The sequence below is a fragment of the Juglans microcarpa x Juglans regia genome, chromosome 7D (genome assembly GCF_004785595.1).
Source record: "Juglans microcarpa x Juglans regia isolate MS1-56 chromosome 7D, Jm3101_v1.0, whole genome shotgun sequence".
Taxonomy (NCBI): Eukaryota; Viridiplantae; Streptophyta; class Magnoliopsida; order Fagales; family Juglandaceae; genus Juglans; species Juglans microcarpa x Juglans regia.
Window position 1 is genome coordinate 23,517,036 of NC_054606.1, and position 70,779 is coordinate 23,587,814.

The 70,779-nt window shown below is 36.0% G+C and overlaps 4 protein-coding genes and 1 non-coding gene across 6 annotated transcripts; 4 read left to right on the top strand and 1 right to left on the bottom strand.

Moving 5' to 3' along the window:
* Positions 1-3,252: 3,252 nt before the first annotated feature.
* LOC121240004 (origin of replication complex subunit 1B-like) lies at positions 3,253-12,769 on the top strand. The gene is made up of 16 exons (XM_041137433.1): positions 3,253-4,271; positions 4,377-4,512; positions 6,217-6,369; positions 6,499-6,639; positions 6,726-6,877; positions 6,961-7,060; positions 7,187-7,309; positions 7,391-7,552; positions 7,665-7,722; positions 7,911-8,089; positions 8,235-8,349; positions 8,763-8,833; positions 9,361-9,456; positions 9,990-10,066; positions 11,426-11,509; positions 12,455-12,769. Exons 1-16 carry the CDS (start codon positions 3,370-3,372, stop codon positions 12,516-12,518), a joined length of 2,613 nt encoding a protein of 870 aa, XP_040993367.1. The 5' UTR covers positions 3,253-3,369; the 3' UTR covers positions 12,519-12,769.
* Positions 6,277-6,354, top strand: LOC121240147. The gene has a single exon (XR_005935474.1). It is a non-coding gene; the product is annotated as a small nucleolar RNA snoR28 (small nucleolar RNA).
* Positions 12,770-14,182: 1,413 nt separating the features above from the next.
* LOC121238339 (1-acyl-sn-glycerol-3-phosphate acyltransferase 3-like) lies at positions 14,183-20,144 on the top strand. Of its 2 annotated transcripts, XM_041135176.1 has the most exons (12): positions 14,183-14,357; positions 14,443-14,569; positions 15,463-15,585; positions 16,230-16,269; positions 16,372-16,445; positions 17,110-17,169; positions 18,085-18,162; positions 18,253-18,411; positions 18,754-18,879; positions 19,269-19,361; positions 19,585-19,671; positions 19,756-20,144. In XM_041135176.1, exons 2-12 carry the CDS (start codon positions 14,489-14,491, stop codon positions 19,972-19,974), a joined length of 1,140 nt encoding a protein of 379 aa, XP_040991110.1. In that variant the 5' UTR covers positions 14,183-14,357; positions 14,443-14,488; the 3' UTR covers positions 19,975-20,144. The 2 variants fall into 2 exon arrangements, with proteins under 2 accessions (XP_040991110.1, XP_040991109.1); XM_041135175.1 differs by having other exon boundaries at positions 14,183-14,569.
* A 749-nt stretch (positions 20,145-20,893) lies between these two features.
* On the bottom strand, positions 20,894-26,885 carry LOC121238223 (myosin-2 heavy chain-like). Its single transcript, XM_041135054.1, has 5 exons — positions 24,637-26,885; positions 24,337-24,465; positions 24,059-24,250; positions 23,900-23,955; positions 20,894-23,729 (listed from the first exon to the last, which is right to left on the bottom strand). The coding sequence occupies exons 1-5, from the start codon at positions 26,782-26,784 to the stop codon at positions 20,894-20,896; spliced, it is 5,361 nt and encodes a 1,786-aa protein (XP_040990988.1). The 5' UTR covers positions 26,785-26,885.
* Positions 26,886-46,263: 19,378 nt separating this feature from the next.
* Positions 46,264-52,718, top strand: LOC121238295 (1-acyl-sn-glycerol-3-phosphate acyltransferase PLS1-like). Its single transcript, XM_041135127.1, has 11 exons — positions 46,264-46,465; positions 47,520-47,642; positions 50,051-50,090; positions 50,211-50,284; positions 50,722-50,781; positions 50,981-51,058; positions 51,191-51,349; positions 51,591-51,716; positions 51,844-51,936; positions 52,099-52,185; positions 52,329-52,718. The coding sequence occupies exons 1-11, from the start codon at positions 46,385-46,387 to the stop codon at positions 52,536-52,538; spliced, it is 1,131 nt and encodes a 376-aa protein (XP_040991061.1). The 5' UTR covers positions 46,264-46,384; the 3' UTR covers positions 52,539-52,718.
* Positions 52,719-70,779: the final 18,061 nt, after the last annotated feature.

Below are 70,779 nucleotides of genomic sequence, written 5' to 3' on the forward strand. Positions count from 1 at the left end.
AAAAGTGGTAAATAAATCTTGGAAGAAGGCTTGGAACATGTCACTGATCTCCTCATGAGTTTTGGCAAAATTTCCTTCCCCATCAGTAATGCTCTTAATCAGATTAGTCTTCCTCCTTTGATTAGCACACATATGAAAAAATATGGTGTTCCTGCCCCCCTCCTTTAAGCATTTCTGCTTGGCCCTCTGCTTCCATTTCAGATCTACCTCTTCAAGTAAGTCCATTTTCTTTTTAAATAAGTTGTTCTGTTCTCTATGACTTCCTTGATTGTCCTCCTGAAGATTTTTGAGTAGAGATAGCTTTGCATTGATTGTCTCTTTTTGGTTTCTATAGGATTCCTTGCTCCATCTTTCCAAACATTTTTTACATCTGACCAACCCTTTAGAAGTCTCTGTGAGATTATTCAAGGAAGGGGAATTATAAGTCCATGCTTTCCTCACTACTCCATTGCAGTCTTCTCTATTAGCCCATTTTGCTTCATATCGAAAAAGCCTCTTCAACTTCTGTCTTGTTGCATCAGGTTCCCCATCTCAATGAGAATAGGGCTATGATCTGAGGTATTAGCAGCAAGAGTGTGAACTCTAGTATTATTGAAAAGGTTGTACCACTCTGAATTTCCAAAAGTTCGATCCAATCTTTCCTTAGTGAAATCCATTCCTTCTCGATTGTTACTCCTAGTGAACTTGGAGCCATGATAACCCAGGTCACTAAGATCACATTCCACAATCACCTCTTTGGACTCTTCCATATGTTTATAAGGCCTTAGTGCAGCTCCAAACTTTTCATGTTGACTGAGAATCTCATTAAAATCACATGTACAAAGCCAGGACAAATTAGCAGTTTTTAGAACTTTCTGTAATTTCCAGCTATCTATTCTTTTGGCAGTCAGAGGGCTCCCATAAAAGTTGTCATAATCCATGTATTGCTCGTGTCTAGCTGGGTTACTCTCAGATGTGACTTTGAGTATAAGATTCTAGATTTACATCATCCTGGTCCTTCTAAAAGAAAGCTAATCCACCACTTCTCCCTAAACTGTCCACAGTGAAACTTCTATTAAAATCCAACTGATTCCTTACTTTTTCTGTTTTCCATCTCTTGCATTTAGTCTCAACAAGGAAAACAAAATTTGGGCGCTTAGTATTCACCAAATGGTGAAGTTCTCGAATTGTTTGAGAGTTTCTAAACCCTCGACAGTTCCAACTTCGGCAAGTCATTATTGTTGGTGGGGCTGCTTAACAGCCTCCACCATTGAGTCGTTTTGCTTCTTGCAGGTATGAGCTTGATCTTCTACTTCTTGACACTTGGAGCAACCAGAAGCTCCTCCTCTACCACTTCTTGTTCTCTTTTTTTACTCACCACTACTTTAGTCAGTGAACCATCATTTGTATTTAGAGATAAAGCTCAAGCCTTTCTTTTCCAACTGTTTTTCTTAGTGATCTCGTCAGCACAAGCATTAGCAAGAGTGTACTTTACAATGCTGACTATGTTATTGGCATTTGTACCCTCTTTGGAGACAGGAACATTAGAAGGGACAAATAAAGGTGATTCAATATCCCTGCTAGCAGAGATATTGTTACCTGGTGAGGTGTCAACCTGCTGATATTCTTTGGTGTTTGAGCTATCCTTCCTAAGAAAGTTTCCTTTAACAGACTACTTCCCATTTTGGTAAATATCATCCTGTGAAATCTCATTCCTTTCGGAATTTTTGTTTTGACCTCCATACTAGAGTTGGCAGTATCATCACAATCAACATTTACCAATTCTGCATTAATTGCCTTAGATTGCGCCTCATTTTGCTGCATATCTTCTCCCTTGCCTAATTTGTTGCCGTTGCTTGCTTCTCTGTCAGAATGTTGCTACTGCCATGTCTGCGGTGGTGCACCTCCCATACTGCCACCATACTTTTTTGAACCAGAAAAGCTAAATTTAATAGGTTGCGCTCAAAGCCAAGGGCCATAGAAGAGGCATCCATCTGCTTGTCTTTGATAACCTTGAAACAATTCCCGCCAATGTGTCTTAACACACCACATTGGAAACAGAAGTTCTGCAACCTTTCATATTTGAAAGCAATCCAGTGCAACTTCCCACCAATATCTAACCATCTTCCTCGTGCTAGAGGTTTGGTAATGTCAATAGCAATTCTGACTCTTAGAAATTTACACCAACCCGTACCTTGTCAACATCTACTTTAAGAACCTGTCCTACTGCAGATCCAATCTGTTCTCCAACTTCCTTAGACATGCTTGTTAAAGACAAGTTATGAAACTGCACCAAAAAATGTTCTGGGGAGAAAGTAATATCATGTGTTGCAGTGTTGCCTTCGAAATTTTGTAGAGCAGCTGGAGACTTATCAAAGGACCAGAGCCTACCAACCATGATCTCTTTTTTGTCCTCCACCTTCTGAAACTCCATAAGAAACCGATTCTCCCCAATCTCTTTAAAAATAATCCAGCCTTCAAGTTTCCACACTTGAGACATTGTGGACTGAAAACCTTCTTTGTTCATCCCTCTGTCTGATATGATCATTACCAATAGGCATTGTTTTCCTCTATTTTCTGAAGCTTGAATAACACTTTTTGAGAGATTAATAACGTGCTCCTCCTCCTCTATGAGGCTTAAACCTTCCCATAGAGTAGATAATTCTCCATCAGCCATACTACCACTCTACATACGAGGCTGAGAGACTTCACGTATTTGCCAAAGGAAAGAGACCCAAACCTTACTTTTTAGAGAAGAGGACTCTGATTTTTAGACCCTCCAAGTAAAATATTGAAAGATACCTCAGTTATTACAAATTTATTTGTAGTCAGAAGAAAATAATATACTTTTTAGTTTTCAATATAAATTAAAAATAAAATTTATATAATATAGAGGAAGAATAGATAAATTGATGGTACATTGCCAAATTTATGGAGAAATAATATTTATACTTATGTAAGTTACATATATTTTTTTTTTAAAAAAATAAATAAATATGAGATTTACATAAAAAAAAAAAATTAAATTTTAACGATAAACTCAATTTTTTTAAAAAAGAGTGCAAATTTTACACATCCTAGGACTTATTTATTACTCTTTAGATATACCGTTGGTCTAACAAATACAATCATTACTTCTAATAAGCAAATTGGAATCCTAAAAAGGGAAAAAATGAAAACACAAAGAAAAGGAAAAATAATAATATGTAAAGTGAGCTGGATTTGATTCCGCATGCACACAACGGTTCATTCCAATTTCCACGTTCGAAAGGTCCCGAAAATGGGAGGGAACATTTCCCGCCAACCTTCTCTCTCTAGAAAACTCTCCCTCTCTCAAACCCTAGCACCATCACCTCGACACCCACCTCCACTGCACTCTTCTGCACATCCATGGCGGAGACCCCAAAGAAACCCCTCCGTTCCCCGAGAAAATCTAAACTCCAATCCCAATTCAACTCCAAACCCTCACCTTCTCTCACCCCCGTGACCCCGCGAAACCTATCCCCTCGCAGATCCACCCGGCGAACCTCTCTACATTTCAGTCCGAACACTCCCCACAAACTCATCAAACGTACTGAAATTTCCAATGAAGACTCCGCAAGAACCCCAAGAAATGTTAACAACATCGCGGACAGATCTGCTCCGATCAATAAAGCCGAAGAACTGGGTGCATATTCCCCCAGAAATGCGAACTTGGTTAAAGCACCGACGTCCGCGAAAAGAAGTGGAAAATCGAGACGCAAAGATGGTGGAGATTTCGTCGAAGTTGATGTATCGTTCTCGCCGGTGTCACCAGACCAGTCGGAGTCGACTAGGAGGAAGAGGAAGAGGGGGGGCGAGAGGGAGGTGGTCACGAGAGCAATGGCTTCTTTGAAGTCCGAGATGAAGAGCGACTCGGTACCGCCACGGAGGCGGGCCAAGAGGCGGGTGTATTATAAGAAAGTGGTGTATGATGGGGGCGAATTTGAGGTGGGGGATGATGTGTACGTAAAGAGGAGGGAGGGAGCAAACTCGGATGATGAGGAGCCGGAAATGGAAGAGTGTAGGGTGTGCTTTAAGACCGGCAGAGCTTTGATGATTGAGTGCGATGATTGTTTAGGTGGGTTTCATTTGAAGTGCTTGAAGCCACCATTGAAGGAGGTGCCCGAAGGGGATTGGATATGCGGGTTTTGCAGGACTCGCAAATCAGGCAAAGACGTTGAGATGCCAGTACCGCCAGAGGGGAAGAAGCGGGTGAGAACAATGAGAGAGAAGCTGCTTTCGAGTGATTTGTGGGCTGCCCGTATAGAGAGGTAGTAACCTTTTTCTAAGTTGAAAGATGTGAATTTATAATTTTGCTCTAGTTGTAAACTGGTAACATGTGTGGATTTGATGACTTATTGGTTGGAGGTTCACAGCATATGGAAAGACGTGGATGGTAGCTTTTGTTGCCAGGTGCGTTGGTATATGATCCCGGAAGAGACTGCAGCTGGAAGACAACCTCATAATTTGAGGAGGGAGCTTTATCGGACGAATGATTTTGCTGACATTGAGGTGGTAGACTATATTTTATCTTGATTATTTAGTAAAAATACTACCACGGTTGGGATTCTTTAAACTGCATAGCATTCTGTTTGGGAAAACGCTCTGTGATTTGGTACACATTATTCATGCACCAAAGTAATTTGTGTGTGTATTTGATACACATACAATTCTGCACCTATTCTATAATATGGTAAATGCTTTCCTCAGTCATTTATTTGAGGTGGGAATCTCAATTCCGTATTTGGAAACAAATGAGTGAGATAATGCCTAGAAACATTTAAATTTAAGAGAAAATAAAAGAATAAGAAAAAGAGAGAGTGATGGATTTAACTATCATCGTGGGTGCGAATGGATGTGGATGTGAATTGTATGCATTTAAATATAGTGACACAGAGTCAGTGACATCTGGCCATTATTGAAGGTTCAGCAAACAAAAGAGAAATGTTGGACAACTGAAGTATTCGTACCTCCCAAAGCAAGTTCAAATTATCTAGTTTAACAAAGCATTTCTGACCAGGTGTGGCAAAGTGTATTGAGAAGCTTCAAAGTGACTTTTTGGAATTGTGTGGAGGATGAGCCTAAGTGCCATTGGCACTAGTTAGTTGGCCAACAATATGTGCTCCGATTTCCTACAACTCTTTGGGGTTTAAGAAACAGATTGTGTTGAGTGAGTACTACTGGGGGGATCAGGCCTTGAAGGTCGGTACCGCCAATTGTTTAGAATCTCTTCTTGCAAGGAGACATCAGTGGCAATCCGCATCAGTGTCTGATAGGAAATGGTTTGGTTTCTCTGCTTCTTAATATTCTCTACCATTTAGGATCAAAGAAACCAAGAGGATAAAATGGGGTGGATCCCTTCCAGCAGAAGGCAGTTTTAGATCAAATAATTCTATCAAATTCACATCTGCAACACTGTAGTCCTTCACGGTAGCCTTGTTTGTTCGGATGACGGGTCTAAGGAAGATCTTGATGATAATTTGAGGAGGGGACACATAATGGTGACAGATTGATTTTGTATGTGAAGAAGAGTTGTTTACTTATAAAAAAAAAAAGCATGTGCAAGAAGAGTTTAAAAACCATTGACCATCTATTGCTTCACTGTGAAGTGGCAAAGACATGGTGGATCTCAATCTTCCACCCTTTTGGGTTTGAATTAGGTGCTACCCGAACGGTTGGTGGAGTTAATGATGGCTTGGGGAGGTAAACCGAGAGGCAACTTGAGTGCGGATGTATGGAGGATGACTCTTTTTTCACAATGTGAAGTATTTGGAAGGAGCTTCTCTTTTGCAGAGTTTGAGTTCTTGTTCCTCTCCCCTTAAACTAGGCATCCCTCCTATGTTGCGCCCTAACAATCTTTTAATAAAACGAGATAGCATACTTATAAAATAATCACTGCGAACTAGCCAATATGAGCAAACATTCATCAATGAATGTTTCCTATGTTCACATTAGCACAGTTGAATTTGCCCCTATAAGCAGTTAAAAGTAGGGCATCGTACTAATTTCTGAACCTAAATTACCACTTATTTTTAAAATTTCTCTGAACAATTTGTTAAATAGTTTGTTTGGCTCTTAAAGTTTGGAAGTAGCTTGAATGTGAAAATCCTCCTAGTTTCTTGAAGTAGCTTTTAATGATAGTTATAAGCACAAGTTTCTATTCTTTCTTGCTTATTATCCTTACACTCGTAATAATGCTTATGCACATTGCTGCAGATGGAATCTATTCTTAGACAGTGCTCTATCATGAATCCTAAAGAATATGCCAAGGCCAATAATGAAGGGGATGACGTTTTCCTATGTGAATATGAATACAACATTCATTGGCACAGTTTCAAGTGTCTTGCTGATATTGATAATGGTGAAGAGGTAAGCATTTCAGATGATAGAGGCAGCATTTGGGGTCTCCTATGATAACAAAATTGGATTAGAATTTAAAATTTATGGCTTACTGCACTTATCAGGAAAAAAAGTTATGGGCTTACTGTTTTTTGGTAGGATGGCGAAGAAGCTGACAGTGATGAAGATTGGAAACTGTGCAAAGATTCAGATTCTGGTACTGATGAAGACATTGAATATGAGGAGGAGAACTTAAAGAATTTACTAAACAAACTATCCCCGCCTCACGTGTTGGCTGCAGTATGACAGTATTCTTTATTGTGAACTTGTGTCTTTTTAGCTAGTTTTTGTTTATTCAAAATTAAAGTAGTCTGTAATTAATACAGAACTCGAGGAAGGGGCAATTCTTTGGGCTTCAAAAGATAGGGACCAAGAAAATCCCAGAGCATGTAAGATGCCACAAGCAGACTGAACTTGAACGAGCAAAGGCAACACTTTTGTTGGCATCATTGCCCAAATCTCTACCTTGCCGGAACAAGTATGTGAAAATTGAGATGTCATAGGCTTTCTTTGATGTTGAATTTGTTCTTACTTTCCAATGAAGGACACATGTTTTTTCAGAGAAATGGAGGAGATAACTACATTCATTAAAGGTGCTATTTGTGATGATCAATGTTTGGGACGTTGCCTCTACATACATGGTGTTCCTGGAACTGGCAAGGTAGGCTCTAGCTATAATGAGTAAAACAGAACTCTGTTGCCTGGTACTTGCTTCAGATTCTTTTAATTTTCTCCATGCATAAGCAAGTTTTATTTATTTGATAGTATTATCATCATAAAACTGCAGACAATGAGTGTATTAGCAGTAATGAGGAGTTTGAGGTCCGAAGTTGATGCAGGAAGTGTGAGACCCTACTGTTTTGTGGATATTAATGGTCTAAAGCTGCCATCCCCAGAGACTATATACAGGGTAAATATAAACAATGGGCCCTGGTTTCTTTTTGAGATTGCATTCTCAAGTTGCTATATAGTGTACTCTATTTTCTTTCAGGTTATATATGAAGCGTTGAGTGGGCACAGAGTCAGTTGGAAAAAGGCTCTCCAGTCGCTCAATGAACGATTTTCGGATGGAAAGAAAATTGGAAAAGAAGATGACCGACCTTGTATTCTGCTCATTGATGAACTTGATCTTCTTGTAACCAGAAATCAGTCGGTAACTTGTTTATTTTGTGATTTGAAAATTTGTCAATCATATCTTAGTTATTTTATTTTAGATATTAGATCAACTATAGAATGTGAAATATCCATAACCTTTTATCTCACAGGTTTTATACAACATCCTTGATTGGCCTACTAAACCACATTCCAAATTGATTGTGATAGGTAAGGTTTTATGTTAATTAAGGATCCTTCCAGCTTAATGATCTATTCTTATAAAACTAATAAAAATAATGATATTTTCTATTGCACGAGGCATCAAGAAAGTTTAAGTCAGAAAATGAAAAATAAGATATTAAGGACAATGATGATGATGGCTGCAATGTTCTTTCTTTGTATGGATATAAAATCAGGGATAGCAAATACCATGGATCTTCCTGAAAAGTTGCTTCCTCGTATTTCAAGCCGTATGGGTATCCAAAGGCTTTGCTTTGGCCCCTATAACCATCAGCAACTTCAAGAAATTATTTCCAGTCGCCTTAAGGGTATTGATGCATTTGAAAAACAAGCAATAGAATTTGCATCAAGAAAGGTCAGTGTTTTGCTCTTTGTTTTATAACTGAAACTTGATTATTGTTTTCTTTAATTTCTCCTCTGCTAAATTGGTCGCACATGATAAAAACTCAGTGGATATATATCTTTTGTACTCAAATTTAACATTCTGCACTTATATTCAGGTTGCAGCAATTTCAGGAGATGCGCGTCGTGCTCTGGAGATATGCAGGCGTGCAGCAGAAATAAAAGATTATCATATCAAGAACCTAATCTCAACTAATAATTCCATTTCTTCAGGTATTTGGACTCCTGCTTTGTTTGCACGCGGAGGATTATCCCTCCAAACTTAGTTGAGTTTTGGTTGTTGATTAAAATCTTTTCCTGGGTCCATTGTGCTCATTCATGCTCATGCGCATGTAAAATGCTTTAACACATTTGTTCATTGAATGTTGACATTACTATGGGAAAATAGATACTCCATGATTTTTCTTTGTCAATTGTATTTTTTCTTTATCAAGATGTTGTGATGTTCCATGTCCACTTGACTAGTAAACCTGTGTGAAGAAAGGTGTGCCTGATCCTTTCCTGACCCACAGGGCAGAATCAAACCTGGCCAGCTTTAGGGGCTTTAAAGTAAAGCCATTGCACCATGAGAAGTAGGTTTTGCTTATTTTCTCACTGATTATATTTAATACATCTCTGCTTTCAAGGAAAATCACTCGTTGGCATGGCTGAGGTTGAAGCAGCTATCCAGGAGATGTTCCAGGCTCCTCATATTCAGGTGAGTTTCACATTTAGTTTATATGCTGAGAATAATGAATAGTGTTTTATTTTTGGTTCACAAATACACTCCATTTAGTTAAATGCTAAATGACATGTTGGAAGATACCAATGTTGCCAAATGAGGCATGTAAAGTTGTGAGATATATATATATATATATATGTATGTATATTAATCTTAATATGGAATGAGACAAATTAGATGTGGATGGACAGACCATCTCAAGTTTAGCGTGCTGAGGGGAGAAGCTGTTTTCTTTTGAGATTTCTTTAAGAACTGTTACAGCAAAACAGCTACTCCTGAAGGATCAAAACTAGTACATGGCACAAATAATTAAATAACCATTTTCTGTTTGCATGCCTTTTTTGCCACATCTGTGCACAAACAGGATTCAATTGCTAGTTTTGGAACTTACTATTTCTATTGGGGTTACAAGAATATTTTTTCATTTATATTGTACTTCTTGCAGATTTACAACCACCTTTTGACCTTCTAGTAACTACCTTCACAATGTTTATATTTTTCAGGTAATGAAGAGTAGTTCCAAACTGAGTAAAATTTTTTTGACAGCTTTGGTGCATGAGCTTTATAAAACAGGAATGGGCGAAACTACCTTTGAAAAGGTCAACTTGTCACTTTATCTCTCTGTTCTTCATTCCTGATTTGATGATCTTATAGATTTCTTTGCATCTTTGTCATTTGACGGTGTATAATTTCAAAGCAAAAACATTTTGACTAATTAAGCTTGCTGACTAGTGGAGACCTTGGAGAATTTTTTTTTATTTCTTTTTGTATCAGTTGAATATCTGGTACTCACGGATGAATACGAGACTAGTGGTAGATGCCAAGGACTTAATCTAGTATTTTTTACACAAAGCGGGTACAGGAATCTGTTGTTGAATATCTGGGGGTTTTATATATACTGAATTTTGCATTGTCCTTGCATGATTGACAAATTAGGGAACTCTGCAAAAATTAAGATCTTTAAGTGAGTAGCTCGGCTGGTAATCCCTGAAAAGCACGATTAGATACAGAATAAGCATGATTTTAGTTTACTGGATAACCAGCTGGGAATGTGGAAACTTTCACTGAGCAGGAAGTTTTGGGTTAGTATATGTGTGTGTATATCTGTAATGAGGTTTTATCTCTCTTGCAGTTGGCAATGACTGTATCATGTCTCTGTACAAGCAATGGAGAAGCATTCCCTGGATATGACACACTCTTGAAAGTTGGGTAAGTCATGTTATACTATTGTTCTCTTTCAAAAGACATTGGGAGAAAACATTTGTCTTGTAGTCTTAACCTCATTACTACTCTGATGTATAATTCAAGAAAACTATTAGAGACACAAAGGATTCCATAAAAAAAATTCCACAAGACGTGGCATAATGCCACATCATCAAAAATTTTTTTCCCATTCCCCCCACGCCCTGCGTGACTGAGTCCCCCCTCCCTCTCCCTTTCCCAAACCTCCCCAGACCTGAGCCCAGAGAGAGAGAGAGGTGTACCTGCCGGTGAGGGGCAAAGACGTTGGTGAGGGGCAGGGTGACGATGACGACTTCTTTGTCCTGCCACAGAGAGAGAGAGATGAGATAGATGTGTACCTGCCGGTGAGGGGCAAAGGCGTCATGTCCTGCCAGAGAGAGAGAGAGAGAGAGAGATGCATACCTTCTGGTGAGGGGCAACGATGTCGGCGAGGGATGAAGAAGATGGCTGGCGGTGCAGCAACGTCGGTGTCACGGGAGGCGCTGGGCACACGAATGGGGGTCTCGGGGGTTTGGGAAATGGAGTGGGGAGGAGGGGAAGGGCGCTGGGGAGGGGGAAAATGAAAAATAATAAAAAAATAATAAAAAACTTAAACTGACATGATACTGTACCACATCAATTTAGTCCCTTTGTATTTCCGGGAGCCCTCATAATTCAAAGTGCTTAAGGGAGTATGGAAACCACAGCACACACACTTGCACGTCAGTGCCACGTTAATAGTCCCTTTGTATTAGCTTTTTCAAAAATCCCTGTACCCGTTTGATATCAGCTTTTTCAAAAACAATAATCCCTGGTGCTTCACTTTGCATTCCTGAGTATTTCCTGGCTATTTTGGGGATAGCCCCTTAACCCTTAGGGGTTGGCTCAAGTGGTAAAGGCCTTGAACTTGAGACTATGTTCCTCCTGGTCTGAGATTCAAATCTCCTTAGATGCAAACGATTTCTAGGGACCTTTGGATTGAGAGATTTTTTCTTTAAATTACTCGATGTGTACTTGCGAAAAACTTCTTGTCGAAGGCTTGTGCACCCTCGGGATTAGTCGGGACACTGTTCCTAAATACTCGGGTGCCAATAAAAAAGAAATTTTAGGGATGGCCCCTTTATAGGTTTCTTATTATCGATTTGTTTAGGTGCATCTGGATCTAAAATGGATTTCCATTTTATTATGTCATTTTGCTTATATGCTGTGATAACAAAATGGTACTACTTTTGCTTCAATGGACCCTTAAAATCTATAGAATGAAACGGTGTTCATTTAGCAGCATTGATGTTAATTTATTCCATGTTGAGTTGCGAAGCTGAAATTCTTGGTCTATTTTTTGGGCAGCTGTAAGCTTGGTGAATGCAGAATTATTTTATGTGAATCTGGTGCTAAGCACAGACTCCAAAAGCTGCAGCTCAATTTTCCAAGGTCAGTTGTCTATCAAGCCCTAAGCTAAAACTGATTGGAATTAGTGACCTGGCAAATTTTAATTAATGTATCTAGTTATACGAACATGAAAGGAAGGGTCTTCCATCTGTGCTCTACACTAAAGCCTCATTTTCTCGGCATTTTGGATATACCACTAGAGTAGGGGATGTCAGTTGGAAATATATTCTATTCAGATTGTACACATTCATTTACTGAAGTATAACCTCAATCGGTCCTTAAATACTGCATCTATATTAGAAAGTAATTTCTTTTCCAGATTTTGCTTTCAGATAGTCAGGTATTCTGTGAATAATAATAAAAAAATAATGATAAAATATTGAATAATAATAAAAAGTAAGTGAAAAGTAATAATAAAATAATGAATAGTAGTGAAGTATTCTCAGAAAAGTAGTGCTATATATACTTACAGTTTTCCTTACACTTTTACTTACAAGACACATTTTATTAATTTTCTTTTGAAATTCAAATTTTGAATTTTAAATTTCATAATTTTCAATATATCAATAACTGATATGTGGAGAAATAAATTTGTTGTAAGTTTTTCTTAAGTACATTTAACATTTTCCTTCTTAGAATATTTGAGAATACCTGAGTATCCAAACCCCAGCAGCAATCTCCTAGATTTATTTTTTATGATTGGATTGCCCTGGCCACCACAGTGCATGTGGCTTGTGGATTTATTGGGCAATTTTGTAAGATTAGAGGTGGGAAGAAACAAACCTTTTCTCGGGTTAACAAATTGTAACAATTACTGCATCACTATATTCCCTACTACTACATTTTGTAATACTATTCAATGCTTTATACTCATGTTTTGATGTCAAAAGTGTAACGGCTATACTTTTTTCATTAAATCGATCATTTATCCATCACAAAACTTGGACAGAAATTTAATTTTGAATGATTTCATTCTGTTCCGTGCAGTGATGACGTGTCATTTGCATTGAAAGACAGCAAGGATGTTCCTTGGTTGGCAAAGTATCTATAATTCAAGACTCCGGCAATACAAACAGAACAGTTTTGGCCTTGGTCTTCATTACTTTATTCTAAACTTCTATTCATTTACGTTATTTCCAGATTGGAAACTCACAATATCTTTGTTTCCTTCTCTTAATTCTAATAAACACAAGTTTATCGGGAGAAGGTGTATCTTGTTTTCTGAGGCATTGCTATATTCCTATTGGAAACTGTATGAAACAAACTGAGCAAAATCTGAGGTGAACTTCTGTTTCTGGACTACACATTCAATCTGCACTATCCGTAACTTTTTCTCTACAAAACATGTTGCCTCACAGCATTAGTTGAATGTTGACCATCCAAAGGTAAATTAATCTGGATTTGATTGCTAGCTAGGGCCATACATTGGTCATTAGATTATTTTCTGAACAAATTCGAAAGAAAACACCACGGTCTTGTTTGAATGTTGAGATGAGATGATAAATATGTAAATAGTAATGAAATAGAATGTGAATAGTAGTAAAATATTTTGAGTTAAGATATTTTATAGGGTTTTGAAAAATGAGAAAGAAAATGTTGACTAAAAAAATTATAAATTAAAATACCGTTAGAATATAATTTTTTAATATAATTTTTATTTCGGAATTTGAAAAAGTTAAATTATTTTTTGTGTTTTGTTTAAAAATTTGAAAAAGTTGTTATGATTAGTGTTGATGCTGTAAAAATTGCACAACGGGCCGGAAGGGGAGGAAGAGTCATTTCCAGCCCACTGGAGTGACTTGGGTCTCGATTGGTGTTGTTAAGAGCCATCGACAGTGTGCCGGTACAGATGGTGTCGGTGCGTACATCCATTGTGGTGAAATATGTAAAGAAAATAAGAGAAGATAGATACATGAGTTTACGTGATTTGGCATAATGTATACGTCCACGGGTGTTTGAGGAGGAGAAATCAATTATAATATTCTTGTTTACACTCTCTCATGATCTCTCATATCTCTTTGTACAATGGTGATCCTGAATATAAATTTACTAGAGAGCTTTCGCTGGAGCTTCATATTCCGAAGTTGAGATGAGATCAGATGAGATAAATTTAGACCATCTTAACATCCAAACCGGGCCGAAGGGCTTGTTTGGAAACATAAGTCATTTCATTTCAAAATTTCTCATAATTATCTTCTCAAACATCACTCAAATACAAACATTTTTCAATTTAAATTTTTAATTTTTTTGTCTAATCATTATAATTTTTTTCAAACTTTCAAACAAAACATAAAAAATAATACAACATATTTTCAAATTTTAAAACAAAAATAATATTAAAAAAATTAAATACTAATAATATTTTAACTTTATAATATTTTTATTCAATTTTTTTTATCTCAATTTTCAAAACACAATATAACGTTTTAACTTAATCCATTTCATTACTATTCATAAAATTATCATTTAACCTCATTCTCCAAACTATTTCCTAAGTTTCTAGTTAGTAAAAAACGTACCTTATTATAATCATTAAATAAAATGATCAAAATATTTCTTTTAATATATATATATATACACACATATGCGCGCGCGGGGGGGGGGAATGAATAGTGTTTTTATATTGAAGTGTTGAAATTTTTTGGACGAAAGGGTAGCACTATAAATAGGTAGACTGGAGTCACTGCACGTACAGTACGTAAGTCAAAAGGATAAGACTATAGATCTACACGTACGGAACATCCACAAACAAGGTTTGTAGAGACCGAGCAACGTGCACGCATGGTTGGCTTTCAAAAAGAGAGAGTTTTAGCAATATCTCAGTTAGCTGCCAAAAAACCGAGCGCTCCATGCAACCCTCAAACGCACACGAATCGGCACCAAAATCTGCGTTCGTCCTACCCGCCAATATTGTGCAAACTCTTCGTTTTTGGAGTCATTCCCCTCTCTCTCTCTCTCTCTCTCTCTCCCCTCAGTTGTCTTTTCTTCGTTCTCTATCCCATAGCAGGCAGGGCTTAAGGCATGGCGATCCCAGCTGTGCTTGTTGTTGTTCCTCTGGGCATAATTCTCATTCTCTCAGGCCTCATTGTCAATCTCATTCAGGTATTTGCTGTAATAACCATTTGGTTTTGTTTATGCATGTCAAATTATTTTCCAATATTTTTCTTCCTTTTTTTCCGTACGTGTCTTTTGCTACGTATAATTTAGCTTGTTTTCCAGTTTCGATCGGGATTCTTTCGGAAAGACTTTTTCTCATTTTTGGTGTCTTACGTTTGGTAGTTTCTATTTCGAATTATCACGATCATCAATATTGTTATTGTCAACCATAATCATTGATTATTAATAAGATTCTGGTTCTACTTCTTCTACCTTGAAGGAAGATTGGTTAATGTTAGATAAATAAATAAATAAATAAAAAAAACGAACGATTACATTGTATCTTTCCTTCTACCAATAAACAGAGCTAGCATTTTAAATTAGATCAATAATATGGTCATCGGAAAAAGAATAAAAGAAAAGAAAAATATGAATAACTGAGATTTTAGCCCAACTAGTACTTGCTTATTGAGATATTTCATGCATGCATGCATGGCATATTGGAAATTTCCACGGTAATTGAATGGCTCCAACGTGCATGCACTGAGTCGTAATGGTATTTGAGCACTGCTTGAAATGAATTGGAGCTAGCTGATACCACATAAGCACTGATGCCTGACGGTTTCATAATGATATGACACTAGATGACTTGAATTCCTTTTTGGGTTTATATATATATGATAGTCCCTTGAGAATTAAATGATAAAGTTCTAAGTTGAAGTATAATTTAGAGGTCACAAAAAAATTATCTTAAATGAGTTTCTTGAAGAAGGAATATTTATGAGTCTATTAGCTATAGTGGGTATGCTTGAACAAATTAACTACTGCTCCTAAAATTTCCGCAAAAGTTGTAGTACTACTGTGGTAGCATTCATGCATATACATGATTTCTTCTTCAGGCAGCTCTCTACATCCTTGTTCGTCCGATATCAAAAAATATGTATAGAAGGACCAACAAAGTAGTTGCAGAATTGCTGTGGTTAGAGCTTGTATGGCTCTTTGATTGGTGGGCTGGTTTCAAGGTGATTATTTCTTTCTTAAAACTGTTGATTCAATATTTGCTCATTTCATGAATTCATATTTATTTGCATACATATTATTTAAATGCATGCGTCCCAGATTGGTTATGTAAGCTTAATTCATAATATATTGACAGGTGGCGATTAGAGAGTCGACAAGCTTAGATTAATAATGTGTGAAATAAGAAACTATGCCACTGGATATTGTTAGGTTATTCTTATAATTTGAAGAATGCTAAATATGATATATATATATATATATATATATATATATATATATATGCATGCTGGCAGAGAGTCAGAGACAACTTAACTTGTACTCCTACTCTCAATTATAAGTTCACAGCACTGGTTGTTTCATGGGTGCAAGCTGCTAGCTCTGTACAATTTGTTAGTAATTTTCCAAGATGTTGAATTAAATTATGACATCGCGTATTTGTTTTCTCTGATGTACAGATATCTGCTTACATACTATACATTAACACTAAAACCGCTATAGCTCGAGAGATTGAAAATTTGTTTTGAATCATGTTATAATCCAAGTGTGTCACATCGATCCAGGGACACTTGGATTTCCTCACTATTTGCATCTACTAGAGTTTTTATATCCGCATTGCAGTCTAACAAGTTAGACTTTCTGGCTGCAGGTTGAATTATATACAGATTCCGAAACCTTCCAATTACTGGGTAATATGAAACTTTCCTCTCTACTTTTTTTTTTTCAATTGTGAAAATAGTTGCCAATTTAATATATGGTGAATGACCAACTTTTATTTGAGATATATTCAGGTAAAGAAAATGCACTTCTCATATGCAACCATAGGAGCGACATTGATTGGCTTGTTGGATGGGTCTTGGCTCAGGTGCTTACACTTGAGAACTAGAATCTAGATGCAACTCTTCTACAATACTGTGTCCATAGCTTCCTAATATTTCCATTCTTCAAGATCCTGCTAAAAGCCTAAAAATTGTCTCAATTCATGAAGAAAATTTGGAGTGTCTGATCAGGAGATAATTTGAGTGCCATGTATGTACCATATCTAGAATAGCTAGTTTAACATCAAAACTCAATTGCTCAACTCATCAAAACACCACTCTTGCGCTCTTCCTTTGTCTAAGAAAAGGACAAGCATAGGTAAAAGTTGGCTCATGTATCTTTTTTGAAAGTTTTTGTCTAAAGACATTTGTTCCTCATGATGGACCTGAATTTATAAAAAAGAAGAAGAAGAAAGAAACATATCAGGTGTACATAGGTACACATAGATTCACATGAGCATTCTGTATGCTCCGTAGTGCATGCATGCATATATATATATATATTCATGTAACATATTTTATGTTGATGTAAAAATAACATGTTGCCATATTCTTGCGACAAACCTTAGTTCAATTGAGTAATAAATATACTGAGTAGAGTCTAGGTTGAAATTGGAACATTATTTTTCATTGTACATAGAAACCATACTTCTTACAACATGCATGGTTCACTGCTCCTTTTATTTTTCTTATTGGTGTTAACTATTACAGCGCACGGGCTGCCTCGGTAGTACACTAGCCATCATGAAGAAAGAAGTAAAATGTCTTCCTGTGAGTTCTAATATTCCTCTGCATTGAATTTGAAGAGTGAAAGTTCATGAAAAAAATACACCAAAACAAAAGGATCTCAGTTGAATGTTTATTTTAGCTTTCATTGGCAATTAGCAAATCCAGCTTCATTGATGAAAGTAGTCGCACTGAAGATAATTCATGTAAAGATTTCTAGTTCTTTCTGTTCATGTTTTAGCGAGGGTGATAATATTGAAAGTATTGTTGGATGTAACTGATGAAGTGAAAGAGAAAACAGATTAGTTCTGCCACATTGATTTGACTGAACAATTTGAATGGGAAAGAAAATACATCCTGGACTTTTAATAGTTGTATCTGAGGAAACTAAAACCTGCCTGAACTGCAATAAGTACTAAGCGAATTATTTGGTTTATTTAAGTTGAAATTCATTTGCTGGAGGCTGAAAGAACAAAATTCATAAGCTTTAACATACCACTATTAGATTTTCCTTTGTTTATGTATTGTGAAACTCTGTTACACTTTAACGTGTCCCTGTAGTATTTTAAGGATCCTTAACTTTCTATTACTAATTCCCCATTCCTTATTCAATACATTACTCAACTGCTGTCTTCTCTTTACTGTTGCTAGCTTATGACATATTTACTTCCTCTGCTCCGAATTCTTCTAGATCAATAGAATCATCAATACCTCCACTGTAGTCCCTGTTGCCATAATTGTTTTGAATCATCCTATCATTAAACTCCAATGATCACTCCTCCACAATAAGTTACTAGGAATTATATTTACTGTCCAGTTTATTCATTGGCAAATATTTCGATCGGGTTGAATTATTTGCCTGACTTTCTTATTTGAAGTTGCAGGTCAGAGTTTACGTTTTTTTTTTTTTTTTTAATATTCTTTTTATAAAGGGCTATAGGAAATGGTAAATTTATGCAGATCATAGGTTGGTCAATGTGGTTTTCTGACTATGTTTTTCTGGAAAGAAGCTGGGCCAAGGATGAAGGCACATTGCAGGTATCTCTTTGATTCATTTGAAAAAACAAGAATACAGCAGGATTGAATTGTGTTTGTCACATTTATATCCTATATGGTTCTTTGCTGCAGTCAGGTTTTCGAAAACTGGAGGATTTTTCCTTGCCTTTTTGGTTGGCTCTTTTTGTGGAGGGAACTCGCTATACAGAGGAAAAGTTATTAGCAGCTCAGAGGTATGCTGCTTCAAGAGGATTACCTGTTCCTAGGAACGTTTTGATTCCCCGAACTAAGGTGAATTTAGTATAAAATTTTCCAATGTTTTTCATACAAATTCTTGGTCATATCAGTGTCTGTTGTTTGCTGTGTAAAAGTTTTTACAGGAATTTGCCTTTTAGGCTGGAGTTATTGTAAGTTGGTCTGTTATTTTATTTTTCCCTTGTAGAAAGGAGGGAAAATACTTTGATTCCAAATAGAAATGAAATCTAATCTGAAGTTAGCTATAAGTTATGTGAGTTAGAAAATTACTGCCACATCTAATGGCATGTGGATTTTGCCATTTATTCTTTTGTTTTAATTTTTTTTTTCTTGTCATCTCAAGTATCTACCTTTGACATTGCCTTAAATTTCTCTCAGGGTTTTGTTTCAGCTGTAACGCATATGCGCTCGTTTGTTCCAGCAATTTATGATTGTACAGTGGCCGTTTCCAAAAACCAGCCTCGACCTACAATGTTGGGAATATGTAGAAGACAATCTTCTGTGGTATGAAGATAATATTACTTGACAGTACTGCAGTGGATTCATTTACCAATGTTGAAATCATATGACCAGATAGGGGTCAAGTTTTTATGCTCATCTTAGCCCAGCAGAAAAAAGAAATTCCTGTAACTGACATGCACAAACTGAGTCGGGTTTGTTTCTAGTAGCACACATAGGATGGATACTTTGATCTAAATAGGCTGGTTTGGAAATTGGGACCCAATAATTGCTTTTAGCATGAGTTTATATGCTTTATTGTGGAACTGAGAAGAGAAATAATATAGAAAGCCCACAGATCATCAAATATGCCTTTTACCACATGGTGTTGTGATACAGAGTGGTGAGAATATTATCTTCCAATTAATAATTGATGTTACTTTTTTCTTTTACAGATGAAGGTGCAAATCAGGAGACATCAAATGCAGGAGTTGCCAGAAACAGCTGATGGCATTGGACAATGGTGTAAAGATATATTTGTTACAAAGGTATGGACATTGATGTCTTAATATAATTGTTGAGATGTTTGTGCCAGATTTGCAGGGATGCTGGAAAATTCTTTAGTGGACCAATCTGAATCTAACTCCTGCATGCTTTATTTTATATTGCTAATCTTACCAGCCATCATTCTAGGTTTCTTTTTTAATTAATGTATATAATATATATTTACTTTTTCTTTATTTCTTTCTCCATTTTTCTGAAACCTTCCAGGATGCTGTATTGGAGAGATACTTTTGTATGGACTCTTTCAGTGACTTACCTCAGCAAGACATTGGTCGACCAAAAAAATCTTTCTTTGTAAGATACCCTTCTAATAATTTGAAGAGAATTAATGATAGTATCCGTTTTCTCATCCATAATCTCATTTTGTTTTGCAAATAGGTTGTCATATCTTGGATATGTGTCCTTGTATATGGTATAACCAAATTCTTTCAGTGGTCTTCTCTCCTATCCTCATGGGAAGGCATTGCATTTTCAGCCACATTCTTGGTCCTCGTTACCATTGTTATGCAAATTCTCATCCAATCCTCCGAGTCCGAGCATTCTACCCCTGTCAATACAGTGACACAAGACCCAATGGAAGAGCGGCTTCTTCAGTAATAATTACTCAATTATCTGTAGCTATTTCATCTGTGATCAGAAAACTCTTCTGATATCATCCTTGGAATTGGTCAATCTACCTATTCCCCTGTTATATGGCTTGGAAAATGTAGTATATATGCATAGCTTACATGTGAGTCTGTTGGGCCTACCTATAGAGGTTAAAACTCTTTCACCTTGTATGATTAGCATTGCAGAACCTTGTTTTCAGTGCATAAAAGCAGTGGTGATTAGTTAAAAATCTGGAATGCAATATTTACAGCTGCTATTTTCTCTGCCATTCCATCAGGTCTTATTAAGGCAACCCTCGACTTAGTGAGGCAGCCCTTATAATGGACAATCCATTATTAATGCCACAGATTGCATTTGTAATGCAGTTACCAACAAAAACCAATTAACATTGTTTTTCACTAACTATACAGGAAAGACTTTGGATATGCAGCATTAATAAAGGAAACCCAGCAATCGGAAATTCTCAAAAACCAGAACAAACTTTTCCCTTTTATTATTATTATTATTATTATTACTCTCATTTTCTCTGCCTATACAGTATTGAACCCATGAGGCCCCCTTTCCTATGCACAGTAGTGGCAAAATGAAGCCATATGCAAGTGAAATGGGTCCACAGAACTGTCATGTTTGAGAAGTATACATCTCTGCTTTAATTCTTTACAAGCGAAAGTTTAGTTAGAATTCTTTTTTACCCATAAGAAGTACAATAGGCTATTTATAGCTATCTATGCTAGTCAGCTTCATGTGCTTCAAGTGCTGCAGTTCTCCAAGTTCATTTACATATTTCTTAACCCGATCACTACTGCTCAGCCTGTGAAACTTTGTCCAGTACTCAAGACTACCAAAATGGATGCTACCCACTTGTTCCTGCTATTGCTGTTTAATAGAACAAATATCTTCTTTAGGTTCACTGGAGACAGCAGCAAAACCACCTTCCCACATTCTTCTCACTGGGTCCACCTACATTCTTATCTTGTTCATCAAGTTTGTGTTCAGCCTCGTTATCAATCTGGCTCTGCAACTCCAAAGTTTCATCAAGCTCTCTTTGCACCTCATCCTCCCGCTGATGTTCCTCTTCCCGTTCCTGCTTACTTGGACCAACATCTTCACCAGGTTCAGAGGAGATTACAGGTACATCATTTGCAACATTTTCCATAATCTTTGCTTTTCCAGCAAGGTGCTTTTGTTCAGCCTCATCCTCAAAATTTATTTCATCAACCTTTCTTTGCACCTCCTCATCCCCATGCTGAAGTTCCCCTTCCTGTTCCTGCTCACTTGGATCAAGTTCAACACCTTCACCACCAGGTTCATAGGAAATTACAGGCACATCCTCTGCAACATTTTCAATAATTTTTGCTTTTTCAGCAAGGCACTTTTGTCGAGCATCATCCTCAAATTTAAAATAAAACTCCAAAGCTTCATCAAGCTCTCTTTGCAGCTCCTCATCCCCACGCTGAAGTTCCCCTTCCTGTTCCTGCTCACTTGAACCAACATCTTCACCAGGTTCAGAGGAGATTACAGGCACATCATTTGCAACATTTTCCATTATCTTTGCTTTTCCAGCAAGGTGCTTTCGTTCAGCCTCATCCTCAAAATTTATTTCATCAACCTTTCTTTGCACCTCCTCATCCCCATGCTGAAGTTCCCCTTCCTGTTCCTGCTCACTTGGATCAAGTTTAACACCTTCACCACCAGGTTCATAGGAAATTACAGGCACATCCTCTGCAACATTTTCAATAATTTTTGCTTTTTCAGCAAGGCACTTTCGTTGAGCATCATCCTCAAATTTAAAATAAAACTCCAAAGCTTCATCAAGCTTTCTTTGCAGCTCCTCATCCCCACACTGAAGTTCCCCTTCCTGTTCCTGCTCACTTGGACCAACACCTTCACCACCAGGTTCATAGGAAATTACAGGCACATCATTTGCAACATTTTCCATAATATTTGCTTTTTCCGCAAGGCACTTTTGTCGAGCATCATCCTCAAAATTTATTTCATCAACCTTTCTTTGCACCTCCTCATCCCCATGCTGAAGTTCCCCTTCCTGTTCCTGCTCACTTGGATCAAGTTTAACACCTTCACCACCAGGTTCATAGGAAATTACAGGCACATCCTCTGCAACATTTTCAATAATCTTTGCTTTTTCAGCAAGGCACTTTCGTTGAGCATCATCCTCAAATTTAAAATAAAACTCCAAAGCTTCATCAAGCTTTCTTTGCAGCTCCTCATCCCCACACTGAAGTTCCCCTTCCTGTTCCTGCTCACTTGGACCAACACCTTCACCACCAGGTTCATAGGAAATTACAGGCACATCCTCTGCAACATTTTCAATAATTTTTGCTTTTTCAGCAAGGCACTTTTGCCGAGCATCATCCTCAAATTTAAAATAAAACTCCAAAGCTTCATCAAGCTTTCTTTGCAGCTCCTCATCCCCACGCTGAAGTTCCCCTTCCTGTTCCTGCTCACTTGGACCAACACCTTCACCAGGTTCAGAGGAGATTACAGGCACATCATTTGAAACATTTTCCATAATCTTTGCTTTTCCAGCAAGGCGCTTTCGTTCAGCCTCATCCCCAAAATTTATTTCATCAACCTTTCTTTGCACCTCCTCATCCCCATGCTGAAGTTCCCCTTCCTGTTCCTGCTCACTTGGATCAAGTTTAACACCTTCATCACCAGGTTCATAGGAAATTACAGGCACATCCTCTGCAACATTTTCAATAATTTTTGCTTTTTCAGCAAGGCGCTTTCGTCTAGCCTCATCCTCAAATTTAAAATAAAACTCCAAAGCTTCATCAAGCTTTCTTCGCAGCTCCTCATCCCCACACTGAAGTTCCCCTTCCTGTTCCTGCTCACTTGGACCAACACCAGGTTCAGAGGAGAGTAGAGGCACCTCCTCTACAACATTTTCCTCAATCTTTGCTTTTCCAGCAAGGAGCTCTCTTTTAACCTCTTCCTCAAATTTCAAATAAATCTCCAATGCTTTATCAACCTTTCTTTGCACCTCCTCATCCTCGAGCTGAAATTTTTCTTCGTGTTCCAGCTCACTTGGATCAACATTTTCACCAGGTTCAGAGGAGATAACAGGTACATCCTCTGCAACATTTTCCATAATTTTTACTTTTTCAGCAAGGCGCTTTTCTTTACCCTCGTCCTCTAATTTCGTCTGAAACTCCAAAGCTTCATCAATCTTTCCTTGTACCTCCTCATCCTCATGGTGAAGTTCCTCTTCATGCCCCTGCTCCCTTGGACCAACATCTTCGCTAAGTTTGGAGAAGACAATATGCACATCCTCCGCAACATTTTCAGCACTGGTTCCCCCCACGATCTTTGCTTTTTCAGCTAGGCGCTTTTGTTTAGCCTCGTCCTCGAATTTCCTCTGAAACTCCAAAACTTCCTCGAGCTTTCTTTGCACCTCCATAGCCTCACGCTGAAGTTCCTCGTCATGCCCCTGCTCCCTTGGACCAACATCTTCGCTAAGTTTGGAGAAGACAACATGCACATCCTCCGCAACATTTTCAGCACTGGTTCCCCCCACGATCTTTGCCTTTTCAGCTCGGCGCTTTTGTTTAGCCTCATCCTCGAATTTCCTCTGAAACTCCAAAACTTTCTCGAGCTTTCTTTGCACCTCCATAGCCTCACGCTGAAGTTCCTCCGCCTGTTCCTGCTTACTTGGACCAACATCTTCACCAACATCTTCCTGTTCCCGTTGCTCCAATTCATCCGGGCTTATGGGAATGTCACTGAAGCAAAACAAAAATGAAAACACATTGAGCTTTATCAGGAAAATGTGAACACTCACGGCTGACAAATTTTAAGCAATGTACATGTGTTTTAGCCAAAAAAAAAAGAAAAAGAAAGAAAGGAAGTTTCATAATGCAATTATAGTGGCAAAAACGAAACAAAGACTTACTATTGTTCCACATTTTTGGGATTAAAGGGATGCCGCTCCTTACTACCACCAGTTCCCTACAATACAGGTGTTAAGAAATCAGTTTACACAAAAGATTCAATACACAAGAACGCTAATTGACATGATAGATAGAAATAGAACAAAACCAGTAATTCAAACCTCAGAATTTTTGGCCTTGCTGTGATATTTTCCCTTCTTTTTACGCTTTGACTTTCCGTCTCCTTTTTTCGAACTAACACCTCCTTTATCAGTGTTTTTCTTGGCATCGACGGCAAGCTCTGCTAACAGAGCTTCTGCTGCAGTACTAGACTTCTCTGCAGCATCTTTGTCAACCATATCCTGTAGGCGTGCCTAGAAAGCAGAAATTCATCTAAACACATTGATCGACAAGAAGCTTAGAACATTCAAGAAAACGTCCCTATGAAGCCAACACAAACCTGCACAAATGACATCAACAGGGGAACGATAATGAACCGATAGTCATGAAGTAATACGCTCCAAAGTCTCTTCCCCGTCTGCCCTACGGCGAATTTAGTTGTCAGGATTATGGCATCGAGTTTGTAAACCTGAAACACTTAACTTTGTGAGACAAAAAGGGAACAAAAATATCTCATTTTCCCGAATAACTTGGAACAATTCACATGTTCGTAAATCAATTAAACACAGAGAAATAGATTGTATAAGTAGGCTTCGCCGAGAAAAAGATAGGAATAAATTAGTAGTTTACCATTACCCACCTCTCGAGATATATGTTCCCTCTGCTTCTGGATTGCTTTGTTTATGTCAGTGTTTGCTTGTGCTTCTTCCAGAATACTAAGTATGATATCTATCTCATTGCTTGTGCTATCTATCGCAGCATCACCCTCCATCTCAAGCTCCTCCTTCCGCTTCGACAATAGAGACTCAAAACTCTGTGGGTCGTAATCTGGAATTAGTTCCCTTTTCTTATTTTCCTCGACACATATTCTCTCTACACTCAGCAATGTGTCCTCGTATCTCAAAATCCTGAGTTTTCTGGCTAACATTAACTGCTCACGTGTAGATTCCATCTGAAGGATCTTCACCAAACCCTTTCCCAGATTTCTGGTCGATTCTCTCATACTTGTCCATTCCTTCCACTGCTCCCCAATTTTAGGAACTCCAACGCATAATTCATAAACAATAGGGTCACTATCCGCAGACAGCTCTGCCTCATCATTACCACAATCCTCCGCAATAGTTGACGCCACTGCAATCCCATCATCCGGCGCATCAATCTGTCCTCGCAGCAGCGATCGCTCATCCAGATGGAGGCAAGAGAAGTCGCTGCTGAAAACAATCCTCTCTTTAAAGCAAGGTCCCTGATAACCTATCGATTCTTCTATCGAGAAACGCTCACAAAGAAAACGCAATGAGCAAGCACAAGCCAGATCTTCCAAGCAATCAAGAACGCGTTCAAGCTCCGGCACTTCCAATAAGCATATCGAGCGGAGTGTCTGGTGCAGTCCATGATCCTCGAGAATCGATCTTGGGATGCGATTTTGCAGCATGTCCATTGTCATGGTCAGCAGCATAGTGAGATGGCTAGAAGCAAGACAATTTATTTGCATAAACATTTGCAGGCATGAGCGAATTTTCTCGATGATATCAGCGCGCTTTCTATCATCACAATAATGCCACTGACTAACATTAAAACCTTCAGAGCCATTATCTGCAGTAGACGGCAGGTCTTCCATAATCTTGGCCTCAGAAATAGAATCCACAGGCTTCCATACATCAGCTTGAAGCAGGTTATGTGCCAAGTCAGGAGCTAAGAATTCCGGAGCAGCGGATTGTATGTTCCCGGACTGGGGAGCTATATGCATATCCCCAATGTGGTCCAAATTCCATTCACCGACCGAAAACCTTCCTTCGCAACAACAACATTCCCAAAACTTCCATTTCCTTTTCACTTTAGCGAAATCTATCGCTTCTACCAAAGTCTCCTTCACCATCGCCAGCTTGTTCTTATCCAAATACGCTATGAGATCTTCTATTCTTATAGTGAATAATTCCTTCCTTTCTTCGATATCCATGTTGTTCCAGTAAGTCCTGACTCGACCTGTCTTGCCGACGTTGGACATCAGTTTCTTGAGATTTTGATTCTTTCTTTTCTCCGTGAGCCGATCATCCTTCGAGGCTCGACTCGACGCTGGAAATATGGCCTTCAGCGGCATCGGCTCTGTGATCTCTTTCCTTAACTGTTCTATGTTCTCAAAACCCTTTTTTACGGACGACAGAAAATCATTCTCTACAAGCTTCTTCAACCAGTCCTTACTATTCGCACCTCCAAGAAAATTGATCCTCGTCTTGGCCTTCTCGATGACCGTTAAGAACTCCTTTCTGACCGACAAGACTCGCTCGGCCTTGGTCTTTCCCAAGCTACCCTCAAGAGGGTCCGCTGGGTTCTTTAACATCAAAGCGTTCTCGCAATGCCGGATTACTTCTTCGTAATCGGAGACTGAAGTAGGGGAGGCGATCTCCGTCAGCTCGAAAAGCATGGCGACGTTCAATCTAGCGCAGGAGATGGAGTTCGGTGCCATAGCGAAGGCAAGGCCTGCGAACTCGGCCGCTTTCTTCAGGTATTCAACCTTGGACTTCTGGTCTCTGAGCAAGGAAGCGGCTCTGTAGTGAATGACGTTTCGGGTGCTGCGGAGAAGGGCCGAATCCGGGTAGCTGGAAAGGGCGTCATCGACGAGCTCCAAGGCTCTGATATGGTCCCCAAACATGAAAGCACCGACGACCCGCTCGTATTCAACGGGATACATGGCCGGAGAATCATCGGAAAGAGGCGAATCGGTGGAGGAAGACGGTGCAGGGGACGCTTGTTTGTGGCGCGAAGCAGGGGAAAAATTCTTGTTGGCCATATTCTTGGAGGGAAATTGAGAAAAAAGCGGGTATTTTTTTTTTAATTTTTTTTTTAAATTAAAATAATGAGTTTGGATTAATAAATAGGTAAATAAAATCAGATGAGAAACTTATCCAATATTTCTTTTTCGAAAAATTTGCATCTCACGTAATTAAATTAAATTATATAAATATTAATTTTAATTCTATAATAAAATATCAAGTATTTACATTTTGAAAACACTTAATAATTACTCTTTTACTTTTTTTTTATCTTTATTTATTTATTAATAGGTAACATAAAAAAGTGCGCGACATTTACGCACGTTAAAATCATATCTAACATTACTTAACTATAAATCAAGAGTTTATAATTTTGCTTGCATAATTTCAATCTTGATTGAGATTGAGGCCACCCCAAGAATTGGTGCTGTGTGAAATTTACTCGAGGTAAAGGTTAGAATATTTTTTGTAAATGACGATAATAATAATATTAAGAACTAGAAAGCTGTTATATTGAAAATTTTGGAACTTATTAATGGTGTAATATTAATGATGAAATACGGAATAATTAGCTAGCCTTTATGATTTGTCTCGAAATCAGATTAATTATTGCCTATGTTTTTTAGTGTTTTAATCAAGATCAATCATCAAATATCCCTTAGGTCTCATTTGAATTTACTCAAGACTAGGCCTGTTAAAATTTATTGACTACTAGGCCTATGAAAATATGAGCAAGCCCAAGAGATTATTTGGATAGTTTGAAGTGGCCCATTTGTTAGATCCAAAACTAATGAAAAGCCAAAACTTGCTTTCAAAAACCCACCAGACCGTGTGTATATATACTCCCTTTATACGATATATATCATCTTCCAGCTAGAATTAGGGTTGCCGCACCATAGCCTCAACCCATGATCCAAGCTTCCCTACATACAACAGACCCTTAGCCTCCGTTACACGATCACGAAACACCTCCCCATGCAAGTCGCCGTCAAAACCAATGATGGAGGCCAACCCAAACCCTACAACCAATAGGAAAGGAGCGCAACCACACACTAGCCCTCTGTATGTACCAAACCAAAAAACCATACATGGAAACATCAATGTCCACTGCACCATCCCTTAGCCTTATCCTAGTGCCACAACCACTAGAAAGCAGTCGTTGCATGCTTCTCCACATCCAGAAACCCCAAACAGCAAGAAAACCACCCAAAGCAATCTGTCCCATGCACAATAGCCACCACCTCCACACCCTAACCTTGCAGCCCACGTTAAAACAAGCTTTACACCGTCCATAACCCATCCCTCTTCCTCCACACACAACCAACACTGCCCCCTTTTTATACCACAAACATAGCAAGTAAACCTTTCCATGCCCTCGGTTTAAGCCACCAAAAACAGAGCAACCTCAACACTCGAGCCACCAGCTGCATTGCCCAGTTTCTTCCCCCACTGGCTGTGTAACATTTCAATGGAAGACCCAAACCATATTGCCTATACTCCAAAAGGACTAGTCAATAATACAATTAGAGTCCTATTGGAACTTTATAAAAAGCAAGAACTTCTCATTCCTAAGCAATGTAAGATCTCATACATCATCTACCATTATCCTTATCATATAGGATATCACAATCTATTTTTCTTAAATTTTTGATGTCCTCATCAGGTCTGTCCATTGTAGGTGGCACGACTCAAGTCTTACATTTCTAGTTAGGATATGCTACATTTGTAATGTTCCAATGGAAGACCCAAATCACATGGTATGTATTCTAACAAGATTAGTCAATGATATAATTGGAGCCACATTGGAATCTTATAAAGAGCAAGAACTTCTCATTCCCAAATAATGTGGAATCTCATATACCACATACCTTTATCCTTATCATATGAGATATTACTGTAACGCCCCAAACCCAGCTGGCCTGGAGAATTACTACCTATCACTTAAGAACATGTTTTCCAACACAACTAAAATAAAACTCCAAAACTTTATTAGCAAAACTCAATCTCAAGTACTCTAAATAACCACATTGAAACTCTACAAAGTTATTACTGCAGCAAAATAAGCTAAGGAGTCTAAAATCTCCCGGTAGTCATAACAAACCAAACTAATAACTTCAAAAGTCTTACTAAACCCAAGCCCAAGATAAAATTAAATGTAAAAGACATAAGACATCAGAATTCCTTCTTCTAACATCATCTCTCAGCTTAATCATGCCCACCAATCTAATCCAGGTCCTCAGTTGGACTCTCCACATCATCTGAAAAATATTATGAAGATAGGGGGTGAGTTATCAACAACTCAGTAAGCAGAAATCATATGCTAGCATGTAAACATGAACATTTACAAAGTAGAGCATGCAGAACAAAATATTTTCCAGAGTTATCATGCAGAACAGAACATATTTTCAAAAGTAACAGAGCGATGGTTTTAAGACAAGTAAAACTCATAGTGCTTTGGCATAACATAAACTGAGTATCATCATCAGATCAAAACAGAGCATCAAACAGAGCAGAGACCATGTTTCACCCCCGTGGTAGGGTTGTGCTAACCCCGGTGGCCAAACCAGGCAGAGACAGAGGTGAAATCTTTCCTTTATTCTTCTCGGAGCCCCGAGTGTGCACACAGGAAAGACCACAATAAAACCAATTTGTTTTCAAAGTGGGTGCATTCAGAGACAGAGAAGTTGGTACCAACCCAAACAGAGCAGAGCATAACAGAGCAGAGCAGAGCAAAGCAGAGACAGAGTCAGATACGAAAACCAGTACACCATGCCAAAGGTTTTCAGATGTTATATCAAAATAATACAGAGTATCAAAACAAAATCAGACATTTTACACACACTGAACACAAAAGCCAGAATATCTTTCCAAATAAATGCACAACTTTTCATATTCTCAATATCGCTCATTTTTCAGATTTCAGAAATCACATGACAGAATTTAGCTCATGTCTACACAATGCATGTCAGAACATATTTTTCTCTTTTTTGTACAGATTTCATGAGTATGCAAATAAACGACCGAGGTTGGTTTTTGTTTTTTCCCAAGTTCTCATTTCACCACAAAAATATGCAAAGTTTTCAGAAAATCAGCCTCAGTCTCAAATAATTCGTGTAAAGCCTAGCATAGGAACCCCGCTTACCTGACTCCTGCAGCGCATTATCTATGACTTGAATACGGTCTCTATCCGTCTCGTCACCTATTCATAAAAATAATATAAACTAAATATTAAAGTCCAACAACACAAAATTGGTCTTAGACAACTTAATACCTAAATTCTAGACCATAATTCAGTAAGTTTAATCAAACTCAATCAGCCAAATAATAATCCAGACAGCCCACACTTCGACCCAAAATATTCTATACCAATCTCAATATTGTCCAATACAAGCATCAAAACCAATGTCAACTCAAATTCCAATAACTCACACTTATTCCTACAGTTCGCAGTCCCAAACAATTACTAACAATTTAATCAAGACGACACTACACACTACTCTCTCTCCGTTCACACTCCACAACAGGAAAAAAAAATATCTCAACACTTCTAGATGTTAAAAGGCTCCAACAAACCCTTCTAAACATTTCCAATACATCAAACCAATAATCCAAAAATATATCACTTCCTAAAAATCATCAATATTCACCATGACCGACGTCAAACTCAAAACACCAATATTTAAACTCGAAACAGCCAACAAATTTCATAACATAAACCAATCTCACACAAACAACTCCATCATCCAATCTAACCGATCCCCTTACTCCTCGGACTCAGTCCGGCACCACCAATAAATTAACAGTAAATATGAATTAGAGCATAAATACATTTAAATCTCAAAAGTTCTTTGGGAAAAATACTTACAATGCTATAATATAATTTTTGAGAGATCACGGAGGTGCTAGAAGTGGCAACGCAGCAACAAAACAGTGCCAAAAGCACTGTGGCCGTGGGTCTCAAAAACCCACTTTTGAACGGGTGTAAACGAAGACCCGAGATTGATAGGGTAGGGCTTAGGGATGTCGGTGAAGCTAGTGGTGGTGGTGGTTGGCCGTGGGTGGCGGCGCAAAAGGCGGTTGAAGTGCAAAAACACCCAAAACGGAAATGTTGATGGTGGGGCTTCACCGGTAACAGATCGGAGGTGGGGTTGGGTCCAATGGGTTGCCAAGAGGTCGAGTATGAAGTGGTAAGAAGATGGTGGCCGGAGGTGGCGCGACGGCGGCGCTGGAGCGAAAGTGACGCCGCGGCTTTGAAGGGCTGCTGGTGGTTAACGGCGGCACGAATGGAGGTGAGGTTGGTGGGGTGAGGTCGCCGGTGGCAGGGGAGGCGAATGGACTGGGAGGTGACGGCCACCGCCGGCTCATGGCGGCGGGCTGGGGGAGAGGGGCGACGCACAGGAAGAGAGAGGGAGAGAGTGCGGAGCGCGGGAGAGGAGAGGAGAAAAAGGAAAAGAAAAAAAAAGAAGAAAAAGAAAAGAGGAAAGAGAAAATGTAGGGAAAGAAATGAGGTCCATCCTCATATCTTGGGTCACAAAAACGATCCAACGGAAACGATTTTAACACAGCAAGTAAAATAAAATAATTCAAACGCAGTGATTAAAGTGAAAATAAATAATTAAACCACACAACAAGTTAATTTAATTTGAGAAGAAATTTAAACGCATAAAAATAATTAATTTAGAGAAAGCACTTCAAAAATAATTTTCGTAAACTAAAAATCATAAAAAATAACACAACTAAAAATCCAGCAATTTTAAAACAAGAGAATAAATTTTAATTTAGTAACAAATAATCTTTCAATAAAAAAAATACACTAAAATACTGGGTGTTACAATTACAGGCTGTAACTCTCTCTCTCTCTCTCTCTCTCTCCTTCCCAACACCTTTCACGATTTCCCTCCCATGCTCTCACATTAGTTCTCTCTTTATCTTTGTTGGTTACAAACAGTTGTTATATTGTGTTATGCACTATGCAATTTTAAATGGGCCATGGGCTTGCATGGATGTATTATCGGTTTAATAGAGAATATCGATTTGTGAGAACTCGAGTCCATAAAGGTTAGATGATTTTAGGGTTATAAGAATTTTAGACTTTTAGTAAATATATGTTATTTTAGTATTTCAGGTTTTAATTACAAATTATATGTTTAATAAGAAACTAACGTAAGTTATATGTCTATTTTATAGATAATGTTAGCATTACGAAGTAAGTAGCATAATCATAAAATTAGGATTAATACACGTTAGCTAGTTATATATATTATTTTCAAAGCCAGTTCTTTGGAAGCAAATGTTTATGTACCACGCATGTCATGATATTGCAAGCACATCTTTCATCTTAATATATGATTGTGTTTAATTCTACATTTAATAGTTATGTACGTATTATGTATGTCATGCATATCACGTTGCATAAAACATGTAAGTTTTCATAAGATCAAATATAAGATAAAGATCAGATTAATAAGATTGTCATTCAAATGTGTGGTACCATTGTAGTCAGGGTGGTTGTGCAAGCCACAAACTCAAGTGTGGTCCACCATAGTATATTACGATTATATCAGTGATTTTCCTTGTGGGTAAGGATATGAGAGCGGTGCACAACCTTGCAATAGGTGAGCATCTTTATGAGGATGTGTTTAGCAGTCAGATCAGTCAAATAATTCAAATAAGTCAAGATCATTTATGATAAGAAAAGTCATTATGTCATAAGTATATATGTATGAATAGTCATGATTTTAATTCTCTCAAGTATGAAAAACCTTACGTTTATTATATTTACGTTATAATAGTTTCTTACTGAGTCTTGAACTAATTTTAATTTAATTTTATCTTTTAAAATCAGCCTAGATGAGCATCTTTATAAGGATGGAGTTGTAAGGCGAGACTTGACCCAAGGAGGCATGACAAAGGCTTAGATTAGTTGCACAAAGCTTTCAAGTTATGACTTTTATAGTGCAAGTTTGAGAAGTTTTAATAAGTGTTTCCACGAATTCTCTTTTATAATTTTAGTATTTTGAAAGATTTTATTTATTATAAGAAATTTTTGTACTTGACTCTTCCTTTAAAATAAAAGCAAATATTTTTTTAAGTCAAAGTAGTAGCGTACTAGTTTCCCCATATTTAAAAAAAAATTACGTTAGGACAACGGGCTGCTACACTTTGTTAGACTTCCATCAAGCTGTCAAGCTCTCTGCTACACTTTGTTAGGAGGACCTCGTACGGTAAGTTTCAACAATTCTTTTCTAGTTTTGATTTTCTGTTGCTAGGTAATAGTGGAGCTTTAGTCATATTTGAAGTCAGGTTCATTATAGTTTGTGCTTTCTTGAAGATTGAAACCAGGAATGATGTTTCATATTCATGATTGTTGCTTTTAAAGTGATGATAGTAATAGCACACAATTGTCAAGCATTGGTGATTTGCAAAAGGGACTTTGATTTGGTTTCCAGTGCATGAACGAGGTACTGTCTATAGATTATCTCAGAATGGACTTCTTTTTATGTCGCATTGTACTGTATATCTTGAGTTGTTAATTGTTAACTACAAGTGATGGATATAAGATGAGTACAAGGGATGAACTACTAGAAGGCCCCCCAAAATTTTCAAAATTGGAAAAAAAATTAAATTTTGAAAGGCTTTTTTTATAAGCTAGACTATATAAAAGTTAGTATTTCACCCCCTAAATTGTTTTTGTAACTTTCCCTCCTCCCCCACTAAAAACCAAGTTCTCTGGTTCTGCCTTTGGATTAGTAGCCTCTATTTTGAAGCCCGTAATTTGTAGACGATGTTGGTTAAACCAAATAGTAAGAGAAATGTATTTTGGGTGAACCTCTGCCTTCATAACTTTTGTAAGCTTTAATGGTTAATGTTCTACAAACTTTTCTGTTTAGGACTTTATGAAAGATTTCGTTCTTGTGGGTTGAATGATATGAGTTTATCTTGAGGACTACACATTAGAAATTAAAGTTTCTAAATTGAATAGAATGCTCGGTATGAGGGTTTAATCTTAGCTTAAACATGCGATTTAGAAGGCTTGGAGTTTTATGTATTAATAAAGAGTTAAGAGTTAAAACAAAAAAGGCGATCATTACGAAAATGAAGAATAACGTTTTTTTTTGTTACGATTATTTACTTAGCTCATTAAGGTCTTAAAACTAGGATTATTTTTTAGACATCTCTAACTCTTGATTACATTACGTAGACAAAGAGCTCAAGAAAACCTGATAAGATTAGATCACCTTGCTATTAAATTTATTGTTTATTGTAAGCATTGCATCATTACATAGATCATGAAGTTATTTATGAAATTCTCATGTGTATGAGTGGTGTGGAAATTCCCGAGTTAATTACGAAAAATCATGCACTAAAACTTAGAGGGCACATTGACATGTGCATCCATTTACATATTATTCTCGTTGTTAATATTTATCATTGCATGTTTATCATGAGCATCACTTCTAGGGCTAACTTACTGAAATTTATATAATCTCACATCGAGAATCTCACTACGGTCTGGTTCTTGAAACTATAGATTATGTTGTAGAGCTGAATAAGCAGTTTCAAGAAGAGAGGCAAATAGGTCTTGATAAATTGGATTAGAGTAGCCAGTTGGAGGGGTGCATTTTGTGGAGACTTGATTGTGTATATTTTATAAATAGTTGACAATGCTTAAGTTAAGATGTATGGATTCTTATATGAGCTCTTTATGGTGACAATATATAGAATATGGTTTGTATTGTAGATATTTTGTGCCGACAATATAATATGTAAATTGGGACATATTTTATTTGGTACAAGTTTTTCATTACCTTTCCGTTACGATTATAATATATTGCTAGCAACATGCTATGTTCATACACTTTAATTGTCATAAACGTAGGGGTATGTAACCATTGTTGCATATCTCGAAGCCTTGGTACCCGTCAAATCCCAAGAAGGGGTTAAGGGCATCACATTTCTTAATTATTATTTTTTAAAAAGCAATAATGCTTAGAGTAGAAGAACGAATGTGTTATTTATTTTTGTATGACAAATGTCTCAATAATAGTATTGATGGTACGAAAATGTAATTTATTATTTAGAGAACTATTTAGAATTCCTAGAACTCCTTGTAAGGTTTGTTGGAAAACTTATTGTTGGACTTTATTACTCACTATATGTTGTTCAAAATGATTGATTTTTTGTCTTGAATTTTTAGTTGTTTCAAAGCTCTATAAGTTGAATTATTCACTCAAAATGGATTTCTTCAATCCATTTCCACATTTCTTAAACTTGCTTGAATTTTTTCTAGTTGTTCAATTGCTCCCCCCTCCCCCAACATGTAATTCTTCTAAATTTTCAATAGTCTTCAAGATTCTCTATTTTATATTATTTCTGAATTGTGTATAAGCCTCCGACTTTTTTAACCTCAATTACTAATTTTAATTATTAATGTGAATTGAAAGACTTAATCTCATTAAGATGTTATACTAAACTTTTTATACATGCATCCCATAATTTTTTAAGAAAATAAGATATTAATAAAGCAAAATCTCAAAAAATGAGTATAATAAAGAGAGTCTAGGAATTAAAAAAATGAGGATCCCATAAAATCGTTAAAATGTTTATTCTTTCTATCCTTTAAACTTAAAAAAGATCTATCAAAGAAAAGAGTTTGGGATTGTATTAACAATTGGAGCATAAACTTTCTATCACAATTGGGGAATGAGATTTTGACAAAGCTGTGGTCCAAGCAATACCAGTATATAGTATAAGTGTGTTCATGTGTCCTCAAGCATTATGCCAGGCTCTTAACATCACAGGATTAGAAATTAGGTATACAATGAGTAAAGTGGAAACAAATGAAAAATCTGTTTTGGGAACATTCAAAGATTTTGAATGCTTAAATAATGCTTTGTTAGCTAATAAGTTTGGAGACTATTACATGGACCAAACTCCGTTGTTGTATGATTTCCAGAACTAGGTGCTTTTCTTATGGTGATTTGTTGAGTGCTAAATTAGGTAACATACCATCCTATGCTTGGGGAATTATCCTCTTTGCTACTGGTTTGTTGAAAGAGTGTCTTATCTGGAGAACTAAGAATGGAAAGAGTGTCAAGATATCGAAACATAAGAGGCTACAAAGTGGTTCTCATAATGCTATTTTATCTCCAATCTAGGTACAAGATAAGCTATAGTTTCTAATCTGATTGATCTTCATATACATTGGTGCAATTACTCATACTTTGCAGTATGAGTTTTAATAGGAAACCACTCTTCTTGTTAACCCCGTTATTATAACAGAATTAGGATTAGATACCTTAAGTCATTAGAAGTCTAATAGTGTCATACTTGTCATGTTATGTGGAATATAAAATTTCAACATTCTCCCACTTGGCAAGTTTCATACTTTGCAAGTACCGCATCACTTTCCTTACAACTTTCCAATAATCAACTCCAGGATTATCTTGGTATCTACATAACATACCAACGATAAAACTGATGTCTAGCTTGGTGCAAGTTTGTGCATAGATCAAACTTCCTATAACAGAAGCATAAGGCATTCTTTCCACTTGTTTACGTTCTAATAAATTTTGTGGACAATGCATGAGATTAAATTTATCCCATTTCTGAACTAGGACAACACTATTTTAACAATTATCCATACTAAATCTCTTTAAAAATATTTCCTTGCATTGCTCTTGAGACAACCCTAACAAACCATGTAACAAATCTCGAGATATTCGTATTCCAATCACGTAAGTTACCTCACTCACATTTTTCATTTCAAAATTATTAGAGAGAAAATTCTTGGTTTCGTACAATAATCCAAGATCACTACTGGAAAGCAATTTATCGTCAACATATAAAATAAAAACTATAAGCTTACTCCCACTAACCTTCATGTATACACACTAATCAACAACGTTTTCCTCAAATCCAATAGTATCATTGAACTTAAGATACCATTGTCTAGAAGCTTGTCGAAGTCCATATATTGACTTCTTTAATTTGCAAACCATATGTTCTTTTTTCTTCATGGAGAAGCTTTCAGGTTGACCCATATAGATATTTTCTTTTAAACTCTCTTTCAAAAAGGTAGTTTTCACATTCATTTGTTGTAATTCCAAATCAAAACAAGGTACTAAGGCCATAGTCTCTATATCATAATCAGATTCTTGTAAATAAACCACATAATCATCCGAAATTGAAGATTTATGCTCTCTTTGAGACCTCCTTAGGCTATTTCTTGCGGTTCTTCCATTATTGGTTTATTGGTGATAACCATATCATAGAGTGATTGATCAATAGTTTGTTGGTCAATGTTGTCAAGTGATTTTATAATTGCAGGAACAACTTATTTGAAGGTTATGGGTAGTGGGACTTGCACCTTAACTTCTTGCACAATTATATTTTGTGAATGATTACTTCCACTGATTTCACCATTCTCAATGAATCTAATATTACTTGTTTCAATTATTTTCGTACTATGACTACAGTAGTAAAACCTATACCCATTAGATTTTTCAGGATAGCCAATAAAAGAACCACTAATAGTTTCAAAATCCAATTTTATTTTTTGTTTGGACTATAAATTGATCCCATTGAATTGAATTGGATCCATGAATCTAAGAAATAATGAGAATTATTAATCTCTCTAAATTTAAAAATCCAGGATTTGAATTGATGTCCTTCTAGCCTCTACTAGGCAACTCCAAACATGCAGGTGCCTTAAACTTTGTTTCCTTCTTATCCACGGCTCAAAATGAGTCTTTGGAATTGCTTTAGTAGGAATCCGGTTTAATAAATAAATAGTAGTTTTAAGGTCTTTCACCCGCAATGAAATGGATAAAGAGGAATTACTTAGCATACTTGTAACAACCCGATCCTAAGATTAGGATATAAGATAAGTTCTATGTATTTATTTTCATATAGCTATAAATATTTTATTATTATTATTATTTTATCAGATTTTATATTATTAATAAATTGTTAATTCTTAATAGAATTATTATCGTATTTTTATTATTATTACTATTAATATTTTATTGTTATTAGATAACTTATACTTTTAACTTCCACGAGTTCCCTCATCTCCACCCCGCATGTCTCTACTCTCATGCTCATGCACGTCTCTTTTCCTCTAGGTTTCCTCTTGATTCATCACCTATATATATATAAATATATATATATATATATATATATATATATATTACGCTTATCACTTCGGGATGGAAAGAAAACTCCAAGCTGCAAACCTCAAGCCTTCCCTTCCATGTACACTCAGCCCCTTTGCCCAGAGCACACCGACGCCACTGTCGACAACCTCCAGGACGACGAACCAACTCTTCGGACAACACAGTAAGCTTCACCATGCACCACACGGTCGAGCCTCTGTTTTCTACTTCCAAAACAGAGCAACCCGAACGTCTCCAACGTGAGCACCTGCAGACCACCATCACCGGGAGCACCTTCATGTCGGGACCCCGCAGAAACCGCCGCCAAGGGCTGTTCAGCACCCCAAGTTCGTCGCAAGCCTCTCACGGCCTCGCAATGGGTCCGCCCTTTCCCTCACGCCGTGTGCTATTTTTCCTCTCACCTATCCGTGCCTCACCGCAGTTGCACTGCCGCATGGTTCACTTCCTTCGACATTGCACCACCACAGACGAGCCCCCAGTCGCGCCTCCGTGACACCCGCCAACAACCCATAATCGCCGACTCAGCCCTCTCTCGGTGAGCTTTCCCTATCGCAGAACCCCTCTCTCTCAAACTCTCTGTTTTCGTTTTTGTTTTAGCTCATGTATTCGATTTTAGCAGAACCAGTGAGTTTTGATGGGCCTTGGGCCTTAGGCCCTTATGCGCATGTGTTTGAGCTCATTTTGTTGGGCTCGTGTAGTATAATATTATTATGTTATGGGCCTGGTTGTATGGTTTACAGAAACTACTCTAATTATTTTAAATAGACTGTTTTATCAAATAAAACTAGACTAATATTTTAAAGCTAAAGTTTTTAATTAAATAAATATATTAGTCAAAGACTATTTTTATAAGAATATTTTGCAAGTATTTAGTTAATATTTCCTTTGTTGATTTAGTAGGATTTAATAAAATTATTATGTTAAGAATTTAATAAAATTATTATGTTAAGAATTTAATAAAATTATTATGTTAAGAAAGGAAACTTTTTTTAAGAATTTAAGTTTTATGACTTATTTTAAAATAGCCCTAGTATTCTACTAATTTATAACATATTATTAGTATTTAAGTAATTTAAATACTAGGATTTATTGATTATAATGTTAAACAAAAGATTTGTTTGACTATCTTTTAGATTGCGGATTTAATTAAGTAAGATATTAGTACTTATGTGTTTCCAAACAGATTTAGTGATAGTTATTATTGCGTATAGGTGTTGAGTTACGAAGTGTTATTCAAGAAGAAGAGCAGCGATGTAAGTAATTTGATCACAAGTTTAGGATCATCACAATTCAGTTTATAGATAATTAGTATTCAAGCCAGTTCATTTCCAGTCATTATTTATGAACCACTTATGTCATATGCAAATATGTTATCTAGCATAGCATACGATCATGTCATTCCGCATCATGTTCAGATTCAGAAATTATAATTATGTATGTATTATGTCATGCATCTCATGTGTATAAGACACGTAAGCCATCTTAAATTCAAGTGAAAGATAACATCAGATCAATTAATAAGATGGCCATTCAAATGCATGGTACCAATGTAGTTCAGTTTCAGGGTGGATGTGCAAGCCACGAACTTAGTCGTGGTCCACCATAGTATGCCAGAATACTATCAGCGGCTCTCTTGCTGCAGCGGGATGTGAGGCCGGTGCACAACCTCGCACACAGGGTTAAGTGTGTTGGCCAGTTAAATCAGTCAGATAAATCAGTCAGATCAGTCAGTTAATTCAGTTAAACCAGTCATGCATAGCACAAGCATCAGTATGAATAATCATCAATTTAAACTCTCAGCATGAAAGTTTTTATAAAACCTTATGTTTAGTATGTTTACGTTGTGATGGATTTCTTGTTGAGTCTTCGACTCATTTTAATTTTATTTCATGTTTTTAACCACCCATGTGAGGATGATGAATACGAGCAGGCAGACCAGGAATAGAAGGAATATTTAATTTTTGTTCAGACTTTCTAAAATAAAATATGCTTTTATGATATGAATTTTGTTCAGTTTATTTCATTTAATGTTTTTGGGAAGACATTTTATTAGACATTTTCTACAAATAAATTTCTAATTTCATTTATGAAGTTCGAGGTTTCTTGTCGGATTTATTTTATGAAAAGTACGTGACACTCCTAACCTACAGGAAGGGAGTGTTACAATACTCCTAACCATATCCATTAAAGTATGATTATGCATAGTGTATTGTACACATGCCATACTTTTCAAGGAGTTTAAAAAATGGGCAAGAGCATTGGCTCAATCCATCATTCCTTCAATAATATTCACGATCTCTATATGATCTAATTATTTTCACCTTTCTATCTAATTATTTTGCAACCTCAGTAATGTATACTTCTAGGGTATCCATCAATTGATATTTTTTATGAAACACATAGATATAACAGTAATGTGAATAGTCATTAATGAAGGTGATAAAATATTTTTCTCTACCAAAATATGGAGAGTTGAAAGGTACTTGAATGTGTGTCTGGACAATTTCAAGTAGTTGTCCACTTCATGTAGCACTTTTCTTTGTGTGTTTGGTCTGTTTTCCTTTCATACAATCTACACACACATTAAAGTCAGTAAAATCTAGGTTTGAAAAAATCTCATCTCTTACTAATCTCTCCATTCTTTCTTTGGATATAAGACCCAAATGTATTGCCACAAGATAAAAGAGTTTTCGTCGATTAGGTTACATTTAGTTCCAACGTTATAATGCAGGGTTCAAAGACTTTAATTAAAACGATTATTGAGATTTAACTTATACAAGTCATCTCATAAATTCTCAAAACCAATGAAAGAAGTATTTTTAAATAAGCTGAACTTTTATTACGAAACTTAAATGAATAGCCTTCAATATCAAGTTTAGACAAATAGACCAAATTACGAGAAATATATAGAATGAATATAAAGGGTTTGAAAAACATCTAGGTAACATTTTGTGTCTAAAAATAAACGAAAAGTCCCAATGGCAACAACAGAAACTTTGACTCCATTTCCAACGACTATGATTTTTCATTTGGCTTTATGGTTTGGATAATAAGAAAGCCCTACATCAAATTTGAAACATGAACGATGGAACCTGAATAAAGAAGTGAGTAAAAAAAAAAAAAAAAAAAAAAAACACTCATCAAGTATCAAACCTGCAAAGATCATCACTTCAGTGGGTGAAAGATTAACAGATAGTCATTATAAACAGATGTGGGCTAAGGATCCTCGATCTCTATTTCGAGTTTAATTGAAAACTTGAAAAGTATATAGTAATTTCTGAGCTATTGTACAATATTCATTAGGCTAATTTTAGCGTCAAGTTTGCATAGCTAGCTATTAAAAAGGGTACTGATTAATTGCTGTACGTACTTTCTAATATAGACACACCCACCTCTCCATATAGAGTTTCTTTCTTCTCCCGGATTGCCATTTTCATGTCAAGGGAATTAATTAAAGAGCTCTTAATTCCTCCTTTCCCGATGCATCTATTTCCTTTCCTTAGCACAAGTGATTTCTATTGCAATTTCCGATCCATTTTCATGCCTAGCTTTCAAAATGCAAATAATGTTGTAGATATTATTCATTTCATAGAAGCATTCCATGAAATGAAATCATTTGATAGAGTTATTTTTTTATAGTAATAATATGCTAGATACATGAATTTTAAGGTATGCAAATATCGCATAATCATTTTAAAAGAAGTGGATCTACTATTAAAAAACTAATTTTTATGTAAATTTAAATTTATTCATTTTTTTTCAAATGGAATGCAAAGAACTTATCTATCCTAAAACTGTAAATATCATTATATATATATATATATATAATATAATGAAAACTTCTATTCAACGGCTCTACATCACATACCTGCTGCTGAGGGGAAAAAAAAAAAAAGATACAAAAAAAAAAAGAAAAAGAAAAGAAAAAAAAACTCAATGCATGTGTGGTATATGACTGGTGAATTGAAGAAATCATATATAAAATGTTAGGTTTGCATGGTTGAAAGATGCGGCCTACGTAGTAGCTACGATCCACTTTATTGGGGCGCCGTTATATATGAATGAAATGCGGCCTGCATATTTAAAGAGCATTGGAAAAATGTTAGGCAGACACAGAGAGCTAATTTCCATTCGAATTTAATGGTGTTCGATGTTATGCTCTAAAATGGAGTACGTACGAACTAAAGATGAAAGTACCTTCTTTTAAGGGGGAAAAAAAAAAGAAAAGAAAAAAGCTTTTTATAGTAATTCAACAGATTTTGGTCGGATATTCCTTAACTATTTTCTTGAGTAAATTTATTCAAACCCCATCATTGTTTACAAAATTCAATTGTAAGTTGGGATTTCATCCACGTACATTTCTTTCTCATTTTTCTAAGGTATGATATTACCGTATGACAAATGCTGTAGAAAATAAAATATAAATATAGAAAGAGAGAGAGATCAGATGAGAGAAGGAGGAAGAGAGACTTAGGACTACCTGATGATCTTTACTATTGTCAATTTATGAATGAGATCAGGAAAAGAATGAAAATATAATAAATTAACGATATTAATTGATTTACATAATAAATTAAATATGATAAAAAATAAATATTCATATTATCGTACATATGACATATGACATTAGAATATTATGAATATATTATATCATAAATATGATAATATTATAAGATTCATCATCAATTTAACCATTATTTATTTATGATGATCCCAATATAATATCTTGGTGAAGGAGGAAGATAGTACTTGCCAATATATGAGGGCAAAGGGTACTGATATATATAGGTTGGCCTAGCTAGCTAGCTAGCTAGCTAAGAAGATGTTTTGTTTTTCTTATGAACCCTACATACCCATATTTAATCAATAGTTATTGCAAAAAGATTAGAAGAAAATTGTATTAATAGTCCTAATTGATTTCATTCTAATTTATCTATTTTAAGATTGTGCTCCAGAATCTGCTACCTATATATATATATGGACAAGGTTAGGGTATACACTAAATGTGCACCTTAAATATGTAAACATGAAGTGCAAATGGATTTTTCTCTTTTATCTCTTAAACTCTTTCTAACCATCCTTAACCACTAAGAAAGAAAAAAAATGAATTTATTAATAGTCACTTCCTTAATTATTAAGAAAAAATATACGAATAGACACATTTAGTGAGCACATGATGTATTTGGGAGTCAACACATGATGTATTTGGGAGTCATATTAGCATTTTCTTTAACAAAATTAAAACACAAGCATAAAAAGATGGAATGAATTTAAAATTTTAGTTTTGTTTTGTATTTTGGAAAATTATTTTGTTTTGAGTATATAGTTTTTTAAATAGAAAATGCTAGTATGTCGCTCCGCTTTACTTTCTTATTTTGACCGTTCATGTATTTAATTATTTTTTAGTTTTTTTACTTGATAGTTAAGAAAGTGATTTTTAATGTATTGATATATATATTTTTATTTTTTAAAAATATTTAAAGATGTTTAAAAGATGTGAGAAAAAAGAACAAAAAAATAAAACACGTTTTCCTAACTAAAAAAAAAAATTAGAGATGACTAATATCCACAAAATGTAAAAATAATATGATTTTTTAAATAAAATTAATTAGTCAATAATTTAATCCATAGAGCAGAAAAACAAATTTTAACAAGAATCTTAATGATAATAAAACGTTACAGTAATATAAAATTAAAAGATTTTGGATATTCTATCAATAGTTTTCTTAGCAAAATATATGAATTGTAAAATTCAACCACATTACTTGATAACCAAGGGAACTGGAAAAAATACAGAGTCTTTTATTTCTATATTGCTCTCACGTTTTTTCATCATTAAAGTAAGTCTCTTCTATTTTGAAAACTCCAAAAATATTATAATGGTAGAAAATCATTTTATCTAAATAATTTTAGTTAATTAAAAATATTATGAGATTTAAATTATATTAAAAACTCTAATTATTTATATGGTTTTACTCTTTTAAATATTTAGTAAAACTCTATCATTTATTTAATGATGGAAGATTAGTATTTTTTAAATTAAAGTTGAATTTATATTTTAATTATCTATTTTAAGTTAGTTTATTTTTATTGTTTTAACCTCCATTGTTGGATCAATTATGGAGATTCAAGATGAACGGTTGTGATTTAAAGCCCCAAACCTTAATTTTTTCCCTCATTTTTCCCTCTTTCCTCTCTCCCCTCCTTCCCTTCAGCCGCACGCCCCTCTCCCTCTCGATCTCTCTTCTCCTCGGCTCCTCTTAGCGCCGCCGGCAGCCGTTACCGTGCCACCACCAAGCCCAGTTACCAGTGCCCTTCCCAACACCGATCTCCTCCCCACAAACCTTTCTCTCTCCCCCTGCAACAGGCTGAAGCTTGTAGCCCTCTCTCTTCCTCTCCTTTTGATTTCAATATGATAAAAATGATGCATGCAAGTAAATCTTGGCGTTCTCTGTATTTTGAGTGATCACCAACTTAATTGATTTGGTGTTCTCCCTTTAATTTCCTTTGATTTTATATGTAAATAATAGCCTGTTCTTATTTTTTTCTTTTTCTTTTCTTTTTTTTTTGTTACTATTTTTGTACATTCATATACAAACAGCCATTGTCTTTCCAGTGTTTTAATTGTCTCATTTTTATCAGTAAGATAGATGATGCTATATATTTGCTTTTATATAGTTCCTGGTTTTTCATGTTTGTACATGAATTTCTGAGTTTGACTGTTGTACCTACGGAAGAAATTAGATGATCAAAGGGAATTACAACCCCATCAAACAATGTGCTTCTTCCTCATATCTTTTCTTTTGATATTTCCATTTATCTGAAACGAAGAAGTATGATTTCTCTGCAACTCGCCAGATTTCTCTTTAGGTTCCAATTCTTTCAGTATCTATCTCTCAAATTTCTCAACGATTTATTTAATTTGTTTTCGATTTTTAATCATCTAAAGAATCTTTGTGATATCTGGGAGTGATTGGTGGCAAAATTTGAAGAATTGTAAGCGAGATTGAATCGACAGAGAGTCGACGGAGGTGAAATAGAGAGTGAAGGAGGGAGAACAGAAGTGGAAGATAAAAGTGTCAAACAAAGCTCCTGTTTATGTCCTTCGAACCAGACATAGGTACTGGCCTGCTCTCGCTCTTAGGACCAAAAAAAGAAAGAAAAGGCAATAAATAAAGATTTAGGGCAGAGGGTCATGTAGCTCTAAAAATTGATCCATTTGGGGTTTATTTATTTATTTATATATATATTTTTTATACCTTTAAACATTTAAAAAGAAATTTATAATATTATTAAAAAATATTTTCTTAAACATTAAAAATAATAATAATAAAAATGTCTCAACCGCCTACCCGTGACTCGAGCATTTTCCGCGTAATAAAACGAAAAAAGCACGTACGTGCAAGTTCCCCGGCCGTGCAGTTAGAGTACTAGTATTACTAGTGGGCTCAATAAAATTAAATTTTCATTAGAGGAATAGTTAGGATGTACATTTAATGCAATAGACTCAACAAATGAACAGTATTTATAGTTAAAGATTAATTCACAATTAATAAATATTATTTTGTGACTGAAAAATTCCTTCCCACTACCTATATTCCCACGCTGCTACTTGCTGCTTATCTCTCACACACACAAGTGGCGCATATACAAAAACATGTGAATTAATTATATACAAGATGAGAGGTCCTGGAAAACTAGGTGATGTGGCGTTCGGATAAGTATTAATGTAGTTATATTGATTACGCAATTGGGGTGAATTTCGTGTACTGAATTTATTTAATTTTTTCATTTTTATTTTAAGAAAAAAGTAGTTCTTGATTATGAACTTTAGAAAATTAATATGTGATTTTTAATAATAAATAAATATTTAAATTATAATTAGATTTAAAATAAATAAAAAGTTTAAAATTAATATTTTAATAAAACAATGATAGATTTATTGAATTTATTATTTAATATTGTTAAAAAGTTGACTAAGTTAAATTTATAAAAATAAATTTCTTAATTAAAATTTGGTTAAAGTTTATTGAGGCGAGTAGCGCTAGCTCGTAGGTAGTTCTGCCCATGAGAATCACAAAACTACATTTTTATTATATATATAATACGTACGTACGTACGTATAAGCTAGGTAGCTAGCTACTTTTGTCTGCCGATGCTAATCGTCTTGTCTAGCTATAGCTGCTAGTATTAGGCGGCGTAATTTAATCAATATGAACAATTAATTTGGACTGAAACAGTACACTAGCTAAATATCAGGCCCTAGCTGTGCATGTATGCATGGTACGTAGTGTATATATATATACACACATATAAGAGGGTGAAGATAAGTATATATAAAAACCGTATGTGATCGAAGCAGATTCTGATATTCAATCGATATTCTGTACGTCTATATAACGTGCATGCGACACAGTGTGTATAATCAAGCTAGCAAGCCATGGAAATCAGAACACTAGCAATTTTCACTCCATTTGGCATTGTATTCGTCTGCACAGGCATCATCGTTAATCTCATCCAAGTATTTTATTGCCTGCCAACTCTATTTATATATTTGATTAATTTCCTCTTTAATTTCGACGTTTAGTACTGTTCATTGATTAATTTCTTATAACGTATATATAGCTTTCAGCTCTCATGTTATATATCGATCCATTCTGTCTGTGCGTTTTTCTTTTTTCTTTTCTATTTTCATGCAGTATATACATACATACGTACGTATATATATATAAAAGAATGATGATCTGGCCGGCCGGGTTCTTAATTTTTACTTAGCACCGGCCTGTAATTTATGATCCTCCATCGATCGAAGGTTATATATATATAGATGATTTCAATATATCTTGTTTCCTTTTGTGATATTGGTATGCGTACGTCATTATAAATATAAATGACTAATTTTACATATAATTGTGAAGTGCGTAAATGCTGCGTAATCGTTTTGAAAAAGAATAGAGTCTACTATTAAAAAAATTATTATTATTTTTTCATATAAATTTTATATTTTATTCATTTTTTTTTCAAAATAATTACGTAACAATTATATAATTAATTATTGCAAATATATTTTCTTTTTGCTATATGGTAGCCAAACTATCATGAATTAAGACACATGATATATATACTCTTAATTAGTTATACAAAAATAAATAAATAAATTACAATATTGTTAATTAAGTCTATCACTTATTTTTTGTCTATCCTAATGATTAGAATTATGTGATAAGTTTATATATTTTATGAAAAGTTATGGTTAATTTAGTCAAGTGTAAAAAAAAAAAAAAAAAGGATAGATTCATTAGATTGAATACCACACAAAAGAATAATGACAATTAAGAAGTATATTATATAAAATTCATGACATAAGTACTCAAAATTAAGGAATTGCCACCCTCAATAATTAGATATATAGCCCTTATATATATAGTATTTTGCATGCAAACTTGCTTTCAAAAATTTAAATGTGTACGTACGTCCCAAGTTCATAAAAAAGTTTTTTATTTTTTTTAAATGTTGGTAATAAATTATTCCATTTTATAATTGTGTACTGATTTGGGCTTAAATTAAAACCTCAGGCCGCTTGCTTTCTTATTATTCGGCCTGTATCGAAGAATTTGTTCAGGACAATCAATGGAGCTGTTGCAGAAAATTTTTGGTTACTGATCGTTTGGGTTCTGGATTGGTGGTCAGGATTCAAGGTACTTAATTATAATTAAGTTCCTGCGTGTACGATTCATGTCGACCATTATAAATGAAAACGTTGAGTATTATTATTTCTTATAATTTATTATAAAGTAGATTTAACGATCGTATAAATTCACATCAATTTATAAAATTATTTTTTTAAAAATTTTTTTACAGCCGTAACAATTCTCTTTCTTCCTTTCTCTCTCTCATAAATTTTCCAAGAACTTTCTTGGTTTCTGATCTAGAGGTAGCTGATCATCGATTTTACAAGATAATATCATATGGTACGTACTAGCTAGCTAGATCGAAGGTGATCTATATATCGAATAAAACTAATTCACATTCTAATTAATTTTGTTTGAGTTCAATACATAAGTACTAGTCATTGATCCGTAAGTGCCATGCATGCAGCTTGGGAATAACATAAAATCTTTAATTAAAAATAATAACTATAATTTCTTAAAATTAAGGATTTTATTTAAGAGTATTTTAAATTAAATGTTTTAGATTCGTGTTTTTTGCAATATTATCAGCATCAGCTACTGATGATCATTATTTCTCTATACTAATTATTTTTTTTTCGGGTTTATTTTTTATCTATTCGAAAGGAATCTCAGAAACTAACAAGCTGTTATAAATATTTAATAAAAACTAATATATAGCTTGATTAATTAATTATATTATTTTCTATTTAATATAAAACTTTACATGTTTGACTTCTGAACTATATATATATATATATATATAAATATATGCATCCCATTTTATTAATTACATGGTAAAATCCAAATAATTACTTGTTAATTAGTACTAAGACATTAAATTAAGGATTTGTTATGAGCTATAACTTTTTTTTTTTTTTTGAAAAGAAAATTCTCATTAATAAAACAGATCAATTACAGAGTTTGTCAAACAAGACATTACCTGAGACAAACCCAAGACTCTTCTCAATCATTACAATCTCATCACTATAATTAACACTAAACTTAGCTAATTTGTGTGCTATACCATTTCTTGCTCTTGGTACCCATACTACCTTCCAATCTTGTATTCTCTTAAGCAATTCTTTGATATCATCCCCTACTTGCCCAAACCAAAGCCAATTCTCTTCTTTACTATTGACTGCCTTCACAACACTTTGTGCATCACTTTCAAAAATGACATTGCTCAAGTTAAGTTCATGGCACAAAACCATTGCTCTAAATAATGCCAAGCATTCAGCTAACACTGGTTTAGAATTAAAACTTTTTTTAGCGAGGAGTGTAACCAGAACTTCTCCTTCACAGTCCTGGACTATAATGCCAATACCCATTTCATGAACATCTTCACGTATTGCTGCATCCCAATTGGCCTTAATGTAACCTGCTAATGGTCTTTTCCATGTTCTAGTGTTGTTGGAACTGATTCCTCCTTGCTGTCGTTCTTGCCTTCTCACCTGCATTGTCTTAAACTCTTCCATCAGCTCATTAGTTCCTAGTATAAGACCTTTTGGATCAGTCATTCTATCTTCAAACATAAAATTATTCCTACGTAACCAAATTTTCCTCAACATAATAGCTACCTAACAAAGGGTAACATCATTTAGTGTCTCTGTACACCTTATCCAAAGATCTAAAAAATTCATTTTATTCACATTCCATTTCTGCACTGGACTTGCTGCATCATTATAGATATCGTTTGCCGCAACACACCTCCATAACACATGAATTTCTGTTTCAACCTCTTGCTTACAAACCATACAAATTGGATTGTCTACCACCCATTTCTTATACAAATTTTGTCGTGTTGGTAACACCCCTTGACAAGCCTTCCACATGAAGCCCTTCACAGTCCCTGGTACCTCCAGTTCCCAAAGCTTCTTCCAACATTTTCCCAAGCCATTCCTTATTGAAGCCTTGCCGTGCAGCATATGTTTCTGATTTAGAGCTGAATAATACGCACTTCTGACATTGAAATTTCCATCACCTGTGTAAACCCAATACCTCTTGTCGGGTGCTCCAAGGAAACTAATAGGAATATTACAAATCTGTTTTTCCTCTTCCTCAGTAAACATTTCAGCAACTAACTGCTCATTCCAGCTGTGATTCTCCTCATCAATCAACTCCTTAACTCTTGCGTCTCGATCCAGCCTACTAACTTGAGATTGAACACAGAAAGTTTTTGGAGAGTGAAGCCATTTATGCCCCCATATTTTTATATTTTCGCCATTACCCACCTTCCATCTTAACCGTTTTTTCAACAATAATTCAATTGCTGAAAACAGACTCCTCCAATTAAAGATGCACCCCTCCCAAGTTTAGCCTCCATTAAGGATTTCCCCTTGTAATACTTTTCTTGGGTGTTATATATTGAGATATTTAACTCTATTTTGCAGTTTTCTAAATAGTTAATTAATTACAACTAATTATTGCATTGGCAGGTTCAATTGTACACAGATATGGAAACTTATCGATTAATAGGTAAGGCAGCATTGACATATATAATTAATAATAAGGCGGTGCATGCAGCGAATTAATTATTATCCATTTTTTAAATGCTATTTTATTTGGGAACTTAACTTTTGTTTGAGTTGTTTTCAGGCAAAGAACATGCATTTCTCATGCCAAATCACATGTGTGATACCGATATACTAATGATGTGGCTTCTAGCTCAGGTGCTAATTATATATAATGCTAATCATTCTGAACTGTATTAGTATATAATTCAATGCTAGCAATTAATATTGCATGTTTTCGAATGTATTATATCCTATTTTTAATTTTATTTAGAGAAAATAGTGGCTTAATTTAGAGCTAATTATCTTGTCTTTAAAGGCATTGTGATCATCATGCTGTAAGAATGGAATTAATAAATACCATCGGACGTCTGTTAGAGAATTAGCAATATATATTATATGTATTGTCAGTCCCGTTTTATCAAGTCTGATTTCTAACAAGTATGATTATGTAAGTAAAATTATAAGTATAAATAGCATTTTCCATATTCTCAAGTCTGTCATGTAACTTAAATTAAAATGCATGTAAATTAATCAAGCTTGAATCCTCTTGCATTTGCCCTTGCATGGCTGACTGTAAATGTTGCTGGTTACAGCGCTTCAGTTGCCTTCGTAGTGCACTAATGGTTGTGAAGAAATCTTCAAAATATCTTCCAGTAAGTTTTCGATCTTTCCAAAGTTCATTATATTATGATCTTGGGAATAAATTAAGTCTTCTAATAATGTTTGTCGCATCTAATGTGAAGCTGCAATATCAATGCTTCATGAATATATAATATGGGTCAAATTAATTGCAAAATCCAACCAGCTAATTAGAGCTTATGATCGAATTCATGTAACGTGTAACCTGTGCAGATTTATGGCTGGGCAATTTGGTTCTTCGGGTTTGTTTTTCTGGATCGAAGCTGGGAAAAAGACGAACAAAAACTAAAGGTGCAGCATGCATGCATGTTCATTAAACATGAATTGCATTTGGTTTTATAATTTGGGGGTAATTTTGCTATTCATATTCATATGTTTTAACTATTTTTTTTTTTTTGGGATGGATCGATGCTGCGCATGCAGTCAAGTTTCCAGGAGCTAGAGGATTTTCCTAGGCCTTTTTGGCTAACTATGTTTGTCGAGGGAACTCGAATGACCCCAGATAAGCTGTTGGACGCTCAAGAGTTTGCTGCTTCAAGAGGGTTGCCTGTGCCTAGAAATGTCCTTATCCCTCGCACCAAGGTAAATAAAATTAATATCTCTAGTACCATGCAAACCAACCACCCAAAACATCAAAATCAAGTAAGTTGAAGTTATTGATCATGATTTGAGTCCCCTTTTTGAATTTGAGATCAGGGAATATTACATTATATTGCATGTCATGAATTAACCTATGTGCCTAATTTCTAAATGCCTTTTAGCGGCCTGTAGTTAAATATTATTTGTATACTTACTTTTAGCCACATTAATTTGTTCCTTTCAGGGTTTTGTTGCAGCAGTAAAATATATGCGCTCCTTTGTTCCAGCAGTTTATGATATTACAGTGGCTGTTCCGAAAGGTCATGCTGTTCCTTCTTTACTGAGTGTTTGTAAGCGGCAACCTTCCGAGGTAAGCTGCTGAGTTTTGATCATCAGTTTTTTAGAGCCATTGTATTATGAGATATATATATATATATATATATATATATATATGTGCTCCAACTTAAGTCCAAACATTACATGTTATTAATTTGTAGGTTAAAATGCACATAAAGAGATATTCAATGAAGGAATTGCCGGAATCAGATGCTGCCATTGCTCAATGGTGCAGGGATAGATTTGTGGAAAAGGTATGAACTTTTTAGCTCTTTCCTCAAAGGTTGTGGGTATGTATTTGATTTTCCAGAAATGAAGTTTCTGTGACATTTACTGTGATGTTTCATGCCACTGCATGTATCAGCAGGACTTCTTGGCATTTATCCCCCTGTTGTTTTTTCCTTTTTCCATACCAGGATGCAATGTTGGAAAAGTTTCGAGCTGAGGGAAGATTTGGGGACCAAAAAATTCCAGATGCTGGCCGGTCCTTGAAGGCAGTTCTTGTAAGATAAAAACTACTGGCTTGCTAATTATTCAAAATTAAGTAAATATTTAACAACCCTCAATTAATTTCTTTGTTCCAACGCGCATGTGACTGTATCTAACATTACTCTTTTTATTTTTTGACTTGTTTTTATATATGCAGATCCTCATCACTTGCTCCTGTATGACTTATTTTGGCATCTACAAATTCTGTAAAATGTTTTCCCTGCTATCCACATGGAAAGGAAATGGGATTTTAGCAGGTGGATTGGCCATGGTGGTGCTCGTTTTGCACATCTTTTTTGAATACACAAAGTTGCCTCAGAGAGCACTCGTTGCTGCTGAAACAAATGGGAAAAAAAAACTGAACTAGAATAATATATATGCTAACTGCCTCACCATATATATGCAATTCATGAGAATCCTAATTTTCATGTAAAGCATACAATGATATAGATGGAGCTACCTGCAAACCTCTGGCTGTTTCATTTTTGTACCTCGTTGGAATAATATGCATGGTTTTATTCTATATATGCCTTGGTACCGTGAATAATTTTGAGAGTTTTATTTTCGATGTTTAAGAAGTTCTTTGAAAGAAAAAATACAATATTAGTTAAAAGGAAATGATTTGTAGTATGTGTAAGTCTTGAACACTCCATTTGAAAAAAAAAAAAATTGACAAATCTGAGATCCACATGAAAAAATACACTTTTTAATGATGGCCACCAACTTTTTTCCAAAGAAATTACGTGATTTGTACACTTTATTTGAAATAATGTACGTCATAATTGTGAAATTAAAAAATATATAAGACAATTTCCAAACACTATTTTGAAATCAGTACTGCTGCATACAAGCATAATTTGTGCCTGTATGTGCACACCTCTGATGTGGCAACATCTTTTATATTTTAAAAAAAAAAACCTAAAACTATAACTAAAGATAAAGAGGACTGGCAGAACAAATTTGATTTCTCTCAAATCTCTCTCGCTCTTTCGTCTCTCTCAAATCGGTGTAGGTCCGTCGGCAGCTACCCACTCCTCGGTGTCGAACCAGGTAAGATCCTTTGACAAAACTTTTTCTTTTGTTCATCTGTGTTTGAGTTTGGGACTGTGTGACTTGAAAAATTTGTCAAACGAAGGGGTGTGGGACTTGTGAAATTTGTGATGAGAAGGAGGGGGGCATGGGAAGCATCTATATCAGTGCCAAAGACAGCAGGAGAAAGCTACCTTTTGCTCGTAGAAATCCCAGTATCCCAACAAACGAAATGATAAAAAGCCTAAATTCTTGCTGTGTTGCTTAGCTTTCTTCATCTGTTTGACTACCAAGTTTATTTATTCATATATTCCTTTTCATATTATAAAATGTTTCCCATAGCACAACGGCACCTTAATTATTGGCACCTATATATATAAATAGTATATTATTATGCGCAGAGTATATGTGTATTTTGGGGTTGATGTTTTATGGGTTTTGAACATCTGCATATACTAGGAATGCGTTAGATCATGTGGTTGTACTTTTTGAGACAAGCCTATCCTCCTTATAGTCCATAAATTAAGAACACAAAAATTAAGAAATACAATTGGTCTTTGGTTACTCTTCTATTTATCATATATGTGGCATCATGAATGGGAGCCATCAATCCCAAGTTAGTCTAGCTATTCAGTGTGTTAGTAAGTAAGGTTGTAAATAGTTTTTTTTTTTTTTTTTTTTTTTTGGAAGAGAACTCAGGAATCATTCCAAGAGAAAAATGAGAATCAATATAATATGCTCTTGCATTGGGTCAGCTTGATTTTAGTCCAATATCATAGAAGTTATGTGTTGGTGATGATTTGAGATGTTTTGGGTAGTAGTGTCGAGATTTTCTGTGGTGGTTTGGGATTTTTCTTTTTCTTTACTAATCTAATTTACTCATGAATTAATCTATCAAATGGATAGGTAAACATGTAACTTTAGTTATTTTATCATCTCAGGTACAACAAAGGCCTACTTTGGGTGTCATGGAGGCATTGCTTGGAGCACAGGAAGATTTCCTTGTGAATACTTAGTATCAACATTGTTGGTGTTGAGGATAAAAGCTTGTTTAAGTCCACGTTTTGTATCCTAGTATTTTCAGCTGTAATTTTGGATGTAGTAAGGTTGTAATATTGGGTGTATTTGATGTAGCAAGGCTGTAATTTTGGGTGTATTTGATGTAGGGAGGCTGTAGTTTCAAATGTTAGTAGTAATTTTGGATGTAGCAAGGCTGTAATTTTGGATGTAGATGTAGCAAGACTGTAATAATGGGTGTATTTGATGTAGCTGTAATTTTGGGTGTATTTGATGTAGGAAGGTTGTAGTTTCAGATGTAATAGTTTCAGTTGTAATTTTGGATGTAGCAAGTCTGTAATATTGGGTGTATTTGAGCCCCCATTATGTATCTTTGTACTTTTGCAATGTAAATTTGGCTGACCTGATTAATATAATTTGTCTTTTCTCCCTCTTGAAGTTATGCTATTTGCCTATTTTTATTATCACAATCTCATTTGTTGATAGAAAAGAAATGGAATAGCATTCATATTTATAGGCCCAAGTGTCAAGTACATAACAAAATGTTGTCTCAATTACATAACAAGAAAGTCTCAAGTACATAACAAAAAGTAACATATGTACATAGCATCCCCCATTACAAATTCTAAGTCCCTAAACATATGTACATAGCATCCCCCATTACAAATTCTAAGTCCCTAACACCGGTGATGACTAGTTGGTTATAAACAATATAGACAAATTCACAATTACAAAGTCTCCATCACTTTGATCATATCAAATACAACGAAATAAGTATGGATATTAGCCAGAAGTAGTGTGCATGCATAGTGCATGTCTACTTCTTGCCTACCAAACTGGGCTTGATCGTTGTGGAGTGTCAACTCCCTCTTTCCAATCTCTTCTTCTCTCTTTTGAAGCTCTTCCTCTTTTCTTAATTATTCTACTTTTCTCTTTATAAGGGCTTTCTCTTTGATATCCTAAGTAGAGCTAGTTTCCCATAGATACACATTGGCTCGTTCATTAAAGTCTGATTAACAAGCGATGATGAAGCAACTGATGATGACATTCTAAGACTGTCAACGAATTACAACAACTGATCACAATTAAACATTACTCAAAGTGGTATGATGACAAGATACGAGTGCATAGAAATCGATGCGGGACCATGCATCGGCCAAACTTTTGGGCCAGATCAAGAAATGTAAAATTAGGGGAAATGTGCAACCAGTGCAGGTGCATACATCTAAGTTTCATTAGATGGTTCATGCTGAAAATATACACAAAGTTCTTAGACTTATATTGCATATAATTGAAAATCAATGAATGACATAGAATCAGATCCAAGGCTACCCAACGAAAGGAGAAAGAATATATGGATTTTCATTATAGCAATAGTATTGTCATGTGTGTGAACTTCAATAACAGGTGAAACTTCTACAACATATACAAATGTAAAAAAAAGAGAGAAATTTTTAAATGTCCTGATCTTCATCTAGCCATCAATCCCTCCTGCTAGCCAAAGGAACCACCTCGGCCAAGATAAGACATTAAATAAGATTAACCCATTGTAAATCGGTATGCTAATAGCAAATAATTAACATCATCTAACCACCATATAAAGGAAAAAGACAGCTTAGAGCTTATAAAATCAGGTGCTTTTGAGTAAAATGCAATATTCAAATTAACACAACTTGAATGAAATTCTATGTTAGCATAAGATAAACATAAAAAGATTTAAATATGAATGTTTGCAAGTGCATAATATTTCTAACTATCTGAATGTTTGCTTGTGGCACATATTTTGTTTTAGTCTGAAATATATTTAAATCATCCACAACTTAAGCAACAAACATATACAAAGTAAAGCCGGTTACAAAATTCAAAATATTTTTGTCCCGTTTAGATGAATTTTTCCCATCTGATTCCCAAATGATCGCATGTTTGAACTAAATTCTGCTACAAAAGTGAATATCCTAGAAACCAAACAATATGAAAAAATAATCTCAAAAGTAAAGTGAAAGTTAGAAAAAAAGGAACTGGGAACTAGTACATACAATTGGGTTCACATAACACTCAACCCAAAAAATTGAACTCATACAATCGGGTTCACATAGCACTCAACCCAAAAATTTGAACTCATACAATCGGGTTCACGTAACAATCATCCACAAAATTTGAACTCATGCATAATATTAGGTTGAAAATCAAAAAATTTACCAAAAGAAACAAATAAAAATAATTTATAAAGCCAAAATGGATTTCGATTGGAGTCGTTACCGAGGGTTAGGGTTCGGGTGAAGTCGAGTTGGTGGGAGAAAGAAAATGAAGTCATTACCTAGGGTTATGTAAGGGATAAAGTCGCACTTCGATAGTTGGGAAAGACGCCGAGTTGGTGGAGAGAAATGGCTTGGAATGCTCGAGAAATGGGTTGGGACGCTCTGGGGATGAAATCACACAGAGAGACCTGGGAGAGCAGTCAAGCGGGTTGAGAGTAAGAAAATGCAAAACGCACCGTTTTGCAACATTAACCTCGAAGCCGAACTCTTCTTTCATAAGTATCTAACGCACCGTTTTACTTACTAAGAAACGGTGCGTTTCAATCCACGTCAGATACCGTGCGCAGCCAGGCCGGAGCTGCACCTGCGTCTAGACTTTTTCTTTTGAAATTTTCAAACTATATAGTTATGTTATTTATAACCACGGTGTGTCGTGACATATCAAAATACCATTTTTTTTAATGTAAGCTGATGTGGCAAACTTTCGTATCAGTAGTGTGTTTAGTGTACTTATAAACAGAGGTGCAAATAGTTTAAGGGTCTTTTTTTTTTCTTTGGGTGTAAATCATTCTCTGTGGTTTGGTTTTACTATTAAAAACTGCTTGTGTATTTGTGACAATTATCAAAAAAAAATTTGGGATAGAGAGACTACTTATATATATATATATATATATATATATATTTATATATATGGTGATTATCATCCGAAAGGACCAAATTGAAACTAGGATAAAACGTGAAGACGAATTCAGATTTTTCCATAAATTAAAAAAGATATATAATTTAGAAGAAGATCAGATCAACACAATTTCACTTTCATGGAAACTGAAGATCATAATTTTCACAAGAACGTAACACTTGAGGTGAGTCGGTCATGATCTCTGATTATTCAACAATATTATTCAAAATACAGCAAGCTCCTAATTAAGTAAAACGAATACAAAACTCCACATTCCAGCCAAAATACAGCTCCTAATCAAGTAAAATGAATACAAATTAAACTCCACATTAAGTTGTACAGCTTGGAGTGTCGAGACATGCAACTCCAGATTACATATTCTTGTTCAAGACTGTTAAAGATGCAGTGTACCTAGCATGCATCTAATAGTATTCAATATTTGCAACGAAAAATTTATCTCTTTGAGCAATATATAAAGTACCAGAATGCTAATCTCAAACTTAACTACTTGTCCATAACTATTAACATAAACCGATCAGAGGCTAAGTTAAACCATACATGAACAAAAGTAGGGTCCCTACAACATAGGCTCTCTCAAACCTCAAAATAGAAGTACTTAATACAGATTGTAATATCCCAGTCCTTATCCCCTACTTTCCAAAATTTCTACAATCTCCTTCAATGACTTTGAATTGACTTCCATGAAGTGATTAGCTAACACGAAGTAATTCTCAAGAGTGAGAAACTCTTCACAAAAAGGCAGCCATAGGGGCTCAGGATTACCCTCCAAAAATTCTCGCAATACCCTTCATTAGCAGTATAGTAATATTTGTGTAGCGGTCTATCAGTCGGAAGCAACACCTATAGTAAATTCAATATAATTCGGTTTTGGCCACGCCAACCTTAGCATGGTCCAATGGTTCCATCGATCACTGTCACAATATCTACCATTCCAGAGGAAATGGTAGTTGGGACTATTAAGTGAGATTTAATTATACATCTCAACAAATTAACAACTAGCTTAAATTAGCAGTATACAGGTGCATGCATTATAGAAAAAGATATGAATGCCAACGTGAATATGAATGAGAGTGACATGACTTGGTAAATAGCATGACATGTGCTGATATAACTTGAAACTGACGTGGACGAAAAACTGAAATCGACTAAATTGACATGACCTAAAACTGACGTGAATTGAAATTGACATCAATGTGAACTGAACGTGAACTTGGAATCTTATTTAACAATTAATCTGGTTAATTAAAAGTAAAATGTGCTTCTGCAGATACCACATCGCATCACATGTATCTGCACTATTTTTGAGTACGTTAACATATGCATTACTTCATAGGTATCTGCACCTGCATGAGTAGGTATAACAAGAAATTGAACTGCGGTTGGCACCACCGGTGCTGATGCCTAACTTCCCTTCATAAACTAGTTATTTAGGTCACATTCGAAACTTGTTGATTTTACCTTGTCAACGCAAGGAATTTTACACTAGTTTAAGCACTCTAGCGTAAATAAAGGAGGTCCACTAAGATAATGTTCTATCTTAGCACTTGGGGTCATGATAAACATAGAAAGGATCATCTGACTTAAAAATACAGTTTTTCATGACGAACTCCATATTTGTGACATGACGTGATGTGAAATGAAATGATAGATGACATGATGTGACATGTAAGTATGACTAACAACATGGCGTGCAACAATTAAACATGGCATAAAATGAGATAACATGTAACTGATAATTTCGTACTTGAAAATAAAACATGACATAGCATAACTTAACACACACACACACACACACACACAATATATAAATATATATATATATATATTTATATAACCTAACCAATATGAATGATAGTTTCTTACCACCATACATACACAAATATCTTGAGAATAAGTTAAATATTAACTTACAGTAATTGTAGTGTAATGTAAATTGTAGTGTAAAAAAAATGTTAGTTGAAATGAGATAATTTCTAAATTTGGAATATCTCACTAAAGCTCATACAAACATAAAGACTCACTAACTTAAGGCTAAATTGTAAATTTATCCATTTTTTTTTCTTAGCAAAAAGGGGACGCGGGGGCGACCAGTGTCGCAACCTTCCCTGGGCATAACCATAGAAGGCCCTCCTTACTGCAAAATATCTGGTTTGAGCCATAGCTACTGTCCCAAGGGCGAGCCTGTCCCCACAACACATCCAAAGTATCCAGCTGGTCCAAAGCCTATCTCATGGCCCAAAGACCAGGCTTTACTACCACAAGTGGTTTCAACTTATATCTTGACTCAAGCTCCTAACTCAAAACCATGAAATACCACCTCGTACCAACTGAGCTACAACCTTGGTGGTAAATTTACCCATTTATATGTGGGAAATTACAATTTTGCCACAAAAATAAGGATTTTGCATACTAACTCTAAATCTTAACAAAATTCACATTCCTCATGTAAAAATTTTCCTGATTCTAAATATCAAAACCAAGAAATTTAAAACAAATCAAAACTAGAAGAACTTCACTATGGCCAAACCACTCTATGGCAAAAATCAACACTTTGTTGCATACTTGACCTTCAAACACACTTTCATGCTTTAACCGATTTCACCAACATCCAAAAATCATATCCTAGGTTCTAAAATTATGCTAAGATATCAAAATATACATTTAATAAAAATCATAAACTCCTTATATAAATAAACATGCCAAAACAGTTTTGGTCAAAAAGATCAAATCCTTGATGTTCTTGGTCTAACACTTTACAAATAAACTCCAAGGACTCCAAAAGTCCATAAACACACTCTTAGCATTTTTATAAATCAAACCTAATAAATAACATGCTTGAACAAATAATCAAAGACCACAAGGATCACAAAACATCATCCAACAAAATCGGCTTGCACACTAACTTCAAAACTGAGTATCACATGCTTTGATTTAGGTCAAACTACTAGATCCCAATTTCTCATGAAATAACCTTCAAGAAATATAATCATATACCTCATATTGAAGTTCGAAACTTTATCCAAGCATTAAACCTAGAATCACATGGAAAAATTTTCATTAAAACTTAACACATACCTGAAAGCTCCTAGATTGGGTTCTAAACAAAATTTTGCATATATAAAATTATTCCATCAAGATCAAAACCAATATTCACCAAAAATAAACTCCTAATATATAGATCTAAGCCTTAATAACATCATATGTGAATATCAAGACTATTGGATCATGTTTCCCTAACAAAAGCCTTTAACTCCACTAGAACAGAAATTGTTTTGACACTTTCAGTTTTCAACTTTCCAAAATCATGTAAAACTCTTAACATGGAACAAATCCAAACCTAACTTGTATGTTAATATGTTAACTCTAAACCATAAAAAGATCGGACCAAGATCTTGTCAAGAACTTCATAAAATAAAATTAAAGAATCACACACCATCCAAATTATCGCCCAGTATAACCTTTACATGCTTAAACAGATGTTTTACCAATCAAACTTCCACTAAAAGAAATATATCAATGGAAACTATACTCAAATAGAAACAATTTATATGAAGAGAGTTTTGTAAGAATCTACTGACTAAGACTTCGAAAAAATAAAGCAAAAATCACCAGAAAAACTATCAGAAATCGCCTCTCGAGTCTTCTCCAAGAAAGTGAATGAGAAGTGGTCAAAGGGTGAAGGGCAAGCTATCGAAGACTTACATAGGAGGATGGGCTTACTTAGAGCATTAGTAGTAGACTCAACAAGGATGAGCTTAATTAGAGCATTATTAGTAGAGAATTCACTTTTATAAATTTAGCTAGCCATTTTTCAACAATATCAAATAACAGACTCTCCAAATCTATCATTACTATTATATTAAAATATATATTTTGACATTTTCATTTATTTTAATTATAATTGTAATTTGAATTTTTATTTGTTATTAAAAGTACACATTAATTTTCTAACGCTGATATTAGATTTTAAAAGAAAAAATTGGCATCAACTAATCATAATATTGTAGAACTAGAACTTGAGGCACTCCAGTAAGATGATGCCACATCATTGAAATGATGACTAATGGAGACTGGCTACCTTCTATAGTTGAGTTTGGGATTTGGGCGCTTCATCTTTTTTAGACGAAACGAATATCACGCAGAAGAGAGAATTTTTTATGCCAAAATAATATTTGGCCAACAACTTGGACTGAACAAATTTGGCCAGTGAAAATGATCAAAGTTAAAAATATTGTAGCTTAATTTGTTGAGTCAACTACAATGAGTTTTTTATGCAATCTAGTTAAACTTTGGCCAAAATATAACTTTATTGAGTTTACTACTAGTGCTCTCAGTGGCCAAGTTAAGCCAATTTGATGGGAGGTTGGCAGTCAAAAGTGGTGAAAATCCTGTGCCAAACAGCCCATGGTTTTGAGTTACCATTGGCCATGTAGGGTGGTGGTTTTGGGGCTGCTTTTTGGCCTGTCATCCAAACACTATTTCGACTGACAAGTCATCCATAGGATAGCCTTGGGGGTTAAGGGAAACCTCCTCAAGAAGCCTTGCATTGGTGGTGCATTTAGATGGGCCTAAATGGGCCTAACCGATTGGGCCTCATTTGGGGTTGCAATAGGATTTGGTTCTGGATTTCAGTTTCTATCAAGTCTAAATTCAATTTTTCTTAACCTAATGAAATTACTAAGGTATCAAATAATGGGTGAGGGTGTAATGACATAAATTTTATTGTTAATAATATGTGAAAGTGATTTAATCAAGTGATTAAACACTAAGCTAAAATCGGCCAACACTTAGGGTTTGGGGGTAACCATTTGGGAGTTGGGAAAACTGTTTAGGGTTTGGATTTTCACCAAGGTTTTGAGGTTTCAATTGGATCTCAAATGATTGGGATTTCACTAGGGTTGAAACCCTATTTGGTTGACATAAAATGAATGGTTGGATGTAATAGTATTTAGATTAGGTGGCATGATCACAATGCTTGATTTTCCTTCATTTCCTTCACATTTTCATCTTGTAGTTCCTCTTGGTGCCAAGTGCCATATATTATTAAGCAAGTGTGGCTAAGTTCTTGCCAAGTGTCCAGATGTAACTTCTTTAAACTGATTTGGACAATCCACACTATAATTTGAAAACGATTGAACTGATTGCTAACACTAGTGTTACTATTCACTTCGAAAATGGTGAAAATAAATTTACACCATAAAATCCTAAATAATCCTATGGAACTAGGAATGCAATTCGTTTCACGAGTTTTGACTCCTCAGTGTTTTGAATAAATCAAAATGCAGTTTTGAACAATTTTAGTCAAGAAAATAAAAGTCGTTTTATTGCTCTGTAAAATCTTAAATATTCATCTAAGACTAATGGTGCAAACCGTTTCTCATTCTCACCCTCATAAGTACTTCAAATAAATAAAATCACATTTCTGACACTAAAATAGGTAAAAAATCGACTATGCTAATAAATTAAAGCCTTTGTGATTACTCGATTTATGAGACCTTTCTGGGATTGTCACGAAATTTCTAAAGCTTAAAAAAGTTCTTCCACTAAATTTCTTGTGGGCTGTTATATAAAGCATTTTTGTTTATATAATTTCCTTCATATAGAGTGAAGGAACAAGGGGTGAATTTCAAATTTATTGGGAACAATAAATGTCCCATTAACACTATATTTAAAATTATCAAAATTGACATATTGCACTTTAATTTTCATTAATCAGATTTACAGATAACACCATCGTTCAATCAAGACCATAAAATCAATGAATGAGAAATAGATTTCATTCATGCATGCCACACACTAATATTAACAGGACTGCACATTATTATTTTTTGATAAATTGTGTAAGTTTCAATTGTTCTGGATGTAAAATATTAAGAGTCATACTATGTACAGTCTCAAATGGGGACTCTTCTTACAATCCTCATATATGCGCACGTGATTCTCAAGTGAATGACCATACTGCCCATGAAAGCCATCTTCTGTCAGAGAGAGACACAAAATCAAAAAACTTCCCTCTGAACAACTAAAATCTGAAAAACAATATTTCCCTCCTCTCTTAAATCTGTTGAGTAGAGTTGCAGTGCTTTTCTTTCTCCACCACTGTCAGCATCTCGTATTCTTGTGTCCGTGGAGTCCGATGTTTTTCTCTTCAACCCATTCCTGTGTTTCCATGTTCGACCCACTACAGTCTCATCACAACATTTGGAGCTCTGAGATTTATCTCGTTTATCATAACGGAAAAATAAATAAATAAATAGATTATGTTATGCATCTAGTAGAATAATAGTGTAATTGATAAAAGATGTAAGGATGAATGTAAATGAACAGAGAATTAGTAAAGAAGATGATGGATGAGAATCATGGCAACTTCATAAGCTTGGATTTTCGAGGAATCCAAAACCTCCCAAGAATAGAGATTGCAAATATTCAAGATTTCAAAATGATCATTTTCTCCCCCTTCTTATGCACATAATCTACATGATCCTAACAAACTTAACATAAAATGACTAAAACACCCCTACAACAGACTGTTGTTAAACACAACATTTTGATTGAAAGTAGTAAAAAAACTACACCGTTTAAAAACCCATCCCTTTGTCTACTAAGTCAAATGAACCGTAGCCCTCCCATACAAACCGCACCATTTAATGACCCTAAAATCCCCTTGCAGCCTTTACAAGCTTCATTTTGCCCTAATTCTCTCTCTCTTTGTCTTCAACCTCAAAGTCAATGTCCTCTCTTTTTTTCTTCTACAATGCCTCGATCCCCCTCCTTGAGCCCTTAACACTCTCCCCTTCTTATAAGACTTTGCCCACAAGGTGTGGGTATACAATCCTAAGCCTTCACAAGTTCTCTTAGGTGGTGTCCTCTGTCGAAGCCCCAACCCATTTGACAAAATTTCAGTCACGGCACAGTGGCCCTAATGCTTCATGCAGCGTTCCAAGATCATATATGGCTTAGGTATGACTTCTCCTGACTCATTTATGGGCGGTAAAATAGGAATGGGTTGAATGCTCTCACTAATCTTCTTCTTTAAGCAAGATATGTGAAAAAGGGGTTGGATCTTAGATGTGGGTGGAAGATCTAGTTGGTAGGCCACAGATCTGAGCCATTCGACCACCTTGAATGGCCCATAGAAACGAGGAGCCAGTTTCCAATTGTGGCACATGGCCACTGACTTCTGTTTGTATGGCTAAAGTCACGGGTAAACCCAGTCTCCTTCATTAAACTCTCTTTCAATTCTCTTCTTGTCTACATATATTTTCATTCGGTCTTGTGCTGCCTTGAGATTGTTCTTCAAAAGTTCCAAAATCTGGCTTCTACTTCTCATGATTTGATCAACTATGTCATTGTTTAAAGTGCTGGGTATATAAGTAATTAGCCTTGGGGGTGGGTATATGTATAGAGCCTAGAAAGGCGACGGCTTTGTAGAGCTGTGATAACTGCTGTTATACCACCACTCTGCGAGTGGTAACCACTGTCCCCATATCTTAGGCTTCTAACCTGTATAGCTTCTCAAGTAACCCTCTAGACTTTTATTCAAGGCTTCGGTCTGACCATCACTCTGGGATGGTAGGCCAAGCTAAAATTTAGTGTAGTTCCCTGAAGAGTGAACATACTCTTCCAAAATGAGCTGAAGAACACAGGGTCACGATCCGACACAATAATTCTTGGGAACCCATGTAATTTAAAAACTAAGGATAGAAACATCTGAGCCACACCTTGGGGTTTATAGGGATGGGACAGAACCATAAAATGGTCAAATTTCGTGAACCTGTCCACCATCACAAAGATCACAGTAGCTCCCTTGGAATTTGGAAGTTCCTCTTTGAAATCCATAGAGATGTCAGTCCATACTCGTTGGGGGTACGGTTAATGGTTAGAGTAGACCAGTTGGAGGGATAGCTCCATATTTAACAGCTTGGCACACCTCACATTCTTGCACCCACCTTTTAATGTCTTTTTTCATTTCAAACCAGTAAAAATCCCTTTTTGCTCTCTAATAAGTCTTGAGGTAACCGGAATGACCAACCATCAGATCAGTATGTATGTAATGGAGCACCTTTTTAACAAAAGGTATCTTAGGTACTAACATCAACATTCCCTTCTTCAGAAGCAACCATTGCACAATATAAATTCCCTTAGGAACTTCTTGCGGTTCCCCTGCCTTAGCCAACCAATCTGAAAACTCATTGGACAGCTGGTAACTCATCTTTAATTCCTCCTCCCAATCAGGTTTTGGAAAGGAGGTCTGTGCCAATACTCCTTCCTTGAATTAATCTGCTTCCCCTTTTCAAGAAAGAGCATTAGCAACTCTATTCTCCTGCCCTTTCTTATATTCTATCTTAAATTCATATCCATCAATTTAGTGAGCCATTTTTGTTGTGCTTCCATGCCTACCCTCTATTCTAGCAGAAACTTCAGGGCTTGCTTATCTGTTTTCACTATGAATGATTGCTCCAGTAGATAGGGGTGCCACTTCTGGACAGCAATCACCAAGGCTAGTAATTACAACACTACCTTTCAACATTTTGCTTAGTAAGGCTATAGGTTGTCCGGATTGCATCAATACACCCTAATGCCCTTCCTACTAGCATCGCACTCAATGGTGAATGGGCATGTGAAATCCAGGAGTTTCGGTATGGGGTGCTGAGTAACCACTTCCTTCAGCTTCACAAAAGCTTGCTCAACTTCTTTGCTCCATAAGAACTCATTTTTTTTCAAAAGACTTGTTAGTAGGGCTGCCACCATACCATACCCCTTAATGAACTTTCTGTAATAGCTTGTTAGGCTTAGGAACCCTCTCAAGGCCTTGGTGTTTTTAGGAGTGGGCCATTCCAGCATTGAAGCAATCTTGTTCGGAAATGCCTTTACTCCCTTGGTAGAAATAATGTGACCGAGATAATCCACTTCCTCCACCATGAACCCACACTTGGATAGCTTTGTGTAAAGCTTGTGATCTTGCAGCAAGTCCAAAACCTATTTTAGGTGAACCAAGTGTTCCTTCTAGCTACCACTGTATAATAAAATATTATTGAAGGACACCAGTATAATTTTACGTAAATATGGCTTAAAAACAATCGGCCTAAGGGTGATTCACCAGTTCACCCCTAAAACCACATCACATCTACCCAACTCAAGAACTTAAATAGGAGAAAACTAAGTACCTTGCATTTTCAAGAGAACTGAATCACAATGACCCTCACTCTGAATTACCACTCCATTTGCCGCCCTTACGGTCAATTTTGTGGACTAATTCACCTTTAACCTGGCCTTTTTTGCTACTGTTGGGTCCAAGAAGCTATGGGAGCTCCCTGAGTCCACCAGAATCGCCACTCGTTCTCCACTAATTTTCTCCAAAAGTCTCACAATACTCTAGCTGAGGGTTCCAACTATTGCATTCAAAGAAATTTCAGGCTCCACCTCTACCTTGGGTTCCACAACCACTTCTTCTAGCTCTTGATTTTCTTCAATTTCATTGTTCATTTGCTCATCTTCAGCATCCTCATAATCATGCAGCAAATAGCATTTTGGAGACTTACACACATGAGTCATGTGCCACTTTTCATCACAATGGTAGCATAGTCCCTTTCTATGCATTTCCTCCATTTGCGTAGAAAATATTTTCCTTGCAGGTTCCATGGGCTTGGACCACTTACTGCTCCCTTTAGTGGACTGCACATATGAAGTGTTACTAGCAACTGGTAAGACCCCATTTTCATTCCCTATGTTTTGGCTTTTTCTTGTGCTCATGAGATAATCCTCATGTATTTTAGCCAATCCGAAGGCCGCATTTAAATTGATTGGATTAAACATCTTCAATGGCAAGTGAATTTCATCCCTTAACCCTCTAATGAAGCAGTTGAGTTTGTGCACATCTAAAAGGCCCTTGAGCCTATTAGATAGTGCTTCAAACTGTGTTTTGTAAGCAGCCACTGTCAAGGTTTGTTTCAGCCTCGTCAAGGTCTCCATCAAGTCATCGTAAGCTGTTGGGCCAAATCTAATTTTGAGAGCTCGGGCAAAGGTCTCCCAGCTAGTGAAGCGCCCACTATCCCATGCATCTTGATACCAAATTAGTGCCTCCCCATGAGCCATTAATAGACGTTGTGTTGGATGTGTTGATGAAGTTTGAAATAATGATTTGCCTTGTATACCCAACCTACTGGGTTGTCTCCATCAAACTATGGAAAGTCTAGTTTAATGCCTCTTGTCAATGCTCTTTTTGGATCATTTCCCTCCAAATCTCAATCTGACTTATTTTCTAGTGGTGGTAGAGCGTGCTGGCATTCAAGGCGTTCAAACATGGCGTGTAGCATGTCTGAGATTCGGTCTACCTGCTCAGTGAGGTGTTGGATGGTCTGGTCTTGTTCTTCATACTTGCGTTGCTTGGTGTCCTTTTTGGTTTTGGTGTTGTCGGCCATATGGATCAAAGGCTCTGGGATACGAATTGTTATGAATCTAGTAGAATAATAGTGTAATTAATAAAAGATGTAAGGATGAATGTAAATGAACAGAGGATTAGTGAAGATGATGATGGATAAGAATCACGACAACTTCATAAGCTTGGATCTTCAAGGAATTCAAAACCTCCCAAGAACAGAGATTACAAGTATTCAAGATTCCAGAATGATCATTTTCTCCCCCTTCCTGTGCACATAATATGCATGATCCTAACAAACTTAACATAAAATGACTAAAACACCCTTACAACAAACTGCTATTAAACACAATGTTCTGATTGAAAGCAGTAACATAACTACATCGTTTAAAAACCCATCCATTTGCCTACTAAGTCAAACGACGCCGTAGCCCTCCCAAACAAACCGCATCGTTTAATGACCCTAAAATCCCCCTACAGCCTTCACAAGCTTCATTTTGTCCTAACTCTCTCTCTCTTCGTCTTCAACCTCCTCCCTTTTGTCCTTTTGCCATGCCTCGATCCCCTTCCTTGAGCCCCTAACAGATTACAACAAATTGATCAGATTTTTCTGCTTGCTCTAAATATCAGGACTTTTAAAGTTCAAAACTCTACTTGCCTTTCCTTTGCCAAAATTTCCCAAAAAGTAAAAGAAATGGAACCAACAAAGAACTATTATTTATTTTATATAATGAGAGCCCCCTTTACCAAAGATCTGACAAAAAGCACCACCAATTTCATATAATCCAATTCAAAAAGTAATATATTCACCTTACAATGATAGGCTATCAAGTATCCCTGTAACCTACATGCCTTTTGACAATGATCCAACTCAATTGCCCTCTCGAATTCCACTAAAGAATCCTGTAACACCCCGTAAATTAGTGCATTTTTTAATGAAGCATTTTTATTTATTTATTCAAAATTTATTCTCTTATTTTATAATTATTGGATATTTTAAATGAGTTATTTTATGATCTTTAAATTGTGGGAATTAAATTGTTATGTTTTCTTAATATTTATTTATTGTTCTACATTTAAATTGTTCTTCTTTAAAATTAATTGATTGTGGAATTTAATTATTTTATTATCATTGTATCATTACGTTTAAATTATTTTAATTGATTTGCTGTTTTAAAATCATTTCCGTTGGATCATTTTCGTGACTCAAGATGTGAGGATTGGACCTCATTTCTTTCCCTTCATTTTTTCTTTTTCTCATTTTTCTTTTCTTTCTTTTCTTTTTCCCCGGTTTTCCCCCCATCCCGCGCGACACACACACTCTCTCTCTCTTTCTCTCTTGCCGTGCACCCGTTCTTCACCCAGCCCGCCGCCATCGCGCCGCCGTACGCGACACCGCCCGGCCGACCAGCTCCCCCTCCCTCCGGCGACCTCACCCCCCAAATCCCAGCCCCTACCTCGCCGCCTGTAGCCCGCACGCACCCCACGAAGCCGCGGCATTCTTTGCCCGTTGCGCCGCCGTCGCGCCACCTCCGGCCACCATTTCTTCACTACTTCATCCCCGACCTCCTAGCAACCCAATGGACCCAACCCCAGCTCCGATCCGTCACCGGTGAAGCCCCACCAAGCCCATTTCCGATTTGTGCATCTTTGGCCTAAAACCACCCCTTGCGCCGCCACCCACGGCAAACCACCACCACCATTGGCTTCACCGACCTCTCTAGGCCCTACCCTATCAATTTTGGGTCTTGGTTTGTCCCCGTTGAAAAGTGGGTATTTGAGACCCACGGCCACAATGTATTTTACACTGTGGTGTTGCTCAAACGTCGCCTTTTGCAACTCCGTGATCCTCCAGAAATTATATTATAGTGCTGTAAGTATTTTCCTTAAAGAACTTTCGTGATTTAAATATATTTTTGCACCAACACATATTATCTGTGAATTGGTTTGTTTTGCCGGACTAAGTCCGAGGAGTTTTGGGGGATGGATGGATTGTGGACAGAGTTGTTGTGTGTTTGTTTGCATTGTGAATTGTGGTTATTGGTTGTTGGTTATGGCTTGTTCATGTACATCGCATATTGCACGCATGATCATGTTTGTAAAGAAAACTGAGTTTTCGCATGATTGCATACATGTTCATGTGTTTATTGAAAATTGGATTCTCATGTGAGTAAAAGGAAAAGAGACTATAGGGATGGTGGTAGAGTCCCGCCTGCGATTCCCGCCTACGGTGCACGCGATAGGGATGGTGGTAAGCAGGGATGGTGGTTGTGTCCCACCTGCGATTCCCGCCTACGGTGCACGCGGTAGGGATGGTAGTAAGCAGGGACGGTGGTAGAGTCCCACCTGTGATTCCCGCCTACAGTGCTCTGTTAAGTATTCATTGTGTGTAAAGGAACTGTAGGGATGGTGGTAAGCAGGGATGGTGGTAGAGTCTCGCCTGCGATTCCCGCCTACGGTGCACGCGATAGGGATGGTGGTAAGTAGGGATGGTGGTTGTGTCCCGCCTGTGATTCCCGCCTACGGTACACGTGGTAGGGATGGTGGTAAGCAGGGACGGTGGTAGAGTCCCGCCTGCGATTCCCGTCTACAGTGTCCGATAAATGGGTTGTTGTGTGAATCATTTTCTGGGAAAATGACAAACTATATTTTTGGGCCAAAAATGGGATTTTTGGCGTGTGTTGGAAATAATCATTTTTCTGGGAAAAAATGGTATTTTATGACTAAATGTATTTTGTCATATTGTTGGTTGCATTAATGTATTTTTATCCCGAAAGTTGTTTGGTTTATACTTACCTGTGGTACCATTTTATGGTATCGCTGATTTTGATGCAGATGATGATGACGAGCCTTAGCTTGGCTCCGTTGGTGGAGTAATCTGAGATTGCTCCCGTTTAGCGAGTTATGTTTTTATCAATTTATATATTGCCTTTGTAATATATTTGGGATGACTGTATAACTCTTTAAAGATAAATTGTGTTGAATATTTGTATTTAAAATTCTGGTACTTAGTTGACTATTATAATATCCGCTGCGAATTTTTATTGTGCACATTTGCATGTTGCACACACACTTGAGCACATTTCGTTGGGATGCGTGACCGTATTGTCATCATCCCGACGTCACGATTCCCGTTCTTTTGTACGTGGGAGTCGGGGCGTCACAGGTGGTATCAGAGCAGTTCGGATCTGGGTAAACCCACAATGTCCCTTAGGTGAAGTACCAG

What these genes read in the sequence shown, in the direction of transcription:
- LOC121238295 (XM_041135127.1), top strand. Translation starts at nt 46,385, where the DNA reads ATGGAAATCAGAACACTAGCAATTTTCACTCCATTTGGCATTGTATTC. An exon ending in ATTGGTGGTCAGGATTCAAG is followed by an intron (nt 47,643 to 50,050) that starts GTACTTAATTAT and finishes TTGCATTGGCAG; the next exon opens with GTTCAATTGTACACAGATAT. An exon ending in GTAAGCGGCAACCTTCCGAG is followed by an intron (nt 51,717 to 51,843) that starts GTAAGCTGCTGA and finishes ATTAATTTGTAG; the next exon opens with GTTAAAATGCACATAAAGAG.
- LOC121240004 (XM_041137433.1), top strand. Translation starts at nt 3,370, where the DNA reads ATGGCGGAGACCCCAAAGAAACCCCTCCGTTCCCCGAGAAAATCTAAA. An exon ending in GTGTTCCTGGAACTGGCAAG is followed by an intron (nt 7,061 to 7,186) that starts GTAGGCTCTAGC and finishes ATAAAACTGCAG; the next exon opens with ACAATGAGTGTATTAGCAGT. An exon ending in GCGAAACTACCTTTGAAAAG is followed by an intron (nt 9,457 to 9,989) that starts GTCAACTTGTCA and finishes TCTCTCTTGCAG; the next exon opens with TTGGCAATGACTGTATCATG.
- LOC121238339 (XM_041135175.1), top strand. Translation starts at nt 14,489, where the DNA reads ATGGCGATCCCAGCTGTGCTTGTTGTTGTTCCTCTGGGCATAATTCTC. An exon ending in TTGGATGGGTCTTGGCTCAG is followed by an intron (nt 16,446 to 17,109) that starts GTGCTTACACTT and finishes TAACTATTACAG; the next exon opens with CGCACGGGCTGCCTCGGTAG. An exon ending in TTTTGATTCCCCGAACTAAG is followed by an intron (nt 18,412 to 18,753) that starts GTGAATTTAGTA and finishes AATTTCTCTCAG; the next exon opens with GGTTTTGTTTCAGCTGTAAC.
- LOC121238223 (XM_041135054.1), bottom strand. Translation starts at nt 26,784, where the DNA reads ATGGCCAACAAGAATTTTTCCCCTGCTTCGCGCCACAAACAAGCGTCC. An exon ending in TGTTGATGTCATTTGTGCAG is followed by an intron (nt 24,251 to 24,336) that starts GTTTGTGTTGGC and finishes TCTGCTTTCTAG; the next exon opens with GCACGCCTACAGGATATGGT. An exon ending in GCAAGGCCAAAAATTCTGAG is followed by an intron (nt 23,956 to 24,058) that starts GTTTGAATTACT and finishes CCTGTATTGTAG; the next exon opens with GGAACTGGTGGTAGTAAGGA.